This window comes from Ornithodoros turicata, chromosome 6 (genome assembly GCF_037126465.1).
Source record: "Ornithodoros turicata isolate Travis chromosome 6, ASM3712646v1, whole genome shotgun sequence".
Classification (NCBI taxonomy): Eukaryota; Metazoa; Arthropoda; class Arachnida; order Ixodida; family Argasidae; genus Ornithodoros; species Ornithodoros turicata.
The window spans coordinates 27314654-27386742 of record NC_088206.1 but is presented as its reverse complement, the minus strand read 5'-3'; the positions used below and the strand labels follow the sequence as shown (position 1 = coordinate 27386742).

Genomic DNA, 72089 nt, shown 5'->3' with positions numbered 1-72089 from the left:
ACTATGAACGGCTTGTACTGGGATTGTAACAGAGGATACCGCAACGCTCAGCAGCAGATCGAGCCCTTTAAAACGTGCGAAGCCCCTTTAATCCTGGTGCCAGGCCGTACATGGAGAGGTCGCGTTTGAAGAAACTGCTTCCGAAACGACACTCCCTAAGCAAAAAGCGTCCTAAGCTGATTTTGTAGTATGTATATGAGAAAGTAAGATCACGGGGTTTGAACCCCGTATCTTGTTCCCCTGTTGCACCCTGAGAGGGCGCGTTTTAAAAATCGCTTCCAAAATGGCACTCGAAATGGCCAAATGGCCTATTTCATCAACTTCGGGGCTTAATATATTTTTATATAACAATAATATTAAAGACGTCCAAAGCTGATTTTCTAATGTGTATATCTGAAACTAAGATCATGGAGTTTGAACCACGTACCTTGTTCTCCTGTTGCACCATAACAGGTCGAGTTTGACAAAATCGCTTCCAAACCGGCGCTCGAAATGGCCATTGGCCAATTTCATCAACTTCGGGACTTAATATCATTCGATATAACAATAATATTAAAGATGTTCTAAGCTAATTTTGTAATATGTATATGTGAAAGGAAGATCACGGGGTTTGAACCCCGTACCTTGTTCCCCTGTTGCACCCGGAGAGGTCGCGTTTGACAAAGTCGCTTCCAAAACGGCACTCGAAATGGCCAAGTGGCAAATTTCGTCAACTTCGAGGCTTAATATTATTTGATATAAAAATAACATTAAAGATGTCCTAAGCTGATTTTGTAATATGCATATGTGAAAGTAAGATCACGGGGTTTGAGCCCCGTATCTTGTTCCCCTGTTGCACCCTGAGAGGTCGCGTTTGACAAAATCGCTTCCTAAACGGCACTCGAAATGGCCAAGTGGCCAATTTCGTCAACTTTGAGACTTAATATCATTTCATATAAAAATAATACTAAAGATGTCCGAAGCTAATTTCGTAATATGTATATGTGAAAGTAAGATCACGGGGTTTGAACCCCGTATCTTGTTCCCCTGTTGCACCCTGAGAGGTCGGGTTTCACAAAATGGCTTCCAAACCGGCACTCGAAATGGCCAAATGGCCAATTTCGTCAACTTCGCGGCTTAATATCATTTGATATAAAAATAATATTAAATATGTCCTAAGCTGATTTTGTAGTACGTATATGTGAACATAAGATCACGGGGTTTGAACCCCGTACCTTGTTCCTCTGTTGCACCCTGAGAGGTCGGGTTTGACAAAATCGCTTCCAAACGGCACTCGAAATGGCCAAGTGGCAAATTTCGTCAACTTCGAGGCTTAATATTATTTGATATAAAAATAACATTAAAGATGTCCTAAGCTGATTTTGTAGTTTGTGTATGTGAGAGTAAGATCACGGGGTTTGAACCCAGTATCTTGTTCCCCTGTTGCACCCTGAGAGGTCGGGTTTCACAAAATGGCTTCCAAACCGGCACTCGAAATGGCCAAATGGCCAATTTCGTCAACTTCGGGGCTTAATATCATTTGATATAAAAATAATATTAAATATGTCCTAAGCTGATTTTGTAGTATGTATATGTGAACATAAGATCACGGGGTTTGAACCCCGTATCTTGTTCCCCTGTTGCACCCTGAGAGGTCGCGTTTGACAAAATCGCTTCCTAGACGGCACTCGAAATGGCCAAGTGGCCAATTTCGTCAACTTTGAGACTTAATATCATTTGATATAAAAATAATACTAAAGATGTCCGAAGCTAATTTCGTAATATGTATATGTGAAAGTAAGATCACGGGGTTTGAACCCCGTATCTTGTTCCCCTGTTGCACCCTGAGAGATCGGGTTTCACAAAATGGCTTCCAAACCGGCACTCGAAATGGCCAAATGGCCAATTTCGTCAACTTCGGGGCTTAATATCATTTGATATAAAAATAATATTAAATATGTCCTAAGCTGATTTTGTAGTACGTATATGTGAACATAAGATCACGGGGTTTGAACCCCGTACCTTGTTCCCCTGTTGCACCCTGAGAGGTCGGGTTTGACAAAATCGCTTCCAAAACGGCACTCGAAATGGCCAAGTGGCCAATTTCGTCAACTTCGGGGCTTAGTATCATTTGATATAAAAATAATATTAGAGATGTCCTCAGCTAATTTTGTAATACGTATATGTGAAAGTAAGATCACGGGGTTTGAACCCCGTACCTTGTTCCTCTGTTGCACCCTGAGAGGTCGGGTTTGACAAAGTCGCTTCCAAAACGGCACTCGAAATGGCCAAGTGGCAAATTTCGTCAACTTCGAGGCTTAATATTATTTGATATAAAAATAACATTAAAGATGTCCTAAGCTGATTTTGTAGTATGTGTATGTGAGAGTAAGATCACGGGGTTTGAACCCCGTATCTTGTTCCCCTGTTGCACCCTGAGAGGTCGGGTTTCACAAAATGGCTTCCAAACCGGCACTCGAAATGGCCAAATGGCCAATTTCATCAACTTTGGGGCTTAATATCATTTGTCATAAAAAATAATATTAAATATGTCCTAAGCTGATTTTGTAGTATGTATATGTGAACATAAGATCACGGGGTTTGAACCCCGTATCTTGTTCCCCTGTTGCACCCTGAGAGGTCGGGTTTGACAAAATGGCTTCCAAACCGGCACTCGAAATGGCCAAATGGCCAATTTCATCAACTTCGGGGCTTAATATCATTTGACATAAAAATAATATTAAATATGTCCTAAGCTGATTTTGTAGTATGTATATGTGAACATAAGATCACGGGGTTTGAACCCCGTATCTTGTTCCCCTGTTGCACCCTGAGAGGTCGCGTTTGACAAAATCGCTTCCTAGACGGCACTCGAAATGGCCAAGTGGCCAATTTCGTCAACTTTGAGACTTAATATCATTTGATATAAAAATAACACTAAAGATGTCCGAAGCTAATTTCGTAATATGTATATGTGAAAGTAAGATCACGGGGTTTGAACCCCGTATCTTGTTCCCCTGTTGCACCCTGAGAGGTCGGGTTTCACAAAATGGCTTCCAAACCGGCACTCGAAATGGCCAAGTGGCAAATTTCGTCAACTTCGAGGCTTAATATTATTTGATATAAAAATAACATTAAAGATGTCCTAAGCTGATTTTGTAGTATGTGTATGTGAGAGTAAGATCACGGGGTTTGAACCCCGTATCTTGTTCCCCTGTTGCACCCTGAGAGGTCGGGTTTGACAAAATGGCTTCCAAGCCGGCACTCGAAATGGCCAAATGGCCAATTTCATCAACTTCGGGGCTTAATATCATTTGACATAAAAATAATATTAAATATGTCCTAAGCTGATTTTGTAGTATGTATATGTGAACATAAGGTCACGGGGTTTGAACCCCGTATCTTGTTCCCCTGTTGCACCCTGAGAGGTCGGGTTTGACAAAATCGCTTCCAAAACGGCACTCGAAATGGCAAAGTGGCTAATTTCGTCAACTTCGGGGCTCAATATCATTCGATATAAAAATATTAAAAATGTCCTAAACTAATTCTGTAATATGTATACGTGAAAGTATGATCACGGTGTTTAAACCCGTACGTTGTTCCCCTGTTGCACCCTGAGAGGTCGCGTTTGACAAAATCGTTTCCAAAGCGGCACTCGAAATGGCCAAGTGGCCAATTTCGTAAACGTCGGGGCTTATTATCATTTGATATAAAATTAATATTAAAGATGTCCTAAGCTGATATTATAATATGTATACGTGAAAGTAAGATCACGGGGTTAGAACCCATTATCTTCCCCTGTTGCTCCCTGAGAGGTCGCGTTTGACAAAATCGCTTCCAAAACGGCCAAATGGCGAATTTCATCATCCTAAGCTGATTATATAATGTAATGTATATGTGTATGTATATGTGAAAGTACGATCACGGGGTTTGAGCCCCGTACCTTGTTCTCCTGTTGCACCCTGAAAGGTCGCGTTTGACAAAATCACTTCCAAAACGGCACTCGAAATGGACAGTTTTATCAAGTTGTATAGTTTAATATAAAAGCGATATAAAATACAAGACGGTATCATTTGTATATTACTCACTGAAAATAAAGTTGTCTGTTCTGTCAGCCACTTCGAGTTCTGGAAAAAATGACAGTTCTCGTTTCGAATCCTTCAGACCGGCCGTACAGTCTCAGCGCATGCGTATTACGATAATACTGGGACTTAGTCCGTCGAGCGCCTAGGAGGGGAACCCTGTCTGAGTCGCAACTTTGAAGGCCCTGGGTGCATCAGGATTAACACTCACACATCGTGCCGTGGTTGGTATGTCGCCTGGAGGACGTACTGAACGAAAATAGGTGATGACATTTGCAGAATTTGACTGCTTTTGTCGAAAAATCGTAGTCTAAACATGGGCGATGTGCAAAAATCGACGGAATCCCCATAGGCGCAATGCATTAAAATTCATTTGGCCAGGGTGCACTAGGCTTATATCCTGCTGGTGCCTTTCATGTCTCCAGGGGTTCTTTACATGGTGTTCTTCTCTATTAGGCGATGACATCTTAAAAAATTTATTCTGTTTTGCTGTTAATTGGCATAAACGCTGTCTCCCATTGAATTAACATCCTGTAAGGCAGCTTCCCGCATAGCGGCTGAGTATAGTGACGGAGTGCGCCGGCGGGGGGGTGACCGCGAATTTTGGGATTGGTTATGTCGTCTCCCGGCTTTTGGAGTATTTTTGCATGAAGATACAGGTTGTGAGAGGCACATAAACACTGCTTACATTGCTAACCTGTCTATCACAAGACATGCGAAAGGATTGACAAATTAAAATTCAATAATACAAAAATGATTCTGAAATACATAATTCGAATAGAAGGGAGAGTAAACATTGGAATAACAGGTAAAGGTAGAGCACTGAAGTGTTGGCATTCTTCTGATGTGTATGATATACTGCTCTGTTTAACCCATTACATATATGTTGTCAAACATTAACTTCTTGCATTCAACATCAAGATGCTGTACCTATTCCATCTAAGCGACGCGTCTTTACACGGACACGTGGCACACCATTTTTGTACAAAGATTTGATATCTCTGCTTGTTGGACATATGAAGCAAATACTGTGCCACAATTGTGTTACCTACATGACATGCTGCATCTGCTGAGATATGTTACGGGAGAAATACTCCTGAAGCGATTAAAGGAAGTGCATACGAGTACATATGCTTTGCAAAGTTGTTCCAAAGTTCCAAGTTGTTGTTACAAAGTATGTTCGTGTTGAATTGGCAAAGCATTAGTCATCTCATAACAAAGTGATGAAAGAAACTAGTGAGAAATGCAAAGCCGCAAGCACTGTTGCATGGCCATGTTCACAATGGGCAATGACGCTTTTCACTTCGCGTACCGCGGACTGACTATGCTCAATGAGGGGTTTGCAGTGTTTATGATTGATGTAGGCTAGGGCAACTACCGATGAACTTTGCAGATTGTGCAATGATATCTTTTGTGAACAAGACAAACCTCAATATATTCCTATGTAATTTTGATCCTACAATTAACTGAGTTGAGGGTTTCAGGTATTTAGGTGTGCACCTCTCTTCTGATATTTAGTGAAAATCACACAGTAGTTACGCATCCTCTAAGCCTCTTAAAAAAAATTTCCTCTTGAAGTGGACACGAAAACTACATTTCGGAAGACAGTACACTGCTGGCACACATCACCATTGTACAAAGTGCCTTGGAAACGGTGCAAATGACATCATACTGTTCATCTTAAAAACAAATGACATCATACTGTTCAACAGAGCCACCAATTTGGTACAGTTGAGCTACGCTCAAAGCTACGGGGGACGAGTTCGCGTCTAAAAGGCATGATATTAAGCGGATTACGGTGGTCTCTGAGAGAGCACGCGACTTTCGGTCCTACTTTTCTTTCAAGAGGAGGCACTGAACAAGTGCCCATTCGTGGAACTCAGCGGTGTCAATCTGTCTACCAACGTCATGATGACATTTATATTCTGTTGAGTTTCTTACGTGCTGTCCGGGACATGTATGTAGGTAGGTATGCCAAGAATTTTTTTTATTATTCACCTTTTTTGTAGTTTGAATCCCTCGAAAAGCCATTGCACAGCAACAGAACACAAAGGCTACATAATGGCCCAGTTTCACCAACCTTTTCGGCATCTGAACTAAGATGAACGGTCATTAAACTATCTGCTTCACTAAAGGAGTTATTATTACTGAAATATTCACCATATCACCGATGGAAAAAAAGAGGTGTCTGTTAAGTTCAAGAATTGGCAACCCTTGATATTGGTTCAGTTAACCAGAGTTGGTGAAACCGGGTCTATGGAAGTCAGCGAAACATTCATGACATCACAAATCAAAGTTTGTAAAAAAGGATTGAGTGCTAGCATGAAGTTTTGGCAACTGTGAGTAGCATTGTAACTGCTGCCTATGTAGCTACAGCATAATTACAACTAATTCAGAAAAAGTAGTACAAAATTTGAGGGTACTCTACTCTATCTTCCTCTGCATGGTACTAAAAACTGTGATGATTCCAAGTGCTCATCGTCTTGGCCCAGATTCTGTAGCAGATTTATCAGCCATTTCTGTTCCTATTTGTGGTACTGTGGCAATCTAGCCACTCCACCCACATACCGGCATTCCTAGGTTACACATAACATGTAGTTGAAGTGTATACGAAGAGGGTAGTCAAGCCCTGTAGATCACACAAACAAAATACAATAACCGACATTGAAGATTTTTGTTTAAGTTTAATTTGTACAAGCTTTCGCGTGGAGTCCCACGCTTCCTCACGTAGGACCTGAGGAAGCGTGGACCTCCACGCGAAAGCTTGTACAAATTAAACTTAAACAAAAATCTTCAGTGTCGGCTTATGTATTTTGTTTATATAACATGTAATTATAAGAGTGGTTTAAACCACCTCGCAGAAGTTGCAGATGCTGTTCATCAACTTTATTTTGAGATGGGCAGGGAGTTTCATTGCCTGGGGCGATACTCTACCCCATAGCTGCTTGTGGTGTGAGGAAGGAAATAATGTCCCATGGAGTCCAAAATTGCCAAAACAGCTTTGAGAGCAGGCATTCGTGGGCTCGATTTAGCCATAGGCCAAGCAATTTTATAGAGAGGGGCAGGAGTTCAGATTATTGAGAGATCTGAAAAATGGCAGTTTGGAAAGCTCGGTAGTGTGGGCAATGACAAAGAATATACTCTGGGTCTTCTACAGCACTGCAGTGACAGTATCTGAGAGAGTCAACTTGCCTCAGGTGGTAATGACACTGAGCTGTAAATGCCCCATTGAGTCACAGTCCATGAGTCACAGTGCACCATCTTGGCGAGAAGTGTTTTGTGGCATCCAAAAACGAAGCTCTGGGTCAACATTGCTCAGTATAAACGGGAGGAAAATGACAGTTGTCCGTTGACAGGAAGACTATTTATACAATCCATTGATGTGTTGGTGAACGAGATCTGCTGTCTACATGACCAGTAACAGTCCTTTGCTATCTTTCACTGTGATTTAATTAAACACCTCCCTCATGTGGCGGTGTTCCCGGCACAGTTTTACCTTGCTGAACCACTTTTCGCGGCCCTTATCAAACATAACATTAGCGGTTCTTCGTAGGCTGAGGCCGAGGAAAGCAAGAGACGTTTACATGATATTTACGTGATTACCGTCGTGACAAATGGTAGACACAGCAGTTTTGCTGTACATTTTATATGTTGCTCATCCTGGACATTTTTCGCTACACGATTTCCTGTCCAAAACAGCTACGACTGCATCAATGTCACTTCACCCATGAATTCCTTCATGCGTTGCACGCACGTGTTAGCACACCAAGACGTCACACGTCTGAAAAATACCTTACGAAATCGGCAGCAGAAACATATGCTTTATTAGCGCTTGCAGTGATTATCCTTTTTATGCAGCACATCCCGCAACACCATACGGCTCGGTCGTTACTCCATTTTCTCATATAGCCTCGTCCCCAATGGTAGCCGAACGGCCGAACCGCTGAAGCGTTCTTCGTTTGTTTTCCTGTGGCGGCCCGTGAACGACGATGACAACGAAGTGCCTCTGCTGGCGCGCGCCACTGCGCCCTGCAGCCAGTTCAACCGGCACCGTCTTAGCGTGAGGCCACGTCCATCTGCCCGCTGAGAGATTCCATCATCGCCGGTCAAGACTCATGTAGAGGAAGACCATCGTCCTCTACATTTGGTGACCCGAACAACGAACACCATGTTCGGCGTAATTCGGCCACTCACCATCCTAAATTTTTCGGCAAACCAGCAACGAACCACCCTCCAGCAGGCAAGGCGCACCGGGGCCATGTTCCACCGGGGACCCGCAGGGAGACCACAGTAAGCTGAGTTTCCGGCCTCCACCTGCTTCACGATGGTCCTCCCTGGCACTTCGGCCGCGGCCGTTACCCATGAAGACTCGACAGTTTCCCTCCGCCTTCCACCATTTCGGAGTCAAGACCCCGAACTTTGGTTTGCGCAGGTTGAGCGCCAATTCGACGCCCGGTATATCACAGCGCAGTCTTCCAGATTTGGCCACGCCGTTAGCGCCCTTCCAGTCGAAATCGTTGCTGAGATCCGTGATCTTATTCTCAGTCCACCAGCGCAAGCTCCGTATGACACGCTAAAGCGCGAGCTCCTTGATAGAACAGCGCTCTCCATCCATCGCCGCTTACAACAACTGCTGGGCGCAGAAGAACTGGGCGCCCAAAAGCCTTCACAGTTACTTCGCCGTATGAGGCAGCTTACGGGAAGCACTCCACTTGACCCCGCTATTATGCAACAGTTATTTCTTCAGCGCCTTCCATCCGACATACGCGTTGTTCTAACAGCTGCTGATAAAATGTCGTTGGATGATCTTGCCCACCTTGCCGACCGCATCCTCGACTTACGTACACAATCTTCCTCGGCATCCCACCCACTCTGCGCTTCGCGCGCTGCGCCTTTCCTCCATCCGTCTCAGCCAGCTGCCCTGTCTATCCCCGAATCTGCCGTTCAGCTTGTCGCCACAGACCTCACGACGACTGTCAACAGCCCGCAGTGCGGCGTAAATCGTCTGACTGAGTTGGTGACAGGCCTGACTACCCTTGTGGTACACGCAACCGCGTCACGTCACCGCTCACCATCTCGCTTTCGCTACGTGGCCGTCAATCCCGCACTCGCCATTACTCGCCACGTCGATACCGCTCGCCGTCACCAGCACAAGTTCCTCACCAGCACAACTTCCGCGCCGTTACCAGCACAAGTTCCCTTCTGCTGGTATCACCGCACCTTTGGTGCGCACGCCCGCCAGTGCCAACCACCATGCTCGTGGGAGGGAAACGTTCCCCCCAGCACCTGATGGCGGCAGATGATGCTGGAGGCAACGGCAACCGCCTCTTTTATGTCATCGACTCCATCAATCATCTTCGCTTCCTCGTCGACACTGGCGCTGAAGTGAGCATCATCCCACCACTCCCCTCCGATCACCATCGTTCCTCTCCTCATTCCCTGCGCGCCGTCAACTCATCCCCCATCAAGTGTTTCGGCGAACGTTCCCTTACATTGAACCTTGGATTACGACGCAGCTTCCAATGGGTTTTCATCATCGCAGACGTTTCTGATGCCATCTTGGGCGCCGACTTTCTACGCCATTTTGATTTGCTGGACATCAAAAGAAGGAAGCTCCACGACAACAGTACTGGTCTGTTTGTCCACGGAGTACGTGCCTTACATGCACCGATCAGCCCTGTCATTGTCCGCCCGTCAGCTCCGGAGCAATTTCGCGCCCTTCTTGACGAATACCCCGATGTCACCCGGTTGCCTCCCACGGACACTCCACCTCGTCACTCCACCACGCAAGGGCCCTCCTGTGCATGCCAAGCCGCGAATTTGACCATCTTCTCGCGCTTGGCTACATTCGTCCCTCTAGCAGCCCCTGGGCGTCTGCGCTCCATATGGTCCCGAAAGAAAGACCCAGGGGACTGCCGCCCATGCGGAGGCTATCGCGCCCTCAACGCTGTGACCATTCCCGACCGCTACCCATTGCCACATATTCATGACTTCGCCGTCCGCCTTCATGGAGCCACCACCTTCTCCAAAATTGATCTCATACAGGCATACCATCAAATTCCTGTGGAGTCCGCCGACATCCCAAAAACTGCCATCACGACCCCGTTCGGATTATCCGAATACATCCGCATGCCTTTCGGCTTGCGCAATGCGGCGCAGACGTTTCAAAGATTTATTGACGAAGTCACGCGCGGCCTCCACTTTTGCTTCTGCTACCTCGACGACATCCTGGTGGCCAGCTCCGGCCCCACCGAGCACGAAGGTCACCTCCGGCAGCTCTTCCAGCGTTTACGAGAGTATGGCGTCGTCGTCAACCCTGCAAAATGTGATCTGGGCGTCTCTACCATCGAGTTTCTTGGCCATCGCATAGACGCTGCAGGGACCACCCCACTCCGCCGGAAAGTAGAAGCCATCGACACTTTTCCGCGTCCTGCCACCCGCCGCAAGCTCCGAGAATTTTTAGGACTCATAAATTTTTACCGCCAGTTTGTCCCCCATTGTGCCCAGCTCATCCACCCGCTCTGCTCCCTACTTTCTGCGCCCGGTGGACCTTCCAAACCGCTCGAGTGGTCTGCTGCCGCCGAAACGGCCTTCCTCAGCATCAAGCGTGCCTTCGCCGAGGCTACGCTCCTCGCTCACCCGATTCCCGATGCCCCTATCATCCTTACCGTCGACGCGTCCTCGGAAGCTGTTGGTGGTGCCCTCCACCAAGTCACCCCTGGGAGGAGGCCATTTCCATCGCCGACATAACTGCTGACACGGTGGTGCGCGTCTTCCTCGACACTTGGGTGGCCCGCTTCGGCACGCCCGCTATAATTACCACCGACAGAGGCCGCCAGTTCACCTCCCGTCTGTCCGCAGAGATGTGCCGTTTTCTCGGTTCCCAACATCGACAGACGACGGACATTCCATCACCGCCGGTCAAGACTCATGTAGAGGAAGACCATCGTCCTCTAGATTTGGTGACCCGAACAACGAACACCATGTTCGGCGTAATTCGGCCGTGCAACATCCTAAATTTTTCGTCGGCAAACCAGCAGCGATCCACCCTCTAGCAGGCAAGGCGCACCGTGACCACTGTTCCACCGGGGACCCGCAGGGAGACCACAGTAAGCTGACTTTCCGGCCTCCACCTGCTTCATGATGGTCCTCCCCGGCACTTCTCTGGCGACAACTGGCATTCACGCTGTCGTACCGGTCACGGTACTGTCGCCCACTCAGCAACACACTCACCCAGCAACAATCAGCACTCAGCAACTCACTCACTCAGCAACAATCAGCACTCAGCAACTCACTCACTCAGCAACAATCAACGCTCGGCAGCAATCCCTCAACAAGCACTCAGCGCACTCAACGGGGGCTCAACGCACTCAGCAGACGCCCAACACAATCAGCAACAACTCAAACATCCAAGCATTCAACATTCACATCTCATCACTGGAACCCGCCCGGATTGCAGCGCTCTTGCTCCCGCCATCCCGCTGCTGTTGCATCAAGCCGCACAAGCACAAGCCGTGTGCCCAGTCGTCCACCATCTACGAGCCGTCATCATTCTCCTCTTCATAGTATCGACGCGGACTTCAACAGCATGCACCGCTCCGCGTCTGAGGGAGGGGGGAGTGATGTGGCGGCCCGTGGACGACGATGACAATGACGTGCCTCTGCTGGCGCGCGCCACTGCGCCTGGAAGCCAGTTCTACCGGCACTGTCCTAGTGTGAGGCCACGTCCATCTGCCCACTGAGACATTCCATCTCCGCCGGTCAGGACTCATGTAGAGGAAGACCATCGTCCTCTACACTAGTATTCATACGCGCAGTTATTTACGCCTGTAACGTAATTAAATATAATGAATAATTGAGAGATACATGCTGAATATGACACAGAATTGCATAAAGACTCCTTATTCTGGAGTGTGACCTTCTTAAACACTGATTTTCTCACGTAAAACCATCCTTATCACTGGACTGCATAGACCCGTTGTGATTTATTTTGACAGCTTGAATTTCAAAGGATTGGAATTTGAAGGGTGGATTTCTTAGCGTGGATTTCAAAAGTTTTATTATTAAGAGTGGGTAACGGTCATTTTTTGATCACTTCAATTCTCCGCATAACAAAATTAAATTTACCTGTAACTATCCAAGGTGATTCATCAACTTCCTTGATGTGACAGTGTCATGTAAATCTGGTAGGCTGACCACTGAACTATACAAGAAACCAACGGACAAGCGTCAATACCTCCACTATGAAAGCTATCATCCTAATCACCAGAAAAGAAGTATTCCATATGGTCAGTTCTTGCGCCTGAAACTAATCTGCTCAGATCAGACTTATTTTGTAAAACATACTCAGCAAATGGTATTTGATTTCCAAAAAAGAAATTACCCATGTGAACTCATCCATGACTCGTTTGCCAAATCATCTAGCCTGTCAAGGGAGTCCTTATTCACCCCGAAACGCAAAGAAGACTTAAGTAATGTAGTTTTATCCACCCCATATCATAAATCACTTGTCAATACCAATTCCTTTCTTAGACGCCACCTGAATATATTACATGCTGACGAGCAATTAAAGGAAATTTTTCCGACTCCCCCATTAGTAGCATTCCGTAGATCTAAAAATTTGCGCGACATCCTCACGCCATCATGCATGATGAAGCGCTCGCCGGGTTGTTATCCCTGTGGTAGTACACGGTACCAGACCTGTAAATTTATCGCGCCGTCCACCATTGTCCGTAGTACTTTGGGTGACTTCCTTTTGAAAATTCATCATTCACTCCATTGTAATTCACCCAATATTTGTTACTTGATATTCTGCTGCAAGTGCAATTCACAATACATCGGTGAAACCTCCAACACAATGAGAAAAAGATTTTACGGCCACAAATTTGATATCCTAAATGCCCGCCAAACTCCTGTCGCCATTCATTTCAATCAACCTAATCACGATTATGAAACTGATTTGAAAATTATATTGCTAGAATCTGGGTTCCGCATCGACATTAAACGTAAGAATAGAGGGTCCTACTTAATTTCGCAATTCAAGTGTCTCACACCAAATGGTCTGAATCTTAGTCCTGGCTCGTTATATCCGCTTATGTAAATTTAATAGTTATATATCTATATTTATTTGTGCACAAGTCTTGAATCTTCGCTTCATTCATCGTCTGGCTGTCAGTCAGATAATCCGTAACCTTCCCTTTTGTTCATTCTGGGCCACTCGTTTCCCATACTCCTGACCCCCCTCCTGCGAAACTGGGTTGGCGAGCCTTTTTGTTCACAATAACACCTTTTACTGTTCTTAAACTGTTAGAGGTCACTTATCCATCTGCCCAGCAATTCATTGTACACAGACATGTGGCATCATATCTGCTTTCCCCTTCCCCTTCTTTGTACAGCAGTGTGTTTAGTCGTGTATATGTCTATACTATATATACTTATGTCTGTCACCACTTCACTTTGTACCTGAGGAAACGTGGACCTCCACGCGAAAGCTTGTAAAAATTAAACTTAAACAAAAATCTTCAGTGTCGGTTTCTGTATTTTGTTTACGAATTCATAGAGCGGACAAATTGATAAACCGAGAAGTGGTGAGTCCATGCATCTCCCACAGCCTCACGTACAAAAGGTACGCGACAACCCTGTACATTTTGGTGACTCGAGGTGGAAAAAAAAAGATGTGCTACACGACAGCTACACTTTGCATTGTTGCCTCGACTGCTTCCTTTCATTCAGCGTCGCAGCGTGAAGGCGACGTAAATTTTAATAGTTCACAGTGACATCCACAAGCAACGCAGACCTCTAGCGACCACGGGAAAGGCGTTGGCGTGTGGTGTGGTTTGCATGGAGGAAGGAAACACAGGAGCGACCTCTCGCCCTCTTTTCAACGGAGAGCAGCGTGCCGCCCTGCGCGCGCGACTCTGAGATACTCGTACCTAGCACGTGACCGCTTTATTCTCTTTTTCGTTTAGAAATTGGCGATAGCCTTTTGCAATGGAGTTCAGTGGTATGCTGTACGCCATTTCCTAGCACTTTTCGGTACAGTAAAGGATGATCTGCTGTAAACTGCATGGTTCTTTGTACCTATGAAGTGAAGAGGCGAGGGAGTAAGAGGAAGGAACGAGAAGCAAGCGATCGCCGGAACCTAATATTACCTCTCACATGTGTTACACTAATTAGCACAGCACACGTAAACCGGTTCGAACCGATTAATATCGGTTCAAACCGTTATTTTGGTTGCGCCGAGCCCGAACTGATAACCTTGAACCGGAACTTGAACCGAACCCCAATAAATAACGGTTCCGAGCCCTGGTTCTGACTTCCCCAGCTACCACAGTGGGCACTGAAGTCACCACATAGAATAAAACTGCTAGCACGGCACTGAAAGAAATCTCTAATTACGTCCCCAGGGAAGCGGACCGAGGGTGCGGTATAAACACTAGCTACAGCGAGTCTGCGTGAGTGCAGGAGGAGGTTAAAGTCCCCTAACCTGTTTCTCAGACCATTGGTAGTCCACTGAAATATGGTACGCTCCTGTCTGACCGCATCTGTCGGTCATTCCCAGACAGTGAAATTACAACTGCCAAGCAACAGCTCCAATGTGGGGATCGCTTCCTGGAGCTTAGCTGCTGCTGGTAATGCTCTCACAATTGACCGCATATCTAGAAAGACCAACGGGAGGAGTGCCTCAATGCTGGCATTCACTTGCTTCTCAAGTCGTGAGTGACACGACCGTTGCTTTGCATGTCCCGACTGAAAATGTTTACTCAACGTCAGTAGCAATCATTCAACCCAAGTTTTACACAGAAAATCCACGGCAAGTATTGCACTTTTTACTTTGAAATATTTTATTTTTTATTGAAATTTTTAAAATCGTGCAAAATCTAACTCAATGCAATACTTGTCGTGGATTTTCTATGTAAAACTTGGGTTGTAGAAAAAAAACTAGATAGAAAGGAAGCAGACAGTGGGAAATAATTTATTTGAAAATCAACGACGCCATCTTGAAGAAATCACGCCGGTGCGGGCGACGGGGGCACGACAGTTGCAGAGGCAGGTGGCCACCTAGTTGAAGGCATCACACCAGATGGCGCCAGCATCGTAGCTCTATGCGAGAAGAGACACAGAACAGCAAAGTACTAGAGGCACGTAAAAATGGCAGCACTGCTCAACAAGTCTAGGCATGCGAGAGAAAAGGCCTAACCACAGCGTCACCGCACAACACTACGGGGCTAACACAAGGCGGGAACCACTAGCAACACGACGGTAAACGTGCGTCAACAGGCCTGGTACGGGACACCGCTAAACATGCGCGTACGGCGAGAAAAGGCTTAACACGAGCACGGTAAAACAACGCGCAAACATCGGCAAATCACTCACCTTTTCCCCCGCGGCGAAGGTGCGACTGCTCCATCAGAGAGCCAGGCAGAAACTGAGCGGGCGCGGGGACTGCGGAGTGACCGAGGACACGTCTGCACTCCGCGAGATCCAGCGAGCAAGTGACTGGGGCGCCGCGCAGTGTTGCCACACGTAAAAAAAAAATATCTGTAGATCCGAGTCCGAAAAATCTGTAGATCGTCCTAAAAATCTGTAGCCACTCAAAACTCAGTTACTTGAACGTTTTGCCTTCAAATCTGGAATGTCTGCCTGCGTCTCTGAATTAGTGGATGAATAAGGGCATATTTCGCTCCACTGCTGATAGACCACAGCCGGAATTTATGGCTGCGGCCCACTGGCATTACGTTGGAACTGTCGGTTTGCGATGTCGCGTACTTATAAGTCCGCTACAGTCGCAAAACAAAAGTCTCACTGCACGCAGATTTTAATACTTGGACATGTGCATTCACATCAGCCGTGGCATAACGCACCGGGTGTATCGCGTGTAACGCACCGGGTGTATTTATCTCACTCGTTCCACCATCACAGTGGTGAGCGAGGATCGCAATGGGACCACAAATGCAATAAAGCTCGATACATTATTTCCACAGATATAATAAAAGCGTACATGCGTGACGCGAATTATAAACGTTGTGGTTTCACTTCAAAGCTAGACAGTCCAAGTCTGTGAGGCAAGATGGTAATGCGCACACAAACACCCAAGAAAACTTATTTAGCGTTGAGGCTCGCCAATGGTTCAGTCGCTGTAGACGTCCTCGGCTGAGCCCCGCCAGATCGCGATCTCTTGGCCCAAGAGCGTGCGTTTTGTGTGCAGGAGGCCAGTTATGGTGGTCGTTGAGAGGCCGTTTATTTGTTTCGTTTTGCTGCGGAAAATATTCTAAAAAATAGTCGGTAAAACACTCATTCCCAGGTTCTGCTGGCGTTCTTTATTTTATGCACTGATGCGAAGCACTGGGTCGAGTGACTCATTTGTTGGAGCAGAAAATCATGATATTTTCAGAAATCTCTGTAGATTTTCCAAAAAGTAGGTAGATCTCATGATAAATCTATAGGTGTGGCAACACTGGCGCGCGCCGCTACGCATGCGCTCTTAGCGCCCTCTGCGGCGACCACCTGCGAGATGTGATGTGTGTGTGTGTGTGATGTGTGCAATTTGAGGAACCGAGAGGTCTGCCTGCCTACCACCTGCGAGAGGCTAAGATAGAAGAGCATTCCTGCGCCTTCTTCTTGCGTTGCTCATTGGTCGTGACGTCATCCCAAGGCACAAGGCTACACCGTTCTTTTTTTTTCCTCACGGTCGACACAACTGGACAAGGTCAATCTGCAATGAAGCCATGGCATGACGTCATCATGCACCTGCGTGGCTCAAGGATGCGTACGCTTTAGACAGGGGACCTATTATTTACTGAATCATCATACCAAGATTATTTCCTTTATTCTTCTATAACGATTGCGTAGGAAACTATTGCAGAAGAGCACCATACATGAAAACTGATCGTAGGAATTCCAAAGTCTTACTAAATGAGACTTGCAAAAGAACAAAATATCCTAACACGTAACTCCATCAATGGTTAATAAGAGGACTAGGCACTCAACAAATCAACACAGAGTACGGGTAACAAGGAGCGCAGAACGATGCGTCTACTCCATCCGACAGCCAAGCACGGAACTGAATCGTACTGCTTTTTCTCCTCTATAACGTCATGCATCTGTCCCTCTTGCGGTTGATTTCTGAACTAATTTAATCGCAAAATTATTAAGAATTGTTCTAGCACTATTCCCATTCAGGGCAGCACTATCGACATCGTCAAGACAAGAATGTTCCTTGTCAAAAAAGAAAAAATACAAAGCGTCAACAAAGGAAAGCATGCATGTCGGGGCATGTCAGGACACGTCAGGACAAATCGCACGACTGCTGGGCAACAGAGGAGAACAAACACAGAGACACTTGAACAGAGTGAAAAGACACTCAACATCATCGGACACGTACACTACATTCCCTCATTGTAAATAAATCCGCTCGTCACAAAATCCACCTGCATCGTCGAACACCATTCACCAGTGACGAACCACATCCGCACCCCATCAGAGGCAGACGGAACCCCACCGAAGCTACGCTCTTCCACTGACGGACAACGCAATTGCTAGGAACAGAATTAATGCGTCCACACCTGTCAGTGTCCAAGAGAGAAGTGAATCCTTGCGCCCCCTGCAGGCCATGCTCATTGGTCGTGACGTCATCCTATTGTCTCAGGGCTACACTGTTTTTTTTTTTTCACTAATGCTCCTCTGGACAAGGTCCACCTGAAACAATAGTGTCGCGGTATTACGTCATCATGCAGCTACGTGGCTCAAGGGCGCGTACGTTCTAGACAGGGGACCTGTTATTCATTGAATCACTATCCCAAGATTATTTCCTTTATTCTTCTATAAGGATTGCATAGGGAACTATTGCAGAAAAACACCGTACATGAGAGGTGATTGTAGGAATTAAGCATTTCATTCCCAAAGTCTTACTAAATTAGACTTGCAAAAGAACAAAATATCCTAACATCTTCAATGCCTACATATAACGACCTAATCGAGACATGTCCATCCCTTCCGAGAGCCAGGCAGGTAACTGAATAATGTCGCTTTGTTCCTCGACTGGATAAAGCCATGCACCTGTCCCCGTTGTGGTTACTCTCTGAACTAAATGAATCGCAAAATTATTAAGAATAGCACTACTCCCATTCCAGGCAGCACTATCGTCAAGAATGTTCCTTGTCAAAAAGAAAAAAACTACATGTAGAAGGAAAACATGACACAACAGGTCAGGCCATGTCAGCGCATGTTTCTCAGACAACAAGGGGGGGGGGGGGAAGCAAAGAGAAACACTTGAACAAAGCAGAAAACCAACATCAAACTATTTCTAAGCACACGCACTCCTCTTATTCAAAAACAGTGCTCATTATAAGTCCGTCCAGGACAATACACACCATTTTTCTATTGCTACACTTTTTCCCAGTAACGGTCAATGCACTGCTACAGACTGCGTGACGTCATCACATCCTGCTTGAATAAGACAGCGGCAAAGACAAAGACTCCTATTATTTATTGAATCGCAAGAATATTTCCTTTGTCCGACACTTAATGACGTTCACTTTCACAATAAAATTCAACAAAAAAAGCACCGTCCATATTAGCGATTTTCACCCCAAAGGCTCATCATGGTCATTAGAATCACAACACCAGTTAACTACCACTGCTCTTTTAAAATAAGTGAGACCACTCAACATCATCACCAGGTTTATGTAATACATGACCCTTTCTATGCTCGTATACTCGTTGTCTGAGGCTATACCTGCGAGCAAAAAGGCGCGAAAGCCGGGGGGCAAAGTTCTATTTGCGCTCGACGGAGGACTAGACAGAACGCCTTTACGGGAACATGATTGCATTCCCACCATATTAATGATTATTGCATTGCAGTTTAGAAAAACTTCTACTACGGAACTATAATTTTAGGAGCCTATTAAAGTTCTACCCAGGCAGCACAAGCCCTCGGGAAAAGAATGGGAACGCAATGGGGGCTTTGGCTCCTGAACGGGCGATAGTGCCCGACTGGTTCCCAGCGGTGCGGGAACTGAGGAGGTAGAACATAAGAGAAGATAAGGTAGTCCCCCGACGGTGCCCTGATCATTTCCCGCTCTGGTCTCCTTTTGGTCATGTAAACAATAATATAGGATCGCTCCCCGATGCTGCTCTGATCATTTCCCGGTCTGGACTGACCTTGGTCATGTGACCAAAATATAGGATCGCTCCCCGATGCTGATCTGATCACTTCACGATAATCAGTCACATGACCGGGGTGCAGCAACGGATTTCTCTTCCCAGACTATCAGGCGCCGATCATCCAGCCGTGTTTGCACTGTCGGAGTCCCCGTCGCTCTCGCTGCGAGAAACGAATGTATCAGGCCGTGCTCCCGAAACTTTCGAGGAATTCCAACATTTTTAAGCGTTTCATCGAGTGGTAAGTGCTATTTCTTTTTGTGGTATTCCTCGCGTTGATAAACGTTACTTATAGATGCTTTTCAACATGAGTGACACCGTTCTAGAAGGCTTCTCTCGAAACCTAGCAGCGCAGCATCGCATAGTTTCGATTTCAGTGATCCATTGTGGTTTATGCGTTGCTTTTAGGGTAATGAACTCCGTTTTGGTGAAAATATGGTTTAGTAAAGTGTGGAATCGTATGTATTGTGTATTTGACATCAAAAGAAAAATATAACCATTTCTCAGGACGACTGCGTGCGGCAGCTGTGCTTTCAATCTCCTGCGTGCGTACAAAACTGGAATGCTGGAGGACTTCAGCTCAAGGTTCGTTTTTGTAGTCATTCTAAATAAAAGGAAAAGGAAAAAAGGAACCTCCGAAGTGAATAAATTATTCCGCTTTAATCCGTTTGCGTAATGTGATCGACGCATGATATATCAATTTGTTTGAAACTGAGTGAATGAAAGCTATCCTGATCTTTCATTCAGAATGTCATGCTGGACCACTACCAGAGCGTGCTTAAAGCAATCAATGCCTTGATGAAGGTATCACCGAAGTGCCCACCACCAGATCTCTGCCTCAGAGCCAGTGATGATGGTCAAGACTTTTCTAGCGGATCTTGTCATGTCATGCTGAAAACTGTAAGTTTAGCTATTTGGTCTGTATTCAATAACGTTTGCATCTTGTGGTGTGGTGTACTTTTCTCAGTGTAACCCTGACCTCAAGCTATCTTCCACTTTCAGAATCCACCCCGCACTTCGGTTACAACACTATGAACCTATCGCGCTGTGATGCTTGCTTGAAAGCTTGAAAGGAATACAATCTGGTATGCTGTGTTGTTTTTCTTTTAAAAGGACTTCAGCTATCCATAATAAGGGGCCTTCGTAGCAAGAAAGCCATAAGAAAAGGCATCTTCTTGATACATTAATATTGCTCCTAAAGACAAGGGTACGAGTCACACTACATGTGCCATACTGCACTCTCAGAAAAAAGGGTGGAGCAATTAGACCTTTTAGGAGGTAATAGTTGTCGCATATGTTGTGCCTAAAAGGTTGCGAAGTTCTACCCCCTCTACCTCACTCTCTGCCACGAATAAAAGGGTTACCGCTTCTGATTCGGTGAGCGAGGGGGGGCGTACACCTTTTTATTGTAATTTGGATGGATGATAATTTCTTTTACCACCTTTTTACACCCCTTATCACACGCTATGTTGGCTTAGGAGGTAACTAAGGAAGTTACCACCTTCTCACACCTTTTTTCTTAGATTGTGGTTCCCAAATTGTGTGTATTGTTGCCCTCGTATTAGCAAAGGTGCGCAAATATTTCTTCAATTTTCTTAAAGGAGGTATAGAACGATCATGACACATGTAGTATACGGATTCTGTAGTTGTTCACGTGTTCCATGTTGTTGGGCGTAACTCGTTACCAGTAAGTCGATGCTGTAACTAGGCTACTCGGCTTAGCCATTTTCAGTAACTTTTTGCACAGCTCTTTGCTTTTGAGGTCCAGTAACTTCTTGAGGAGCTCGTTCCTTTCCCTTTTTCTTTTGTTTCGGGAGTGGGGGGTTAAGTTCGTCAAAGTAACTTGAAGAAAGTTCAGAGTTCCTTTTGTTCGATTCTGGTCTACAAACATCGCGGGCAGAGTCCTCCCCCCATGACTTGAGATGAAAGATGGCACGTGCACAGCGCGACTAACTCCCGTTGTTACACGGTGAATGTTACAAATTATGTTTTAGCCGATCATTAGGAAGCTCAGGTATCGCGCATCTTAACGATAAGCAGTGTATTGATAATGATAGAGGGCATTGGGTAGCAGGATTAAAACTTGGCACGGTTCTACGATATATATGTAGGGGACAACTCGTAGAGCATAAACTGCTTTGTGCTCCTTTTTCATGTACCTTATTACGAGATCAAAATCATCAAATCCCTCCCTAAAGAAGCCTATAAATGTAGGCTTCTTTTGTCGTAGCAGATATTGATATTTTTGTATTCAAGACTATTTTGAAACGTCTTGAATCGCGCATTGTGACAGCAAGGTCTGAATTAACCATATAGGCAGGTCAAGAGCTGAAAAGTGTATATATTGAGTAGAAAATAACTTGAAGGTAACCTGTTACATTTCTAAAGTAGCTTGGGAACTTCACGTCAATTTTCGTTACGTTTTATTACGTGTAATTGCGTTTGAAATTTAGTTACGAGCCGGTTTCAAGTCCGTTCAGGCATGGAGGTCCCATCGACCTCCTGGATCTTCTGTATTTTTTATATTTATAAGCTCATCGTATATTATGATCAACATTTTTGCCGAATAGCTTTCGTGCAAAAAATCCGGCCCTGAATTCGGATGTTTCAGTTTTGCCGTGTTTGCACGCGTATACCTGCCGAGTGTTAAGAGATATTGTGAAATTTTTTTGATGCTGCTTTATTATGCCTAAAGGCCAGCTGTCCGAGAGCAAATTTTAGCGCGCAGGTGCAACGCTGTGTGCCATAAAAAAATTGCGAACATGCCCTCTCGCGCACGTTTGTCCTAATTTCGACGCCTGATATCTCTGGCTATAGATGTCCCTGGTCGCAATACTTGGTATCAGCTCACTCAGCTTTTAATGCACTTTCATCTGATATATCTATCCTGCATATACTTCCTAGCGGCATGTGCTGAAATAGGCAAATGTTTAGGCATATTTCGAAACAAACATGGATTTTGCGCGTGTATTTCTCAAAAAGGTCCCACTTGATTTCGTATATATTCTGCCAGGGTGCCCGATGTTATGCCTTTCATCTAACGCAAAAACTTCTTCTCCAAAGGCGTATACTGCTGATTAGCGCGTTAAAACGCGGCCCCACTGCATACGAACGTGTCGGAGATATCTACAGCCAGAGCAAGAAGCGTCGAAGTTTGAACAAAACTACGCGACAGAGCATGTTCGCCGCTTTTTATACGATACAGTGTTGCACCCGTGCGCCTTAATTTGCGCTCGGAGTGCTGGCAGATAGGTATACTAAAGCACAAAAAAATTGCACTACGATATCTTTTAAAACTCAGGATGTATACACGTGTAAACACGGCAAAATTGCAACAATCGAATTCAGGGCTGCATTTCTCGATTTTTTGCACGGAAAGTATTCGAATGATTAATTTTACCAATGTTGATCGTCATCTGCGATGAGCGTCTAAATATATATAAGAAATCATGCAAATTCAGGATGTCCATGGGGCCTCCCTGTCTGAGCTAACGTGGAACCGGCCTACAATTATGTTCTGGCTAACCTTTTGACCGCCCTCTGAAGCACAGGCGGCAAGCCTCACCGCCCGCAGCACATCGTTCCCATCGCGGCTTCTCCCGCACCTGTTTTTTCCTCTTTCTCTTTCTTTTTTTTTAAGGAGTAGCAAGCCGGCACTTGCCTGGCTGACATCTTCTTTGTGTGAATAAACATATACCCCCCCCCCTAACCTTTTCAGTGACTTCCATCTTTCAACAGCCTAACTTAACTGGCAACGAGTTCCAACTTCTATCTCTGTTTCATATAACCTGTGTTAAGTGAATATTTGTGAAGTAAATAGTACATATGCGGGACTGGTGGTTATATACTTTCAATGTAACACTCTTTTTTTTTTTTTTTTTTCATTGCTGTTGAAGTGATGCACTAAAGAACCCATGTATCTTGTGACTGTGATGCAATAAAGAGTTTTCTACAATGACATATTGATTTTGTTTTTAGAAATCGCGCAAATTAACTCTTGTTTGGGGGGTAGGAGGTACCCATAAGTGTGCATTGGCTGCACCTCGGGAAATCAATGGGGTACGATACAGGCTGCCGATAACGGACCATTAACATCCCCGTGTTGCAAACCGTATGCCGGACCAATGTCGGGAGCCGACCTGGTCGGGTCGGTCGCCGCCGGCGCACCGGCGTTGGGTCGTCGCGCTGTGCTGCCTGGGTACTTTCTATGGAAACTATAATTGCCCTATTACTTGGATCGCTATTAATGAAGCGCTCCAATTTTTTCTCTCTTCCCATTTCAGCCTTGTCATGCAGTGAAGCAGACTCACATAAAAAATAATTAATATACACTGAGGGTGCCGTGCTTCAGGAATTCCTATCCTGCGCTCAGATGCAAGCGTTTCTGCACGAATACCTATAACAGCTTACTTCTTCAACATACCGAGCTCCTAACAACATCTAACAAACAAGCAGAGAAACCCACTTCTCAGCTTTACCATATGACTTTCTTCTGCGCAAAAGCAGTGATTTGAGGAAAGAGCAGCAAAAATTGCGCGCACTTGTGCTTCACTTCAAGAACTGAAGCATATGCTAATAAGCTAAGAAAAAGCACTTATGTCTTGTATCAGATAATGCTACATACACAGCCGCATTGTCCCTTCGTAAAGACAGCACAGGACGAGGGCACACCAATTCCTTTAAGCGAGAAGGGAAAAGGCTTAGAGGGACCGAAAAGTGAAAAATAACCCCCATATTTTTGCCCACAGTCGTGCACAACATCGTTGTTTGATAAGGCACAGACAGCATTACTTCTCAATCCGGCATATTTTTTTACGTATAGATATTTTGAAGATTACCGGAACATGGACGGTGCTGCCAGCGAACGGCGAAAAAGAGCAACTTGGGTTTCGGGTTCAGGGCTCCCAGGGATTGGTCAACCCTTACCACGTGAGAGTTAATTTTGTAGAGAACAAAGTTGACGCACATTACCTTACAGCTAAACGCCATTTTAAAACTGACGCTCGCTTCCATAGATTTTACGTTAATAAAGCATTCAGCTACTTCGCCGCTACGAGCTACGATCCGCCGCGCCATCTGCAAGGCCATCTGTGTTATCGCGTTTATTGTTTACGTCGTGGGTGGTCACGTTGGTCGCGCGAAGCAGAATCCAGGAAGTATAAGTGAATGACATGTTTGTGGCTGTTGTGTCAATTATTCGAGAGACCTACATATGCCTGGTGTAGTTTTGGTGTTCGGGGATGCAAAAATCATGGTTCACCATCGACGGCGGGCGTTTTCTACCTCAAGATTCAACAGGAGAGTGCGCGAAAACGAATGTGGTTCTCCATATTGGTCCTAAATTTGCAGAGTTCCCCTATCTCGGACGCAACTGTCATTTCTCTTTATTACTCTTCCGATCCTACCTTCTCAGAGATTAGTGTGGTTCTCCACACACTGCATGGGCACTGCCTTTCTCTGCTCATGCTTTCGGTTTCTTGTTCTGTTTAATAAATCTTCACTTGATTTTTGCAGCCATCACGCTGTCTACTGTGTTTGCCCCTCATCTATATTGAAGTGCTGTAACGGTATAGCACATCAACATGCCAACAACCTACCAACAACTACCAAACAACCTTGCCTAGTCCTACTTTTGGATGGAAACTACACGATGTGGTAACATCCACATATATAAAGTTTTACTCGACGTAGATTTGCTGTTTTTGTACAACCTTCATTGTACATTTCTTTTTTCTCACTTAGCATGCCTGAAGAAATGTTCTCATCTTCATCAAGATGACAGGTCATTGTTTGATCTGCAGCATTATTGTTCCTGTAATCTTTTCACCAACAGAGAATACAAAAGTGAACAAATGGTAAAATATAACTAGCTTGTTAAGTTCCAAAGCAAAAGACAAAACTGTTTATATGTCTCTTGTTTGTCAATAAAAAAGTAATGTTTGTCAATAAAAAAGAAAGATATAGTTTGAGTTGTGACAAAACGTTGCTTCTGCCCTTATATTATATTTCAATCGAATGTTACGATGCATTTGTAGTGTACACTGAAGCCAGTTTCAATTTGCAGGGCTGTCAAAAGTACTTTACAAAAGTACATCTCAATTACAGTAACAGAGAACTTATGCAATAAATTATTTAGCCATTTTGGAGTACTATGCACACCAATGGTGCATGGTTAACATTGAACCCAGATCAGGGGTTAATAATAATTGAAGTCAGCCCTCAAGTCCTTCTTTACAAATGTTAGTTGGTGACGTGATAATGAATCAGTTACAAGTACTCCGTTTAGCAAAACAGAGTTAATTAAGTGCTAAATCCCAATCTTGGTTTAAATATTAATTGACATTTGGAAACGTGGTCACTAAGAAGTATACTAAAAGGTTATGAACACAGTTCAGCTGAATGACACTGATGAAAATTATCTTATTTATTCCTCACACATACAATTGAGACATGAGTATAACCTACAAATACATCTATTCCCACAGGTTACTTAACCCTCCAGGAACAAACTAGGAATTGTAATATTATAATATGCTGTGACAGCAAAGAAAAAGCAATGAGAAAAACTTGCAGCAAGCACGAAATGAAAATATACTGACATCAACAATTCTACAAGTCTGCGCACTGATGGGAAAGCATCCCTGATTGCATGCATGACGCAGATCGAGATCCAGCGGAGTACTTTCTATTGTATTTTCTCGGAGCACCCCATATCCTTCTTGTGAATGGAAGAGAGGTGGTATAACGAAATTTCCTGCAGAAATAAGGGTTTTCCGTCCAGTTTGCCGTTCAAGTAGCGCGTAAAGACCACACGGCGCTGCCGTGTATGTTGCCATGCTCTTTGGTTTCTCGGATGTATGTAAAAGACACTTGCAGTACTTCGGTGTCAAGGCACAGTATTTCGAGATATTCGTTTGTTCTGATGCAATTGTCTGTCTGCCTTCCACACGCATTCTCTACCTCTCGGCCGCAAAAACCGTAGTATCCATCCGTAGTATCCGTCGGTTTGCATTTCACACATGAACACCTGCACGACGAAAAAACAGCGCTTGTTTCGGCTTACACAAGTGCTTCTCCCTGATACATGGAAATTTCACAAAGCAGTCCATATTCACGGCACAGTGAGCTACTGCTGAGGACGAATGTGACTCCAACTAATCTTTGGACGAGGAATCTTCTGCTGCGAAGAACACACTTTCCACCACGCTAACGCACGAACAACAGTTCTGCGTGAACGACAGTTCTCGAATGCGGAATTCCAGCACACTCACGTTCAAGAGTACAGTGGGCTAGAAATACCTATTTCTAGCTCACTGTATTCAAGAGGCTCGACATTCTCGACGTAGAAAGTGGTCACAAATGCCCACTGCCATTTTCGTTTTCGCCGGATTAGCGCCCGGATGCGCGTATTACATGCGTCCTCGACAGATGGCGCGGGGTCATGCAATTGTTGACAGACTGCTCAGTTTCCTACTAGGTCCCTGGACATGCAATTATGGAAAATTCGATTACAGTAAAACTTCAGCGATTTCAGTGGAGTTCTTTGATATTTGAACTTTTGAAGGTTCAAGCTTTTCGCTGAACATACAGTTTCGAAAGGTTTATATTCACTTTTCGGTCCCTTTAAAGAGACCGAAAAGTGAAAAATACCCCCATATTAGTAGTAATAGGGGGTGTCCAGGCAACTTGGTGTCCAGTTAGCTCTATGGGTGTCTGGTTCGATCCCCACAGCGTCTGGGACACCGTCGCGTATTTTCCCAGCGCCGCGCCTGTGCGGAGGGTTGTCCGCGCGCTTATTGGCGGGGGGAGGGCTGCGTGCGCGCTTACTCGCTCACATTTTTCAGCCTGGGCCAACTTCTTTCGTAATTTTTCAATCTGCGCCGACTTTTTCGCGTATTTTTCCTCGCGTGCGGCACGCGGCGCTCGGGTGGAGGCTCTTACCGGTGGGCGGAGCGTGGCCGGAGGGCTGCGTGCGCGCTTGCTCGCTCACATTTTTCAGCCTGGGCCAACTTATTTTGTCATTTTTCAATCTGTGTCGATTTCAATCGTAATTTGTTTTCATCTACAACGGGTGTGCAGTAGGCTGTTTACTTGCAAAGGATAGCCATACACAAAAGTACAAGTGAAAATATATTTATTAAAGTCATTAATGTCAGAAATTAAGTTATGACTCTGTGTGAAGGAGAAAGACTTAGCCAAAAAACCTGATACAGAAGAAACACAATACACCAAACAAAGATTATGCTTATTACAGGCATGATGCAATACCAGGAGTTTTAATTACAAAGTTCTGATAGATGTATGTAACTTCAAGAACAATAGCTGAGCCGACTTCTCTAGCGATTTTTTATTATTTTTTTAGCGCGCGGTGGGTGGCGCGCAGGTGAGGCGCTGTCCGGGTGCTTACCAGCAGGCCAACGGGCTCGGTGCGCCCTGGGCCGACTTCTTTGACGATTTTTTTTTCAGCGTGCGGTGGGCGGTGCGCAGGTGAGGGGCTGTCCGTGTGTTTACCAGCTGGCTGAAGAGCTGAGCGTACACATATGGTTGTACACACTGGGCTGACTTCTTTGGCTATTTTTCAACCTGGGCCAAATTCGTTCGCATTTTTTTCATGCGGCGCGCAAGTAGGGACATGCACACTGACAACATCGGGCCACATCTTTGGCGATTTTTTCACCCTGGGACGACTTCGTTCGCAATTTTTTTCAGGTGGTGCGTGTATCAAAATTAAAAGTTTTATTATAAAAGTCTAACATGAGCACTCTAGCGGAGTTTTAATTACAAAGTTCTGATACGTAACTTCATGCACAACAGCTAATATTCCATTATGACACATTTAATCAAAAAAGATATTTTTAATCAATATACTTACAATCAAAATTAAAAGTTTTATTATAAAAAGTCGAACATTATTATACGTGACCACCATACTGGAGCTTTAATTACAAGTGACGATATATGTATTTGGACAGCAGAGAACTTGGAAGACCATGGGACACGAACACAAGAGGAAATCAAATCTATAACACTACATTGGTTAATCAAAACAACAAAGGAGGAGAAAAATCTATCATTTTAATTATCATAAAATCATCATCGTGACTTCCCCACACAATTTTCATTCTAAGAGACACTACAAACCTTACTTTGTTTTATGAATTCAATACAGAAAATATATTAAAAAATGAACTTCAACACATAGCACGCTCCTAGCCAACAATCAGCTCTAATAATATCTGCCCTGATTTGTTGAAGACGGGAGGCGTACACCTGACAGTTATGAACATTTTCGAGTGCAATAGGGAAGATTATTCCAACATTACACAATTAATCATTTTCTTATTAAGTAAACAGCATAGGCATATGGAAATAATGACAAACACGATCAACAGCTAATAGAGAGCCAAAATCCAACACGTAAACAAGAGGTACACAAAGGATAAATAGATGAAGAACAATCTAACAAAACAAGAAACATGCATGGACGAATAGCAGAGAAACACTCTAAACGGTACATCTACCAACGGTAAACAACAGACACATGTAAGAAAATAATTGAAAAAGAATCAAGCAAAACGATAAACATGTACGGATGAATAGCAGAGAAACGCTTTGAACGATGCATCTGCCAACATGTAAACAACACACAGGAAAATAATAGCAAAACCAACTATCAAACATTACAATTTGAAATTGAAATAATATATTTTTTGAACTATCATAAAATCAACCTTGCGAGCTAACAATAAAGAATTTTCATCCTACTCAGGCACTATAAACATTACCTTGACAGAGCTATCCAAACACGCACCACAGCTATGCTTTACACAGTACAACCAGACTCGAGACCCGGCGGGGTCACCCTCTCCCTCTATGCAGCCCGGTGGGGCCACTCTCTCCATCTATACAGCCCAAAGTGTGGAACCTGTTGTCAATCTGCGGGGTGGGGAAATCCTCACTCTTTTTCACATTCTTTTGACGCGGATGACCGTTTCTTCGAGTTTTAAGTAAATTTAGTTTGAAAAATATTCGTAACTTTTACTATCCACGTCATGGAGAATTCACATTACATTATAGAGTATATAGAAAATGTCAATACACTCGATTAAATTCTTTGACATCCTTAAAACTTCAGACTGGGCCTGTTGGTAAGGCATGGCAGAATAAAAGCGCTAAAAACACGAGGACAACGGACACACAGTTAGTGCGCTAACAACATTTATTTTTCAACAACACCGTTCCTTAAAAGGGCTCACGAATTCCCTTTCCTTCGTTGTCAACCCAATGGAAGCGCTGCTGACGCACTTGTCACCCCCCTCCGCTATCAAAAAAGCTTCCCAGATTTCCCGTTCCCTGCTATCAGAGAACCTGCCCTTTATCTGCGTGTCACCAAACAAAGGTAAACACCCACACTCCCTCACATGTAAAAAAAGATTACCAGAACGTGCAGATAGATTATACTTGTGCTCTCTCAATCGAACATTTAAACACCTTCCTGTTTGGCCCAGATACATGGACCCACATGACAATGGAATTTCATAAACAACATGAGAAACACAGTTAACAAATCTATCCCTATGCTTCACAACGCATCCTTTCTTTTCAACCCCCCGAACATCGTTAACTATTGCAGGTAGGGAAGACAATTTCCTCCCCCGCCAAAAACCACTTTAACCCCCTCTTTTCAGACAATTTTTTTAGATTATGCGAGACTTTATGAACATAGGGAATGACAGTGGCCCCGGAAAAAGACTCTTTCAACATCCGGCTCTTAGACCCCCGGGACTTCAGAACTTTATCGCAGATCCCCACAAGCAAATCAACCGGGAACCCCGTATTCCTTAATCTGTCCACCTGTGCCTTAAAGCTGATTTCCATTTCATGAAAGCACGATCTATCCAAGGAGGTTTTTAAACAACTCTGCGCAACGCCTCTTTTTACCAACTTAGACTGGTTAGATGAAAACGGCAAGATAGGCTTGATGGACCTCTGTTGACACCGCCAACAGAGGTGCTCCTCCTTCGTAATTAACAACAAGTCTAAATACTGCAGCCTGCCCTCATTCATCCGTTCCACCGTAAACTGAAGATCGGGAGCAGCACCCTCAAAAATACTACGTACATTGTCAACAAGTCCCGTCCCCTCGTTTGCAACAACAAGGTAATCATCAACGTACCTAAAAATACGTGTAACAGGGACCTTTCTTTCCTTAAGGATACATTCAATTTTGAAATCCACCTCAGCCAAGTATAAAGTGCTGAGAACTGGGGCAATCCTAGACCCAATACATACTCCCTTCTTTTGTCTGAAAAAACAGTTGTTATATTGTACCATGGTGGAACTAAGGTACTCCTTTAACAACCACAAAAACTGGGGTACAGTACACCCCGCAGCATTTTGAAACCTAACCAGCCCCACCCTGTCAATCCCCCTCTCAACAGCATCCACTATTCCTGACGTAGGAAGTGAGTGGAACAAGTCCACGATATCAAAAGACCACACCATCTTACCCTCCCCGCCCCCCTGCGATTTTAGCCACTCCACAACCTCATTTGAGTTTTTCACCAGAAAGGGGTCCGAAATTGGCAACTGGTTTAGACACTTGCACAGGAACCGACTTAAAGCACCCTGCCACGAAGAGCCCTCCGAAACTATCGCCCTAAACGGGTTACCCTCCTTATGCGTTTTTACAGTGAAAAATATCTGCAGCCACTCGCTTGATGACCTGTCCAAAGTTTTGCACAGCTCAGTCAGACCCCACTCCGAACACTTTCTGCGGACACCCTTCCTGATGACATCTGGCTGGGGGCCTTCAACCTGAACGAAGTTCTTCAGTACAGCTTCCTTTTCTCTTTCCTCGTAGCTTACTGAATCCAACACGACAAACGTACCCGCATTGTCTGCCTGAAGTAGCCTCGCACCCCTGGAGCGCAGGTCCTGGACTGCATATTTAACCTTGCTCTTCTCAGACCGGACACCTGTGCCTTTAAGGGCATCAACAGCAGATGAAACAAAATCAGGCTGGACCTCCACAGGCACCCGATCCCCTACCTTGCGCGCCATTGCCAGAAGCTGAACCGGGTTCTTCCTCTCCGAGACCGTGTACTCCGGACCCAACCGAAGGAGGTCTTGGGTTGCGTCATCGACCTGCACATCACCGACGCACCTGACAGGGATCTTAGTCTCGGGCATCTTTCCCGCTCTCCTCCTAACGTCGGACAGCATGGCCTTCCACACAATCTCCTCGTACCCTCTTGCCAACCCTTTAAGGTGCTGTAGGCCGCATTCGCTCCGAAAGCTGTACCCCAGATCTTTCTAGCCCACACATGCTCCAAGTGTCTCCCAAGCCAGACTTGATGATAAAGTTCACCTTTCAAAATCCTGGTCACCCTATGACGATGTGACACCGACGACAAGTTGAAGCCAAATGCAGAAGCGACCTCCGGAGGTATAGAATTTTGCCGGAGGCAAGCCGAAGCTCTTCTTGCTCTGCACATAAATAAGCTCGTCACCTGCAAAATCTGTATTAGACACGTAACGTTCATCCAAAAGGAATTGTCAGGAACGGCGTTGACAAACGAGTAGCCCGAATAACTAGAAATGAACGTACTTAAAACTTCAGACTGGGCCTGTTGGTAAGGCATGGCAGAATAAAAGCGCTAAAGACACGAGGACAACGGACACACAGTTAGCGCACTAACAACATTTATTTTTCAACAACACCGTTCCTTAAAAGGGCTCACGAATTCCCTTTCCTTCGTTGTCAACCCAATGGAAGCGCTGCTGACGCACTTGTCACCCCCCTCCGCTATCAAAAAAGCTTCCCAGATTTCCCGTTCCCTGCTATCAGAGAACCTGCCCTTTATCTGCGTGTCACCAAACAAAGGTAAACACCCACACTTCCTCACATGTAAAAAAAGATTACCAGAACGTGCAGATAGATTATACTTGTGCTCTCTCAATCGAACATTTAAACATGTTTCTTTGACATCGTCAAAGAGTTCTTAAAGCCTTCGCGTATCAAAGTGAGCCAGCTAAAGCTGCGAAATTACACTTTCTCCAACTCAGTTCGTAAATTGCGACAGCAGTTCAAATTTTAATTAAACACTTACCGATAGTCACCACTGCTCCGGAATGTGATCTGATAAATTTTAGCAATTTATGTACAAACAAATATATTGTATACAATGTGTGACTATATAGACAGCTTTTTAATCTATATATTAAAAAATTGTAAGAAATAGTATACAGTTTTGACTTTGAAAATTTAAACAAGAACCTTTGGTGTTGGAGTTTGCGTTTCGTTTCATTATGATCTAAAATCTTCTAAAATTAATGTATGTCCTTCCCATTTGTAGTGCCTCATATGCCGTGACATAGTGAGTAGACTCATAGTTTTTCAGTATGGGTGATGAAAAAACTCGGGTGCGTTCTGCGAATTGGAGCTACGTTTATGTGTGCTGCTTTGGTTAAGTTTGCAAAAGGAATATTTACTTATTATAATTACATATCTTATGGATAGTGCACATCTTCATTAGTTAAACATTTCTGATGACAGTTGCGTGATTCGATTCTCCCAAAATCTTATTGGAATTGTGTGCCGCATGTTATGATGATTAGAATTGCAGACTCCGCTAGCGCATCATGCATGTCCATCACTTGCATCGCGTCATTTGATAATAGATTCCTTTCAATATAGTATTGTCAACTGTCCAATAGTCTGAGAAAATATATACACTGTGCAATTTAATTCGTAAAATAAGCTTTCGCAAAATATTAGTGATCCTCTTTGTAAACAAAGATTGATGTAACATGCCTCTAAATTTCTATTATCGATTCTTCTACAATTCTTCCCTTCGGGTGTCGGTGTTGTATAGAGCGTGGCCGCGTAAAAATCTCTTTGATTGCCAGCGCTGATTCCATGCGAAGATCCTTGTACGTAGTGTCTCCTTAGCAATCTTCAATCTAGTCATAAGCTGTTTTCGTTGCGCTGTGTAGAATACATTACAATGATGACAAAGAACACAATTATTATTTCAATTATACACTTGTTTATTTCGATAAATTACAGTTCATATTCCAAACTCCGAAGTTTTCGTTTGTTGTCTTGATTGATGAATTCCGAAGACATCAAGTAGTTTATTCTGATTATTGGGCGCTTGAATCCAGCGTTGATGAACGCAGGTGATATGTTGTCGCCGTGTTTGTATTGCTTCAACAACTTGCACTTTGTTGCGATGAACTTGCACAGTCTCTTATTGATGTTTCCTTTCTTTGTATGAAGATTCTTGAATGGGGTACAAGAGAGTATTAGATGAAAATCGTCCGGTGGCCCACCACAATTGATATGTTTGTTGAGTTTCAATAAGTGATGATACACCAGACCTTGCACGACAATATTGAACTTCTGTTCATTCGACATCCTTAACTGGTAGAATAAAATTAATGTGTAGAGGCTCTAGTGGAATATATCACGTGATAAGATTTTTTATGTACTTTCCATTTCAACTGTTAGGTGTAATTTCAATAAATCCGTAATGAATCGTGCGATATAGACTGCCTGTATATGATAATTTGATCTGATTGCTTTCTTGATTAATGCAATGCCCATTGCAATGATTACAATAACGTTTGGTCTAGTGTATTTCAATTCTTCGTTAGCAAACCTCAAAAACTCCACCATCAACCCCAGTGGTCCTTCCGATGATGACGTGCAAATATTTTGATAACTATTGTAGATTCGACATACAAGTTCTCGCATCCTGAATTCCATAATTTGCGCCATATCTCCGAGTACGACCATGTCTAGGACGTATTGAAATGCAGCAATAAATGAATCGTTTCGCGGCTCCTCCTTTTCGAAGCAGCTTTTTATCAAGTCCTCCCATGACGTATGGTAACGAGTACAAAATCTGTCCATCTCTTCAATGTATAGCAATTGTCTGTTCTGTTTTGTAGTGCGCCTCGACATTTAATTAAATCATATTGTTGGTAATTTTATTTATTAAAAATGTATTATCGTGTTAAGAATGTTCCACATGTTGGATTCCCCTACTCCCTGCGGGCGTAACCTTAACGAAAGTGTACGGGAACTCAGCTTCCCTCTCTCATTTCGTTTCCACTAGTGGGTCCTGAATGAAAAAGACGTGTTTCTGTGATGTATATTTGCGCTGCGTGGTTACGAAAAATGTTTGCCTAAATTAATTAATTACTGCTTTTGACTTTGTTTCAGATGATCACTCGATTGATATTAATAAAAATATTCTATTAGTTGGGAATGTTGTGTGCGTTGATTTCCGCTGTAGCAAACACTATAATTTGCATTTCAGATGAGTTGATTGTGGCTTCTGCGTGTAGAAATTACTGTTGCAAAGTTATCATAAAAAATATGTAATTAAATTTGTTTCTCGTTTTCGAATTAGTATTGTTTCTATCACTGAATAAACTTGACTTTCACTCGATTGATATTTTGTTTCCACTATTGGGTCCTCAATGAAAAAGACGTGTTTCTGTGATGTATTTGCGCACTTGGTTAGGAAAATGTTTGCCTAAATTAATTACTGCTTTGACTTTGTTTCAGATGATCACTCGATTGATATTAATAAAAATATTCTACTAGTTGGGAATGTTGTGTGCGTTGATTTCCGCTATAGCAAACACAATAATTTTGCATTTCATATGAGTTGTTTGTGGCTTCTGCGTGTAGAAATTACTGTTGCAAAGTTATCATTAAAAATTGTGTAATTAAATTTGTTTCTCGTTTTCGAATTAGTATTGTTTCTATCACTGAATAAACTTGACTTTCACTCGATTGATATTTCGTAAGTTGAGAATAATGATTGCCTAATAGTTGTGTCTGATCTGAAATACATTAAAATGCAGCGTTTCTCGTTGAGTATTGTTTGCGCCGATAATATTTTCTCGTTTGCTTAGAAAGTCTATTCTTAGATTTTTTTTGTGTTCTATTGTTTTTTGATAGAATTCTTATTGTGTTCTTGAGAGTCGAATAATTCCAACGTCTATTTGCGATCAATAAAAAATTCGTCTCTGTACACCGATCCTAAGAATATTTCCTTTTGGAGAAAAGAATGTGAAAAAGAGAGAGGATTTCCCCACCCCGCAGATTGACAACAGGTTCCACACTTTGGGCTGTATAGATGGAGAGAGTGACCCCACCGGGCTGCATAGAGGGAGAGAGTGACACCGCCAGTCTCGAGTCTGGTTGTACTGTGTAAAGCATAGCTGTGGTGCGTGTTTGGATAGCTCTGTCAAGGTAATGTTTATAGTGCCTGAGTAGGATGAAAATTCTATATTGTTAGCTCGCAAGGTTGATTTTATGATAGTTCAAAAGATATATTATTTCAATTTCAAATTCTAATGTTTGATAGTTGGTTTTGCTATTATTTTCCTGTGTGTTGTTTACATGTTGGCAGATGCATCGTTCGAAGCGTTTCTCTGCTATTCATCCGTACATGTTTATCGTTTTGATTGATTCTTTTTCAATTATTTTACTACATGTGTCTGTTGTTTACCGTTGGTAGATGCACCGTTTAGAGTGTTTCTCTGCTATTCATCCATGCATGTTTCTTGTTTTGTTAGATTGTTCTTCATCTATTTATCCTTTGTGTACCTCTTGTTTAGGTGTTGGATTTTGGCTCTCTATTAGCTGTTTCAGTAATATTTTCCTGTCTGTTGTTTACACGTTGGCAGATGCGCCGTTTAGAGTGCTTCTCTGCTATTCGTCCGTGCATGTTTATCGTTTTGATAGGTTCTTTTTTCATTTATTTTCCTGCATCTGTCTGTTGTTTATGTGATAGATTTTGATTCTCTATTAGCTGTTGATCGTGTTTGTCATTATTTCCATATGCCTATACTGTTTACTTAATAAGAAAATGATTAATTGTGTAATGTTGGAATAATCTTCCCTATTGCACTCGAAAATGTTCATAACTGTCAGGTGTACGCCTCCCGTCTTCAACAAATCAGGGCAGATATTATTAGAGCTGATTGTTGGCTAGGAGCGTGCTATGTGTTGAAGTTCATTTTTAATATGTTTTCTGTATTGAATTCATAAAACAAAGTAAGGTTTGTAGTGTCTCTTAGAATGAAAATTGTGTGGGGAAGTCACGATGATGATTTATGATAATTAAAATGATAGATTTTTCTCCTCCTTTGTTGTTTTGATTAACCAATGTAGTGTTATAGATTTGATTTCCTCTTGTGTTCGTGTCCCATGGTCTTCCAGGTTCTCTGCTGTCCAATACATATATCGGCACTTGTAATTAAAGCTCCAGTATGGTGGTCACGTATAATAATGTTCGACTTTTTATAATAAAACTTTTAATTTTGATTGTGAGTATATTGATTAAAAATATCTTTTTTGATTAAATGTGTCATAATGGAATATTAGCTGTTGTGCATGAAGTTACGTATCAGAACTTTGTAATTAAAACTCCGCTAGAGTGCTCATGTTATACTTTTATAATAAAACTTTTAATTTTGATACACGCACCACCTGAAAAAAATTGCGAACGAAGTCGTCCCAGTGTGAAAAAATCGCCAAAGATGTGGCCCGATGTTGTCAGTGTGCATGTCCCTACTTGCGCGCCGCATGAAAAAAATGCGAACGAATTCGGCCCAGGCTGAAAAATAGCCAAAGTCAGCCCAGTGTCTACAACCATAAGTGTATGCTCAGCTCTTCAGCCAGCTGGTAAACACACGGACAGCCCCTCACCTGCGCACCGCCCACCGCACGCTGAAAAAAAAATCGCTAGAGAAGTCGGCCCATACGGAAAAATCGCCAAAGAAGTCGGCCCAGGGCGCACCGAGCCCGTTGGCCTGCTGGTATGCCCCCGGACAGCCCCTCACCTGCGCGCCACCCACCGCACGCTAAAAAAATAATAAAAAATCGCTAGAGAAGTCGGCTCAGCTATTGTTCTTGAAGTTACATACATCTATCAGAACTTTGTAATTAAAACTCCTGGTATTGCATCATGCCTGTAATAAGCATAAGCTTTGTTTGGTGTATTGTGTTTCTTCTGTATCAGGTTTTTTGGCTAAGTCTTTCTCCTTCACACAGAGTCATAACTTAATTTCTGACATTAATGACTTTAATAAATATATTTCCACTTGTACTTTTGTGTATGGCTATCCTTTGCATGTAAACAGCCTACTGCACACCCGTTGTAGACGAAAACAAATTACGATTGAAATCGACACAGATTGAAAAATGACGAAAGAAGTTGTCCCAGGCTGAAAAATGTGAGCGAGCAAGCGCGCACGCAGCCCTCCGGCCACGCTCCGCCCACCGGTAAGAGCCTCCACCCGAGCGCCGCGTGCCGCACGCGAGGAAAAATACGCGAAAAAAGTCGGCGCAGATTGAAAAACTACGAAAGAAGTTGGCCCAGGCTGAAAAATGTGAGCGAGTAAGCGCGCACGCAGCCCTCCCCCCGCCGATAAGCACGCGGACAACCCTCCGCACAGGCGCCGCGCTGGGAAAATACGCGACGGTGTCCCAGACGCTGTGGGGTTCGAACCAGACAGCGTATATCCGTAACCTAGCCAGCAGCACGCATGGGCGCCTATACGTACCCTGATTGGCTGCTGCAGCGCAGCCGACCCATCAAAACTTGGTGCTTGTTGCACAGCGAGTAACTGTGGTAGAGTTACGAAGAAAAAAAAAACACGCATGTTTTGGTTCTGCTTCAGTGGACTTCGCAGATTGTGGATTGTGGCGTACAACGCTTTCAGTAGCCGTTATCACGGCATATTATCGACCTATTGTCGCGTTTACTCTGGCATGTGTCCGCTTTCTTAACGAAAGGATAGAGAGGTAGCAAGTTATGGATCCGCTTTCTTGCTGGTGTGTTGGTAGATGGGTTGAGGTGTTTACTTGTACCGCTTAGCACCGCTGTGAAGATTCAATCTTCTGCAATTATCAGCTGCCTGTGTGTTCTGATTCTGTGTACACTTCGTCAAAGCGCCATGGCGCTCTACGCCTGTGCTTTGTTTTGGTTGATTGTTGGTATGGTGAGCTTCCGCTATCACGGTATTACCGCGTTCACACTGCTGTGACATGTGTCCGCTTTCTTTTTGTGTGTTGGTAGATGGGTGACGTTCACTTGCACCGCAGTGAAGCTTCAATCTTATGCAATTATCGCATGTCTATGTTAGCTGTTATGCCTATTTGTGTTTGTAGTGCTCTGTCCCTTGGGCGTCGTCTTATTGACAAGATAATGCCATAGTTTTCAATTTGTTCCACTGCAGGCCTATAACGAGCGTCCTGTGCTATTACACAGTGCGTAAGTCACGTGCTGTTGCCACCCTACGCTTTGGACAGAACTAACTTGACCTTTATTTACCAATATTACAGCCTACTTGGCCGTGTAGGGTTGCGATACAATAGCGTAGCATAGCCACCATAACATTATACCTTACTACTTTAACACGATAACACTTTTATCATCAAACATATTCTATTTCAAACTTTTTCAAAATGCATCAACTGAGATTGATGCACCTATTTTATTAGGCAAGGCATTCAATGCGAATAAGGTGCAAGGGAGAAATGAGTGCAAAAGGCACCTGTTGGGATTATACCAATTTAGTAGCTTCTGATTGGTGTAGCATCGACTTTGTGGTAAAGATGGTTGTGTTTTCTGATCATGTTACTTTAGATGTGGATCTCAAGGGGGAGTCCAGATATCCTGACCCTGTGCTATGTCTCTGTCTTGTCAAAGCGTAATTCCCCCCTTATGTAATGCCCTCGGGCCTTTAAGGGTTAAATAAATGAAATTAAATTGACACGTGATCATGAGTAGTAAGTACTGGACTCTCACGGTGCACAACGCCCAACTGGCCTGAACACGATTTAATTGGCAATTAGAGCTAATTGGGACCCCCCACATTAATCAGCACCCTCCAGGGAGCCACCACACTAATTGGGGAAAGTCTAACTCGTGTCCAGACCAGCTGAGCGTTGTGCACCATGAGAGTCCATAAAAAAGAAAAATAACAGGCAGAAAATAAAATAAAAAGATGGAAATAGAGTGGACAGAAACAATTTATTCGAAAATCAACGATGCCGCGGCGAAGAAGCCGCTCCGCAACACCCGAGTGACCAGCGTCCGCCATGTTGGTAGTTTGCACCCAGCAGTTGCAGAGATCGACGACAGGTGACCACTTAGTTGCAAGGCATCACACCAGATGGCGCCACCATCATAGCTCTAGACGAGAAAGACAGAACAAGATACTAGCGGCAGGTAAAAATGACAGCACTGCCAAGCAAGTCTAGGCATGCGAGAGAAAAGGTCTAACCGCTACTGCTAAACAGAAAACAGTACACATCGGGGAAAAAGGCTTACGGGGACGATCGCTTAGGCCTAAGCTCAACACTACGCAGCTAACACAAGGCGGGAACCACACATCGCTAAACATGCGAGAAAAGGCTTAACACGAGCGCGGTCACCGCTAAACACGGCAAACATACGAGGAAAGAGGCTTACGGGGGCGATCGCTTAGCCCTAACCACAACACTATGCAGCTAACACAAGGCGGGAACCACACATCGCTAAACATGCGTCAACAGGCTTGGACACCGCAAAACAAGTCTAAACATGCGAGAAAAGGCTTAACACGAGCGCGGTCACCGCTAAAACGGCAAACATACGAGAAAAGGAGCGCGTCAAATCACTCACTCACCTTTTCCCCCGCGGCAACTTCCAGGCAGAAACTGAGCGAGCGCGGAGAACATACGTCTGCTCTCTACGAGAGGCAGCCAGAAACTGAGCGAGCGCGCGGAGCGCACGTCCGTCTTCCGCGACGGTCCGAGAGAAACTGAGAGAGGCGACGCGCGCGCGCCCTCTGCTCCACTCGTCCGCGCATGCGCGCGCGCGCTGCTAGCTCCCTCTGCGCCGGCCGCGGGTGTTTTCGGTTTCGGCTCTCTGCTGCGCGCGCGCGCGCTCCTAGCGGCGACGGGTGGCTTTTCAGTTTCGCTTTCATTCTCCGTTCTTTGCGCGCGCGCGCGCGTTTATCTCTATAAAGGCAGCGCGCACCGCGCTCGCGTCATCACTACGTGAAGATGTTCAGCTACCACTCTTTACAAAATTGTTCCCACACCCACGCTTCTTGGGAAGAAGTGGAGAAGGAATGTTTCAACAGCGAAAGTCCCCGCAACGAGCTCGTCATCACTGCTTTTCGCTACGTGATAGACATGGTAGGCTTTGGCAATATAGGAGAGATCTCGCCGGGGCCGCTGCAGGAGATGGTGCGACGAATTTACGCCCGTTACAAGAACGTCTGCATAACGGTTCCGGACGGACCCCTGGGACTGATGAGCGAATTTGTGAGCTTGTCCAACGTAGAATTCAACTACATCGCAGCAGACATCGTGGACCTTCTCGCTCGTGCCATCGCTCATATTAAGCACGCCCTGCGGAAGCAGCGACATTTGCAAGCAGTCTACATCGCCAACTTTGTCATTGATTTATTGAAATACCGATTGGTTATTGACATGCAACGCATTAAACAGTCCGAATAACTTTGACGAGACTCTGTGTTTTCTTTCACTGAAACATGTTTATTGAATACATACAAAAGAGTTGGTCGATAGATGCCTGCACCCTCCCTGACTTGCCTCAACAGAAAGGATATGGGGAACCTTCATCGCAGCGTCGTCATTGCGCGGGTCACTGCACCAGCACGATGACGGAATGGTCATTCTTTTCGTACACCCATTCCGCTACCACACTGCCACGATGACCCGTGCTTCTCCTGTCTGAGAGAGAGAGAGAGAGAGAGAGGGATGTCTCGACTAGAACTTTTATTCTCGATTACATGCGCGTGCAGCTCTTTGTTCCGCGGTTACTCGATGCCTGACGTCGACGGTCTCGGGCTCTCTTCCGGGTTTTCCGTTGCTGCACAAAGAGGGAGTACTATCGTAATGCGATACGCGTCAAAACACTAGGAAAGCTTACCGTATTCGCAGCTCCCATAAGGGAAGGAGTGTACGGCATCCACGAGATAGCGTTTGTCGTCGTACGGGACCAAGCTCTTCTTGAGTCTCGAAATGGTGTACATCGTTTGCTTTATACTCTGGATGGTGCACTGCTTCTGAGAGACCGCCTTTTCATTGAACAGAGAATCTCGGTACACTTCGTGCAATAAATGTTTCCTCACCACGTCTTTCTTAACTCCTTTGGCTCTCGCGATCTGTTTGTGTGTCCCAGCCAAGAGAATGCTGTACATTTTCGCTCGGATGGCTACGACTTCCTGGATAACTCCGCCCCCCGTCTCGTCTTTGAAGTACCCCATCTGATTCGCGTGCTCGTCGTTGAAAAGTGGGTGGTCCGGCGGATAGGAAGACAGATCTAACTCACTCTCAATCTTCATCAGCTGCTCTTCCAGGCTTTCACACGTGAGAGAAAAAATTACGCTGTCCGTGTCGCTATAGATCAATTGCACTGGACATGTCAAGCGAGAAAAGAGCGACTCATAGATGAAGCTGTACATTCGGACTTTGGATATTTCAAGAATGGCAAAGCCCACGTAAAGGGGGTGCGTGCATTTGATGCGGCGTTGTTTCATCTCGTACAAGATGCACTTATCACTCAGAATGTGAAAATGCTGACTGTCGACGGAGCTAGCTTTTCGGAGCGCGCTTTCTTTGTCGTAGGCTAGGGCATACTTTTTCATCCGTCTCACATTTTGTATCGACTTACCGAACGTGCTGTTCGACATGGTTTTGTACAGAAGTCGCTCGAATTTCGTGGTCGCGGCATTCCTCAACGCGACGTTTCTCTGCACGAAGGTTCGCAAAAAGTTGTCTTGGCGGAACGAGAGGATGCTGTGAACACGTTTTATTTTCATGCCCAACCTCACGTACAGAGCGAGCAGTGCATAATGAACGACGTAGCGTTCTTTGTCGTAGCACGTCAGCAAGAGTTTCGTTGTGGAAGGGGCGTTCAGCGCCAACGCATCTTTCAGGTGGCGTTGGTAGGGGGAGAGTTCGTTCTCGTCCACGCACCTGTGTTCGGGTGCCAGGGGAAAATCCCTAGTGAGCGCGTGCAGTTCTTCGGGATATGACAAGTCTACCACGTACACGTAACCCACTTCCGAATCGTGAGGAATGTTGAGAAAATCGATCTCGCTCCACCTCGAAGGATCGACCCACTCAAAACCACCTGTCGGGAGATGGAAAGTCATCGCGTACGGGTACAAACTGTTCACGTCGAGGTACTGGATAAAAGTCTTTTCTTGCTGGGGATCGTAATCGTCGCACCCCTCGTGATTAGCCCGACAGTATCTGTGGAAGCTGTTACAAATGCCTCCCCTGATTCCCTTCTCGATCGTTTCGTACATCTCGCGATCGCTCATGAGCTCGAGTTTGACTTTGGTGAGCTTCAGAGCGCTGCTCCACGCGTAACTGGCGAGGGACACTGTGCGTAGGATATCTAACCTATCCGTCTCTAGCGCAATCTTCCTGAAATACAGTACGACGTCGCAGAGCTGACAGGCGTCGAGCGTGACGTAGAGACGCGTGTAACCGCCGAGGTTCTTACATTCGAACAATTCGAAAATCTCGAGGGCGTACTGATAGTCCTCGTCCGTGATCTCTTGGTCGTTCAGGTCGCTTTTGAAAGCTTCCTTTGGCGGTAGTGCGGGCAAATTGTACGCTTCGAAACTGTCGACGAAGGTGTACGGGTAAATGCCTTTCCTGAGAAGGCTTCGGAAACGGTCACCATACATTTGACGGGTACAATGAAACGCGCTTTCACCACCGCTGGCGAGCAGGGTTTCCACCAGGTTCGACAAGGAGAGGTTGAAAAACTGCGTGGTATCGCGGAAATGGAGATCGCCAATGTTGAACCCTCTTATCTTTTCCGAGCTCGAAGCTAAGATCCACGGCTCGCCCAGATTTAGAACGTGCATGTGGCGGAGAAGGGAGCTCAAATCGTACTGCAGGTTGTGCACGCACACGACGAGTTCTTTGGTGTTACGACACGTAAGGTTACACGTATCACACAGCGTCGCGACAAAATTCGAAGAACCGGGCTCTACGAAGCGGGTGTGGTCGTGATGCGATACCTTCCGCGTATGTCGGTTAAATTCGATTCCACAAAATTCGCAGTGTGTAGCGCTCGCGTGCCGAAAGTGGTCTTCCATACTCATGACCAACGGCGCGGGACAACTGTTCAACCTATCGATTTGATCGCTAAATCGCTTGAGCGAGAGCAAGCATTTCTCTGCCGCGTTGGGTCCCAAATAGCCATCTAGGCCTAGTATTTTTCCGTCCCAACTTCTCACTACAACGATGCAGTACGAGCTCATCCTGTGCACACTCACGGCGTCCTTCACGAGCGCGTCCTTTTCCAAAACGCTCTCCGTGTCCAACACCGCGAAATAGGGATAGGGATGCATGTACTGTATCTTGTTGAAGGAGACACTCTCCCCGCTTTTGGCATTTGGAGAATCACTTCGTTTACGTCTCGACACAGACGTTCGTGTTGCTGCAATGCCTCTCTCGTTCCGTAACCGGACGTGCATTTCTCGCAATAAAAGTAGTCACTTCGTCCCATGAAAGTGCTAAATTTTCGGATCCCATAGAAATGCTCCTTAACCTCGAGCAAGTGGACTTTATCCTTATAGAGCGTACAGGGAACCCGTCCTGTTGTTATCGAACTCGTCTGCTCGTCGAACACGTAGATGTAGACGGAGATTTTGTTTTTTCTCTCCCACAGGGAAATGTCTTCGTAAGTGACTGGGAAGCAGGGCGGCCAGTACGTTACGCGCGTCTCCGGATTCGAAGGATTCATGTACTTGCGGTATCTAACATAATCGTTTGGGTTGTTTCTCAACGGATGCAAGAGTGCCAGCACGCTATACTTGAAACACTCGTTTTCGTGATTCGGCGGAAGTTTGACGTTTGTGAGAGTCTTTGTTTTTCTCTTTAGCAGCTCGGGAAGCTCGATCGTGCATCCAATCCGCTTCGGTTTTAAGCGCGTTAGTTTTAAGTCGACACATTGGACGTCGTTCGAGGTGAAACCAGACCCTTCTCTCGCATAGTTTTCAACGCGTTGCGAGGACTCTGCGATAGCAGCATTTATCGCGCCTTCGATTTCTTGGCGGTTATGAACGACTCTCATGTGAAGGTTCACGTGAAGGAGATGAGAAGTCAACCCGTCGGCTCCGTCCTTAACCATGAGCGCCTTCGAGCACAGACAAAATTTGAAAGGCATGGGATAAGCTTCGAGGACACGCGTGATTACTGGAGCTATGCTCGGTAGATAGAGTCGCAAATCGTCGACGTTGTCGTCGTGCGGGGAACAGAGAAGCGTGTACCTAGTAGCCGTTCCGTCAAATGCCTCATCTGTGACAAAGAAAGGAAGGAATCGTCTCTCCGTGACGGAGGGATGATTCTCTACGACGTGTTCTCGTAATTCAACGATTCTACGACCCTGGACAGGCTCAGCTTCGTTTCGAAATTCTGGGCTTGCATCTGGTGATTCATCTCTAACCCTACCAGACAGAGGAATGAAATCTGCATACGACTGATCCCCTTCCCACATGAGCAATTCGTCTGCATTGTCATGTCCATCTAGGGGTTCGTCGTCGTCGTCCGTTTCACTTATTACGAAAGGCGGACTACTGACTCTGTCGTCGTCGTCGTCATCTGAAAGGACGACTGGGCTATTACCGAGATTCTCTATTCTAGCTTCGTGCTCTCTTTCTACGGCCACGAGCATGGCATCGATGGGGTCGTACTGACATACGAGACAGCGCGGCACTGCGGTCAAACAAAATCAGTACGAGATTTCCTCTCACGAAACAATGCTCACTTTTCCCTTCAGTTGAGGAACGCTTGAGATTGATGATGATGATGAGAGAGGATGGGATGAGACCCTGTGGTCAGTGTCATGCGGTGACAGCGGCTATCGGTTCCTGAAAAACAATGTCATACATAGAATACACTCTCACAGCAGAGACGGTCAACTTACATTTTGGTCCACGAAACGCCTCGTGTCGTGGATGGATGCCCCTCGTGGGCTTCCTGTCAATCGTCGTAGAACCAGCGCACCTTTTATAGTCGCTACACCGCTCTCCTCCTCCTCGCATTGCGACGGTGTCGTCTGTACTTTGACCACCCCGCCTTCCGTCTTTCGCGCCTTTTGCGATGTCGCATATGACAATGATAATACCATCGACGTTGAATAAAACATTACACTAATTTCTAGCTAACACTCTGGGACGACTTGTACATGACGACAAGAAGACCCAGAGTGGGATTCGAACCCAGGATCCTTCTACACTGGGCGCGACACACTAACCACCAATCTAATTCGTACTGCGTGACGTTTTTCGTATTGCGGGGTTCGTGTCTACACACGTCACAACATGTTCAAACACGTCCAAACATGTTCAACATGTTCAGTGACGTCACAATATGTTCAAACACGTCCAAACATGTTCAGACATGTTCAGTGACGTCACAATATGTTCAAACACGTGCAAACATGTTCAGACACGTTCAATGACGTCATAAAGAGGAAGAGAGAGGAACGAGTGTGTCCAGGGGCGACTTCGCCGCCCATGTCCAAACATGTTCAAACACGTCTTAACATGTTTAAACACGTTCAATGACGTCATAGAGAGTGAGAGGCAAAGCTTTACTATAAATGTCGAACCGAACGTTCGATCGTCATTCCATCATGATCAGCTTGGTAGATCCTCGTAAGTAATACCCATGACGTCATCATCATCGCCGAAATGTGTGAAGAGTTTCGTTTCCAGTGTACAACACTTTTGCTGCGCGTGAAGTCGGTTTTTTCCCGCCTCACATATTTCGGGAGATTGGCAGGGCCCGCTTCTTCTGCACCAATTGCGGTGGATTGTGGTCCAAAGGTACGCTTCCTCGTTATTTTTTTAATACGTTCTATAATCGTTCACATTTTTTTCCAGAGCAAAAGCATTGGACGGACCGATTGATTCGCCCGTTTCTCGGCTGTCGGACGGTACCGTTCGACGTACGTTGCGAAGGACTTCGACTATTGAAGGAAGATGGAGAAGATGGACCATCAGTGTCACTCTGTGACTGAAGAAGATTGTACGTGTGTATGTGTTTGAGTTAAAAAAACACGCGTTTCTCACACTCCTTTCGTTGCAGATTACGAATGGCTACTGACGGGAGATCTACCCCTGGTCCTAACCTTCAAGCCTCCTCCAAAGACCTTCTTTTTGCGAATCGGCGATCAACTGACTACCTGTCGCTGCGGTGGACTCTGGTCGAGAAACCCCAGCCATTGGTTAGACTCGAGCCTTCGTCCGTATTTGGGCTGCCTTCCCGGCTACGAAACCAAAGCTGGAGCCTAATTCATGTGTAACGAGAAATAAAGGTTGTCTACTCTCATTCCGTCTCAGTCATGATGATGACGCCCGAGCAGAGGTTTGCCACCTTTGTGCAAACGCGAATGTATCGGGACTTGCTGCGATTACGCGATTATATTCACGGCGATAGCTGCGAGGGAGACTTTCGCTCGATTCTCAAGACGATACCCCTACGTCTGTTCACCGTCAGTGGGAAGATTGCAAAGAAAATGAAGCGTTTCGTAGATTACAAGCTCGAGCTGTTGGAAAAGTATAGACGAGGAGAGACAGTCGACCCGTGTCTCATCAACGCGGGTTTCAACCGACCTATCGTCCGTCGCTACTGGCTTCTCCACACATCCCTCGACGTCACGGTGCAGACCGGCGACGACGGTGAGCGTCGGGTCAGCACGTTGGAAGATCGTCTCGCAAGGGTCTTGTGTATGTCATGAATAAATATACTATTTTTTACGAAACGAGTTCGCTCACGAGGAGACGTTTTATTGTTTCGTCATTCTCTTCGAGGTTACAGGAAAACATGGATACACAACTTTTCAAGCTGTAGCGTTTCGACATGCGCGTGGCTACGTAGATACAAAAAAGCCCGCAGTAAGGCGAAAAAGGCGATTGAATACACTTGTCGTTATACTCGTCCACTACAGGTAAAGTCCTTCGAAGGTTTGCTTCGATGGGGGAAGTCCGTAGCTGTCGAAAAACACGGCAGACCCGTCGTAGTTTTTCAGGTAGAGCACCCAGTGCTGCCCGCGCCTTCTTCGCTCTTCCGTATTGATGATTAAATAGCCGGGTTTGCGTAAAACGAAGGCTTCGTCGGAAGCGCAAATGCCTCTCAGCATGGAGGAAGCGAGGGGGTTCAGGGACACGAGTTCCAAGATGTCGCTCTCGTACATCTTTTTTTATGGGAAGGTGACCGTACGGTCCTTGTCGACGTACATGAGCTTGGGACACTCGGAAATCAAGAGGACGGTCGCTCGCACTTGCTGCCCGTCCACGGAGAGCATCGAATGAGACAGGTCGTAATGACGGAATTTGTAGGGGTTCGATTGGATGTCGCCGAGAAAGTCGGACGTGGCGAGCAGGGCGACGCATAATTTGGAAGGTACCCTTTCGGGGTAAACGTTTTCAAAGTGAGCGTCCAAGCTCCCGGCACTCAAGCTCCGCACCTTGGTTTCCAATCCGCGTAACACGTAGATGGCCGGCGTGGTCTGAAGCCGCCGCTCGTATTCCAAAAATAGGGAAGGTGCCAGCGTCACCTTTTTCAAGTGTAACGTCATTTCTTTAATGTCCACCTCGTAATTGTACGTTTTCTTGTCTTTGGGGACCGATACGAGTTTAAATTCGTCGTTGTTTAACAGGAAAACGACGCGAATTTCGACGGCAGGTACCATCAGGCGCGGCTGTTGAAACAGGTCGGTATTGATCTGACCGACCAGGTTAAAGTATTTTCCACCCTTCGTCGCTTCGTAACGTTGTTTCGGACCGCGAGAAGAGACGTCGTAATCGTCCTTTAAATGTTCGTCGTCCTCGACATAAAGTCCAGCCGCGTGCACTGTTTCTTGAGCCGCGGGCGTGGAATGAAGCACGACGTCCAAAATACTCCTGTAGGCGTACAACTCGTTGGAACTGACGAGCTTGTTGTTCGCGTAAACGGTGACCGTCTTAAACATGCCGCTCAACAGGTGGTTTATTGGGAAAACGACATCTTTCTCGTCCATTTCTTCCCCGTCGTCGCGAACAATGCGCACGGTCAAAGACACGAAACTGCCGTAGAGATCCAAGTGTGCCCTTTGCAAATTTTGAATACAAAACTCGATCACGGAATTATTTACTCCGTTGACCGGATAAAAAAGTTGGTACGAAGTATCTTCCACGCCGTATTGAATGGAAGGGGGTTCGAATATCATCACATCACTCGTTAGACAGATCGGCGTCTGTATTTTTCCTTTCGTTGACGTCATGACGGAGCGCGCGCAGCGGATGTGTGACCTTCACGGCGTACCAAAGATATCTGCAGGTGCGTCGTGTGTCGGCGCCTTTTGTTGTCGTTTGCGGCGTTTCTTCCCATTGTTGTTTCCAGAGCCCTCCATGGAATCCAGCACGTCTCTCCCCGTTGCTATGGCCGTCTGTTTTACTGCGCGCGATATTCCTTCGCCATCGGCCAAATTCCGCGCCAAGCGCTTCAACGTTCTCTTGGCGATCGGTTTTATTTTCTGCCAGATGGGAACGATAAACTTGGATATGTTGCTCAACACACCGCCCCCTCGTTGGAAAAGGGGTCCCGTGTACACGGGAATTATTTTGGGGGAATTACGGTACATATTTGAAATGCAACGTTAGATTGGTTCTGCCTTTGGACCGCAACGGCAAACGTCTTCTCGTTTCGTCCGCGAGAACGATCGTCACTGAAGGAATTTCGAATTGAGACAGGTTAAAATACTGGATGTTATCTAACGTGTAGGTGACGACGTGCTTGTCTTTCTCGTAATAAAAGGGTAGTATTTTTAATATCGGTTTTTTCCCGCTCCCCACGTACGTGGGTTCCACGATATCCGTGTACACGATTATGTTGTGAAACGGGGGTTCCAGGAGTACCTCGACGGAGCTCGTGGCATCCTCATCCCCCGTGAACACGGTACGCGATTCGAAGCCCAAAAGCACGGCCAGGTACTCGGAAAGTCTTAGGGTGGAGGTGCCCTCGGAAAGACGAATTTTACATTTCTGTTCGGTTCCGTCGAAGCTGAAGCGCGCGCGTTCGCCTACGCGCTGATTAATCGCATTTAGAAGTGCTTGCGGCGTCGCATAATAGCCGGGAGGCACATGTACTTGCAAAGATCGAGGAATTTTTGTCTTGATCGTGAAAGAAAATTGGCGCGCTACGGGGAGAGAGACGCGTAGCGTTTCTTCTTCGTGTCCCTCGACGGCTGTGAGATGTAGCAGCTTGACAAAGGGTTCCGGTACGTGCAACCCTTTCGGTGTTTTCAGAGAGTACACGTTATCCGCGAATTCTAGCGAGGCGTCCAGCTTGTGCGTCTGGAAATACTTGTTGAGTGTGTTCCGTAGGGACGTGGTTTCCGAATTCAGAGTGACGTCGCCGAAAGCGACGGGTGCGGCGTGCTCCAATAAGATGGAGGTGGCTTCGCGTTCGCTCAATTTGGGGGGTTTCACCGCACGACCTGCTTCGCGGGACGCTAGCGAGGCGTCGAGCGCTTGCGCGAGCCGAGGGTCCAATTCCACGGCTTTCACGTCCACGGGTAAGACGAAGTCGTATCGCGATTTATTGTACGCGAAAGAAACGTCGAATTCCGAAAGGGCTTTTCCCAAATCCCTCTCGAGATCCGAGGTGACACGAAAAGTTCTGCCGGCTTCCACCGTGTCCTCGAAAGAAACCTCGATTTTCGCATCTTGCCTTTCGTACCCGATATTTAAAAAATCGTTACGTATGCTGAGATCCATCAGACCGACTTTATACCGATTCGAGAGCTGAAGCGGACTATCGAAAGCTACCGTGAAGGCGTTGAGTTTATTCGAGGGAAACTTATCCATGCTGGCGTTCGAGAGCAGGTGGACGTAGATGTCCGACATCATTTCCCAATCTTGACCACGTCGCTGCTCGGAACCCAACTGTCGTGTTCTTTGTCGTAACCGAACCAGCGAACCAAGGAGAAGCTCTGACCGTTCAGTTGCTTCTTTCTCAGCACTTTCGTTACTGGCCAAGGCTGATTGGCGTCTCGGGTTACGACGAGTACCTCCTCCGGGTAGAAAGATCCGTCCACTTCCTTACCCCGGTAATCTTCCAGGTGTACGACGGGAGGAGAGGTGTCTCTCAGGCGGGAGACGGTGAAAATCTGAGGCGACCAACTCCCTTCCGAGCTCTTATGAAAACCTTTTCTGTGAAGTAGGACCCTCACTTTATCCCCCAGTTTGAGCTTCTTTTTCACGGAGGGTACGACGGGCTTCCCATTTATCTTATTGAACAGCTCCAATTCGTTTTCGGGCGTGACTTCGGACGGGCTGATGCCCAAAGTCCTGTGTTTGGTGGTGTTGTAGTCGCGCACGATCTTGGGAAGCGCGGAAACGAAGTGGTATTTTCCCGTTACTCTAAAATAACGGAATATTCTGTCGCGTAAAGTGCGTATGACGCGCTCTGCCTGCGACGCTTTGATTACTGGAGAGAAGGTAGAATACATCTGTACCTTCTTTCGTGAGAGATACTCCTTGACGGTCTTGTTGTAGAATTCCCCGCCTCTGTCGCAAAAGATGCGTGTAGGTACGTTACCTCCCCGAAAAAGTCTTATCATGGCCCTTTTCATTTCGGCGGGGCGCTTCGTCTTTAGCGGGAGGGTGCGCAGAAAGCGGGAGAGGGAATCGATTGCCACGAGAATGTAGCGGTAGCCACCGTTGAATCTCTTGTATTTTGAAAAATCGGCGAGGTCCATTTGCCACACGTCGTTGATCTTGAGTGCGATGATGCGTCTCCTATTAAACTTTCTTCTGACCGGATGGTGAAGCGTGTAGGCATCCAGCTTTCTGAGAATGGCGAGAGCCTTCTTTTTGCTCAAGTGATGCGCTTTTCTATAGCGTTCCACACCCCCCAAACCACCCTCTGGTTTCTCATATCCCTCCATAAGTCGTCCACGCAATGGAGGCCTGCTGCTCCTGCTGCTGCTGTTGAGGCTCGCGAGATTTGGGTAGAGAAATCAGACGCAATAGTTTCGAGACTTTGGGGAACCAGGAAGGTTTCTTTCCCGTCTTACGTTGCAACAAATAATTGACGAGTTCGTAAACGGAGGAGTGTCTGATGGGCTTGCCCGACACGGAGACACAACCCTCGCGATCCCAGGAAAGAACCTTCTTTAATTCCGAGACGACCCTTTCCGCTTCCTCTTCGTCCACCTCTGGAGAGAGGAGCGAATAGTCAAAGTCATTTGTAGCGTCGGACGCCTTGTTTTTATTGTCGTAGGGGTCAAATCCGTACTGCTTGAGTATGCGATACAGTGCTTGCAGTATGAGTTTCACTTTGACGTCGTCACTCTCCTTCGAGGAAAGAATGTTTCCGATGGAGGAGGAGAAGGAGGTGGTCACTTCAATTCTCTTGGCCATTGGCGAAAAGGTTCAACACGGCGGAAAGCAGGAGAGCAACCACCGACGAAAGAACGCCCTGTCCTCGCTGCTGAGACAGATAGCGCTTCAAACGTTGCGGATTCTTGTGAATCTTTTTGTAGGCGAGCCGTCGTAAAAAGCGTTTGTGCTTCTTCAAACGCGCGAACGTATCTGGAGCTAGAGCCACCTTTCCGTTCAATACATTGAGGCAAATTTCGGAGAGGTGTTTCATGTCGGACGAGGACGAACGTCTCAAGACGTCGCGGCGGCGTGGAGGGGGTAGAGTGGAGAGTACTTTGAGTAAAGTGAGATGAGGGCGGAGATTCATTTCGGAGTGTAGATATATTGGCGTTCTCCCGGAAAGATATTGCTACGCAACCTGTGATCCTCGTGCGTATAGTTGTGAAGATCCACAAGTAAATATGCGTGGGGCGACGACATCGCTTGTTTATATGCGTCCAGAAAATACTCCAATCTTTTTCTGCCAAATAGCTGTTGGCCGAAATGTTCCATCTGGTGCACGCTGCGCACGGTGCGCCACAGGACGACGTAACTGGCGTTGTAGGATATTGTTCTAAAATGGCTACTGTCGAAAAAGATGTTTTGAACGAGTAAGAAGATCGACGCGTTGGCGTGGTGAGAACCCCGAATGAAAAGATCGGTCACCTCCTTCAAGGAACCGGCGTCGGTCATGTGATCGTCGACGACGATCAGCGTAGCGCGCGACGTGTCCCACTCTCGCGGTAGCTCCTTGGTAAATTTTACGGAGTCCCCGAATTCGTCCTGCATGCTCGGCGAAGCATATTTCTGCACGTAGAATATTTGTGACGGAGGCTTGTCTACCACGTCGTTCAGGTTCCTCAACACGTTAGCAACGAACGTAGATTTGCCGCACATGGAGGGGCCGCTTAAGATACAGCGAAAGGGATGACGGAAACGAAAAGGTTCGGGGGAAGACATGTTGCGTGCGTACACGTTGCACGAAGAGAAAGAAGAGACTGAGACTCGAAGAGAAATGCATCGCTTTTATTTACACATCCTCGTCGTCGTCCTCTACATCGGAACTGCGTTCCCAATACAGATTGTCCAGGCTAAAGTTGGACTTCTTTTTCGCCAGTCTGTCCGCCGCTAAGATGCGGTCGAGCGTCTTCATCTTGTCCTGACACATTTCTTGACGTGCTTGCAACCATTCCAGACGGTGGACTTGAAAGGCTTCCTCCACGATGCCGCGTATAAATTCGCGAAGTTCTTCGTTTTTTGTCTTTTCCTTGCGACGACGAGAAACGCAGGAGAATAAACCACACATGGCGTTTTCCACGTATCGGTCAGAATGATGACGCGAGCGCGGTGCGCGCTGCCTTTATAGAGATAAACGCGCGCGCGCGCGCAAAGAACGGAGAATGAAAGCGAAACTGAAAAGCCACCCGTCGCCGCTAGGAGCGCGCGCGCGCGCAGCAGAGAGCCGAAACCGAAAACACCCGCGGCCGGCGCAGAGGGAGCTAGCAGCGCGCGCGCGCATGCGCGGACGAGTGGAACAGAGGGCGCGCGCGCGTCGCCTCTCTCAGTTTCTCTCGGACCGTCGCGGAAGACGGACGTGCGCTCCGCGCGCTCGCTCAGTTTCTGGCTGCCTCTCGTAGAGAGCAGACGTATGTTCTCCGCGCTCGCTCAGTTTCTGCCTGGAAGTTGCCGCGGGGGAAAAGGTGAGTGAGTGATTTGACGCGCTCCTTTTCTCGTATGTTTGCCGTGTTTAGCGGTGACCGCGCTCGTGTTAAGCCTTTTCTCGCATGTTTAGACTTGTTTTGCGGTGTCCAAGCCTGTTGACGCATGTTTAGCGATGTGTGGTTCCCGCCTTGTGTTAGCTGCATAGTGTTGTGGTTAGGGCTAAGCGATCGCCCCGGTAAGCCTCTTTCCTCGTATGTTTGCCGTGTTTAGCGGTGACCGCGCTCGTGTTAAGCCTTTTCTCGCATGTTTAGCGATGTGTGGTTCCCGCCTTGTGTTAGCTGCGTAGTGTTGAGGTTAGGCCTAAGCGATCGTCCCCGTAAGCCTTTTTCCCCGATGTGTACTGTTTTCTGTTTAGCAGTAGCGGTTAGACCTATTCTCTCGCATGCCTAGACTTGCTTGGCAGTGCTGTCATTTTTACCTGCCGCTAGTATCTTGTTCTGTCTTTCTCGTCTAGAGCTATGATGGTGGCGCCATCTGGTGTGATGCCTTGCAACTAAGTGGTCACCTGTCGTCGATCTCTGCAACTGCTGGGTGCAAACTACCAACATGGCGGACGCTGGTCACTCGGGTGTTGCGGAGCGGCTTCTTCGCCGCGGCATCGTTGATTTTCGAATAAATTGTTTCTGTCCACTCTATTTCCATCTTTTTATTTTATTTTCTGCCTATTATTTTTCTTTTTTATGGACTCTCATGGTGCACAACGCTCAGCTGGTCTGGACACGAGTTAGACTTTCCCCAATTAGTGTGGTGGCTCCCTGGAGGGTGCTGATTAATGTGGGGGGTCCCAATTAGCTCTAATTGCCAATTAAATCGTGTTCAGGCCAGTTGGGCGTTGTGCACCGTGAGAGTCCAGTACTTACTACTATCATGTAGCTAGCATTGTGTCTGAGGCTAGAATCCGTAGAGGAAAATACTGGATATGCTCCTGTGTTACAATTTGCGTACAAATGCATCACAGATGGCGCGCGATGCCAATTTCTGCTACTGTGATCATATAACTAACATGTATTTGGCCCATATCATATTTAAAAATGAATGTATTGCCTGTGCGTGAACAGCTTCTATATTGATATTCTGGCCAGTATAAGGATCCCACACTGCATCTGCATATTCAAGCACAGACTGCACACAGGATCTATAGGCTTGCAGTTTGGTAACTGCTGTTGCATACCTAAGATTCTGCTTTAGCAAACACGCCTTTCTGAAGGCTACATGCGTGATGCGATCAATGTGCCTGTTGTACTTAAATCCTTAGAACAATAACATCAAGGTACAACATCGCAGGACACTTTGCCGAATGTAGAGCGTTCAAGCTGTCTTGGCATTATACAGGGTGTCCCAGAAAACGTGTCATTGAATTATAATAAAAGAACTACACCACCTAGAGTCATGCGGTCAAAGGCATTTGTTCTTACTGGGTTTTTGCCACCTCCTCATGTGAATGTCGTGTAACGTAAGTTTAATTATGTAAATTTTTGCGAACTTAAGTCGGAAATTTGCCTAGTAAAGATCACTTTTTTACCCCACCAATGTGAAGAGCGTGTCTAATTTAGTCAAATTAATGGTAATGAACAGAGATATTCAGGAGCTATCCCATCAGAAAAAATGCCGAACATCATGCTCTACGGAGGTCGCACAGAATAGCGCACGATGAATTTTTCAGCGCAATCTTTGTCAGTCCGACGAAAGGAGGTTGGAAACCCAGCCCTCCCCGACATCGCAGAAAGAGATAAAACAGGCACGGCTTATCACGTCCCTCTCCCAATTTTAGGAACTGTTACTTTTTCTATTATCACTCTGTGGGCTGGCTTCGGTACCTCCTTTCGCGCACTGAGAGCGACTGCGCTCACAAAGTCATCGCACGCTATGGTCCGGTGCTCCGAAAAGCACGATATTCGGCTATTTTTTCCGATGGAATAGCTTGTGAATATCACTGTGAATTATCATTAATTTGAGTGAATTCGGCACGCTCTTCATATTGGTGGGGTAAAAAAGTTACCTTTACTTGGCAAATTTCCAAGTTCAGTTCGCAAATATTTACATACTTAAACTTGGAGTACATGACATTCACAGTAGGAGGTGGCAAATACCTAATAAGAACAAATGCTGTTGACCGCATGATTCTAGGTGGCGTAGTTTTTTTATTATAATTCAATGACACGTTTTCTTGGACACCCTGTATAATTTTTTCAACTACGTACGTTTTGTCCTTCTTATGTATTATGTTGCTATACCTTGCTTGAATCTTAAATATTAGCAGGCCTTCTGGACTAACCATAGCTGACAACATATTTTGTAGGAGGTAGATGGACCAATGTAGAAGAAATATTGTTTGATGCATTGATTTTCGATATATGTTTTTCCAGTGATGAATGAGATTACATTCCTCGTTTGAGGCATCTTTGTGAGTGATCACAAGAGCGAACAAAGCACAAAATGTGATCTTTGCCATATTGAGTGTTGTGGGGAATCTTAAGGGCCTAAACCGAAAATGACAGCGAGTTTATGAGGGTCTTGCATCGCGAGAGTCCCCCTTACATACATTCGGGTAAAAAGTTGTAGGATGCTTCCGTGAGGACACACGTCTAATAGCAGAATGCAGAGATCCTAGCAACTGTGGGCAGTCAATTTGAGAATGAATGCACTTATATAAGAAAGTAGCATTGGTAATGTCGCACTGAGTTGAAAGGGCAATGAGACCAACATGTCGGAGTAGATCTTCATAATTGTATGATGGAGTCCCGGGGTGTTACAGAAATAGGTAGCGCAAAATGTGAAGTGTTTTCTTTCAAACATCCAATAATTCGCTTCGCTTTGAATATACACCTGCAAGCACGCTGAAGTCAGGTAAAAATGCATTCAGTATCCACGAACAGGGAAGTAAAAAGAACTGATCCACACAGCAAGCAAGATGATAAACACATAGTTATAGTTACAGGGATTGAGAAACCACATGCATCCCACTAAATGTATGGCTCCATTTCATATGTTCTATTCGTCATACGTACGTTATATGCAGCCCACGTTCCTTGCTTTAATGTTGTTGTTTTTTTCAAGCCACTGTTGACAGTGGAACAATGCTGCGACACTATAGCTCACCATAGCGACACCTCGACAGAAGAAGAAGAAGAAGCCACGTTTATCTGTGCAGGCTTGCCCGAAGTCCCCGAAGGTCACCATACTGAAAACAGTCTGGTGGTCTGCCCACTCTTTATAAGCGCTTATGTTGTCATGGCAATGGAAACGAATGTGCTTCCTTTCTCCACTCTCCACTATATAATGTCGCGTGACCTGGGAGTGACACAGCTTCTTAAAGGGGCACTAAAATGCAAAAACGAGGTCACTTCAAATTACGTCACATGCTGTGTTAATTTCGTACCTGTTATCATAATTGAAAACTTTGATTCCGTTGTGTAGCTACAATCAAAATTTTACCGAACCCTTTCTTGCGTCGGCGCTAAGCAGTGAACGTCGCTTCAGTTCGTGGTGTTCATCGGTGTTTTTAGTCCATTCTGCCACGTCATGGAGCAGTCCCGGTGAAATACATAGTGCGTGTTGCGAAACGTACTGGTGTCACTGTCCGAAGGACGTGAAGATAAATGTTGTCAGTGGAACATTCGCGAGAACTGTTGTGGCTACAATTCAGTGAATCAGTATTGAAAAATGCAGCAGTGCGCATCATGCCGCACATATATGGAACACTACGATCGGACCCGTTCCAAATCCACACTCCCACGATAGGTATGCGCACGCTTCTCCTGTGGTCTCATTGGATGCCACTAATTTTTGCCTCCTAGGGATCCAATTCGTTGCCGCCAAACTCGGCTCTGTTTTCATTGCGCTTTGCTTCTAAACGGTAGTGCTATGTGAACTAATTTTGTTTGAATTGTATCAATTGAAACACTAACTTACTTTTGATAGCATTTTTTTTTAATTTTTGTGCCCTTTTAATGCGATATTACAGGAACGGAGTGTTTTGATGTGCATGTTTAGTACACATACATCAATATTGACACCTTCAAAAGCCTGGCAATGGTTTCACAACCCCTTTAAGGTTTCCAAGCTTGTGTATTGTGCAACAGAAATAATTTTCCCCTGCTGGTATGATACAAAATGATTAGACATGTACCTTGTCCTACACAACTAACAAGGTGGGAACTCAACTTTGGCTTTAAAAAAGCCTTTGAACAATTTAAATACTATAATGCAAATGCAACCCAGTTAGTGACCCTGGCCATGCGACTTTGCGTGGCTAACATTGTCTTTGACACTAAGGCTCAGTCTGTGTGTGCGCTTCTTTGCTTTTTTGTGAGAAGGCTGGTTGGAGGGTCGCCCAGCTGCCACCCTCTTGGATCCTCGTGTTAGTCCCTCACGAGGCCTGGATATGCTGTTGGACTGAACTTTTATATGTCCACCACATCTTGTTATGTTACTTAGTGTTGTACCTAGGGACATCATCATCCCAACACATTGGGATGCTGTTTGAATTTTCTTGAGGCTGTGGATTGCCTTTTGGAGGTATTTGTTGTAGGTGCTGTTCCCTTTGACGAGCATATGGCATCGTTCGAGCTCTTGCGAAAGGGCATGGATGTCACCAGTTATGCACTGTAATAAGAAAGCGCTGTTCATTGAATGTTACAAAGCATATACATGAATTACATTAGGAGAACAAACCTTGTCTGCAGTTCCACTTTGGTACAATGTTGATGGCTCTGATGGCTCTGTGAAACAAGTATCAGCAGGATGCTGCTGAGGTACAGGTGTACTATCGGCATGATGTGTTTCCTCCTGCTGACTTGTCAAGGCCTCATTTACACGAAAGTCCATGAAGAAGGCGACAGGGGGGCAGCGGTCTCCCAAAGCCAGATTCCCCAACTGATGGCGATCTTCTGCCGTAAGTGCTGGTGCATTGGGGAAGATACCACCAACTGTTTTGTGTACCAAACCTTGATGCTTGCAAAATGCACCTTGCTTTCCTGCCCCACAGGTACATGTTCCAATATCTGCATATACTCTGTACGTCTCTCCTGTTTGTTGAGCACTTGGAACAGAGTACACATTGTGCTCCAGAGAGACAATCTTTTCCGCTGCCCCCTGTGGCATCTTTTTGAGTAGCCTGTCATATAAGAGGCGTCCAGCAGCAACACGGTTGTGAGCGTGTTCAAGGATGCGGTCCTCAAAGTATTTCTCCCATACGATTGCAACAAAATCAACTAGGGCTACAGCATTAAAGGCCTTTGTTCTTCCAAGGATAATGTCTTTGAGAATACGGATGCACGCCTCGGAAAAGTTGTTTGTGTTGTGCCCGCGTGTTGGTAACCAGTTTCGGAAGAACAGTACCCATTCTTCTTCTCTCCGCAGGAAGTCCTGCACGCGGGTAACAAAGGCTTCATGAGAGAGTGTCTGCAGGTGTGCTTTTGCAGATTCGAGGTCTTCTGCAGTAGGGGCATACATAATCTGAAAAGGGTCAAACAGTTACAAAGTACTGCCAAAAGTTGCCAGGAAGAAGAGAGGAAGACTGATATCTAGAACCTGATTGTTCTATAGTAGCTTTAAGCTTCTGCTTTGTGCTGTAACTTTATGCTCTGTCAGTTACACATGTTTGAAATCTCAACAAGTTTAATGCGAGTAACTAAAATAGATATTATGCACACAGATAAAATGAGAACTATGCAGTTTGATGGATACTGTCAACAGTCTAATTCCTGTAAATCCTGTTTCTCAAAGAAAACGAGTCTGCAGAAAATAAATCACATATCACCCGAGTGACCTAGTATGGGTTCCACATAGTAGCTATGATTATAACTGTTAAAGAAATGTACCTCAGATGCAGGAAATAATAGCATGATGGATATGATAATAGTAAATTGTAACACAAGATAAAAACCCTCTGGAATGCAGACATCAGGGGCCTTCTCTCAGCAGGGTTGACTTTGTTTTTCGCTGACATGAGCCACCTCCACTCAGCCTGAGCCACATGGAAACGGCAAAGCAGACATGTGCTGCTAGGCCAAGTTGCTTGCAGAGCAGCCCTTTCTGCAGCTGAATCATCGGTCATAAACACAAGTGGTTCCTGTGGTCAGGTAATGTTAATTAGTTAAACAGCATGTGCTCCATTTCCAGCACACAGTGGGCAGTGTAACAGTTTGGGCCTCGTTAGCCTCTCTACATAAAATTCAAACATAATTTTTCACAAAATAAAAGCAGCTCATGAATTCTAATGTGTACCATACTGTACATTCTTACAAGTTTTTACATGCAAAATTGGGTTCATAATTCGAGGCTTCGTGTCTCGAAACAACTAAAAAATTATGTGGAAAATACATTAATGTGAAAGATATCTACAAAGCACCATTGGACTTGCAGCGTTCATGAACTTGGATGCTGTTCCTAAAACAAACCTTACACAGGAAAATAGAATAACAAAGGTCCTGTCATTATCTTTTGTAGCTGACATTGCTCCATTTTACTGAATGCATATGTCATACATACTCTGAGTTCTTCTGCGTTCTGTCCAAGAAATTACGTTTTACTTTATTTTTCTGAGTTGATATACTTATCCAATATGCCATACCTTAAACCTGTGTTTTGCAATGCTAAAATTGCTTTCACATTGTTTTTGTGAAGAAATCGATGCAGTGTTTCACAAAGTTATGACTCCCTACATGGTGTATAGGTATTAACCATCAACCTAGCAGAATTCATAACTTATGACAGGGTCTGGAGACTGGGTCAGGGACTGGCAACCTTAAAAAAAAATAGGAAAGTGTGAGCATGACATAAAAAATGTCATTTCTTCATGTGCATTTTTCCTGAATGTATCCTTCAGTGCTCTGTGCATTGTGAAGTGTCACAGCTATAGGCACTGCACCGGCATTTGTTCCAGCAAGGAGGACTGTGACTGTGCTGTGTGCTGAATCACATGATGAGGTTAAGTCGATGAAAACAACCTCCGCTGCAGTCTCCTTGCCCTGCAATCTCCTCATTATTGGTGTAACAATGAGGATGGCCCACAAGCTGCTGTCTTCAGACTGGCTGCATTCTAGTGTGATGCCTGTAGAATACAGCAAATGATTGGTAGAAAATCTAGTAAACTTGTAAGGAAGTTAGAAGGGAGTGTCCCTCAGGACAAGAACCGCCGATACATCAAACAGATACTGTTGTTCTTCTGGGCACTTATGAGGGCAGTGCCTAGAGGAACAACAGTCTCTGTTTGAAATGTCGGCTGCTCTCGTCTACACTTCCATTCATACAGCAAATTATTGTCACACACAAGAAAAAAAAAGGAGAATTAAAAAATCTCAAATGAAACACCAAATATAAAATGTTATGTGTAAATAGAAGTTTCAAATGACAAAGGTTTTGAATTTGAAGCTTTTACGTGTATCTTGAGGGTTTACATGATAAGGGATTTTTGTTTTGTGCTGTGTTTTGTTCCCCAATGTTCGCTGATCTTCTGCTCCTATGAAGTCAACACAACTGGCAATTCTATATCAACACATTTTACCATGGTATGCTAAAACCCACGCTTCGTAATAACACTTCGTAACAGTGGTGTTTTGTTCACATAGCTTTCGTGATATTTACAATGCCTATTAAGAGAGGAATGAGATGACGTTGAACATGGCTTATATGACATGAGGTTACTTTAATGCATTAATTAAAATAACCTTATTAATTAATTTTAACTAACATTATTTAACAAAACCTCGTCATAATTAAGGATACTTATAATGTTAAATTTCAGCAATTGCTCTGTTGTGCATTATTCTCACTACCTGGAGCACGTAGGACCTCTTTTATAACCTATAGATTTTGTTCTTATTGCGGAAGTGGTTGTACCCCAGTCTAGGAGGCATAGTTCAGATGCGACAAAAACAGGGTTATACAACAAAAGCTTGATCTTAACTTGGATGAGGTAACAATTATGCGAAATAATTCCTGTATTCCGATAAAGTTCAATAACTAGACTGGTCATCTGGTATTCTGGTATGCTGGTCATCACAGCTCAAGTAACTAGTGAAAGTAACGCATAAGACTTACCACACGTAGCTGTGGATCCACTGGTATCGAAACCATTTTGTTCTTAGGTTCTACCGTAATATCTTTTGTCTCACTAGCATTCTTTTTTAGTTTATTAACTTGTGTCGAATGATGTATCCTACTTCATGCTGTCTTAGTGTATTCAATCATCTCTTTACTTTACTGCAATATATCACTAACCTCACTGCCTTGGCGGGTCTCCAGTTAAATTTGTGTATCTACCCCAACAGGCATTTTGAACATCAGCACATTTCCACATTTTGCACAACCGACAGTATGCAAAGTTTGAGTAGTACATTACTGCCTGACTGCAAGAGGTGTTGACCTTTCGCATATCTCGTGGAAGCAGCTACTAGCCGTAATTGCGCAAAGTTAGCAGTTCACTATGAAGCATCGTCACTATCAGTTCCGATATTGTATGTACTTTTGTGGTACTTTTGTGTACGTAGTCTAGTACTTAATAGTGCCTAGTCTTGTGCAACACCTAGTAATGTCTGTCTTAATCTAGCATTTCCTAGATTGTCCTGTGTACCGTTGTTTATGTGCTGGTATTGGTGTTACTGTATGTATACTGCTTCAGTCATTAAGCTGCATTTTGCGGCTTGTTTCCCCATCCGCACTCATCGGTGAATGGGAAATAAACAACTGAAGTGAATTTGTGTAATAGAATGAAAGCAAGGGGCATTTTGTGCAGCCAAACTACGATAACAAAGGGGACAGACAGACAACATGCTGTGCTCACAAAAGAAAAATGGAAACTGAAAAGAGCAGTCAAAGCCATGTAGAATGCCATGATAACCACTCTTGTGCTTCAGAGCATGGTCATTTTAATGCTGAGTCGATTGTATAATTTCTGTTTTCTGAGCCAAAGATGTGCTTTGGTTTATGTGGTTGGAGATATGTGGAGATTTTTTGTGGAGAATCTATGTGGAGATAGATTTTGGACATATTTAGTTTGGTTTAAAGGATGTTGGTGGCAACATACACACATCCATACCGACTATATGAGCATGTGCAAACTTCAACATCAGCTCAAATCTGATCAAATCTGAATAGCATTTCATGGTTTCATACCTAACTCCTTGTACCTGGAGCTCTTCTCCTTCAAATTCAAGATAGGATCGAAGGCTGCTTCTCTTCCTCCATATTGATCTTTCCTCCATGTCTCATACCAGTGGTTGACAGTTCTAGTCGTTGGATTTATTGCTGCATTTGCTAGTAGTTCAGCACCATTAACTTCAACTGCAAGCTTAGACTCATGCAGCCTCTTTGCATTGGCTGCCGTCATGCCTTCATTGAAGTACTCTGAAAGAGAGCAAGAACATGTACATGCCTGGCTGATTCAAAGACACGTCACTAACTATTGTTTCTTTGTAAGAGCAGAGCATGCACCACAGTTACTACTTGCAGGGCATGGTTATATGTCACGTTTCTGATACATAAAGAGAGGTTTCAGCATTCCTTCTCATCTGCAACTGCTAATGAACTCTGTTAAAAAATGATTTTGCTCCAAATTTACATGACCAAGGCCCGGTTTCACCAACGCTGGGCAACTTTGAACCGAGGTCAAGGGTTGCTAAAACATTAAGTTCATTAACATTAAAACACCCAATTCTTTTTTTACACATGTTGTTTGGTGATGTGATGAATATTTCAGTGACAACAACGAGCCTTGGAGAAGCAGAGTTAAAGGTAAAATTCAGGATGAGGGATTGCTAGTCTCAGATTTATTAATTGGGTTTGGGAAAACTGGGCCCAAATCCGACAAACACAAGATACAGCAAATACATTTTCTAAAATTTTGCTCATTATTAAATGTGCACTGCTTTAAAACATGACTTACAAAAGTTACGTCAACATTATTTGCATTTGTATATGTTTGTAACTGTGCGTCTTATAGCATCATGTAATGCAGAGCTAGGTTATGCACTGAGGTGCATTTCTTTCAGATGCTGGAATTGTTTTCGTTCATGTTACAGTATACTACATGATTTGTCTTCGTACAATTCCTATATGTGCTTTTCCCCAACTAGCATGATAAATTTAGTTTAGATTCTTAATCGTACCTACCCAGGAATGTTGCCTTTGCTTCTGGGGTGCTACGAAGAAGTCTCAGGGCATCCGCACTTTGCGTACTGTGGTTGTGCCTCGAGTCAATCTTTATGACAGCAGGAAGAGGCACATCTCTCCGCAAAAACTCATCATATCTCTTGGTGTTTCTGTTAGTTTTTTTATCTTCACGTCTAGTTTTGCCGTACAACCTGTCACACGCTGACTACTTGACGACCGCTTGTTGCGTCCATGGTGTTGACAGCGCCAAACCTTGTGAAACACCATCTTATTTGGAAAGATGCATATTTTACGACATATTGTAATTGTAATTTAATTCTAGTCTATAGCATTTCTGTTGTTATTGGAGTCCATGAATTCTAGTCAAGCCTAGTCTCACTATGACAAATGAATATACAAATGAATACTTTCAGTTAGCCTCACTGAGTAAGTTATCATGCCATGCAGGTATATGCTCAGAGGTGTGATATATTTAATCACAGAAATATTTTTCTCATTTTGATTAATTAGTCACTTTGGCATTGCACGAGTAGGGCTCAGCGACAATTCAGGAAAACTTCTTTTATCGCATTTTGTACAATCAGTAGGGTGTCGTTCTGTGATGTCTGTGGCAGAAGTTGACTATTGAAACATTTTCGAGGGTAACATAGCAAAAAGGAGAGCAAACAACTGGAGCTTCTGATTACAACACAGTAAATTGGACGTCCTGAGCTGCAGTTTCCAGGAGCTTTGCATAATTAAATCTCAAGCAGTTTGTGCTTTACATTATGTAGCCTCAGTGGCGTAGCCAGAAAAATATTTAGGAAAGGGTTCTCTATAGGGACTTCATGGGGGAGGAGAATTTCTGTTTGTTGCCCTCTCCCAAATGCGCTACCAAAGGTACTATCTCAGGTGGTTGCACCCCCCCACCCCCCTTTCCCTGGCTTCGCCATTGGCCTCAGTGGCATTAGCTTTCAACACCTTGAAAATTGCTGGACTTTTGACGCGCGGTGCGCACAGGGCCGCAGAAGTCGCGTGCATATAATTTTTTTTTTTTATGTTAGCGACCGCGAAGTAACTGTCGCGCGCACAGATTGCTGCGTGGCTATATGTATATGCATGGTGTTTGCTCTAACGTGTCCAGAAATTATATTGAAAGCGAGCGATAAAAGAAAAGCAAGTGGTGATCTTCTTCTACTTGAGTAAGAAACAGGTACTGCTTCACTAGTAGCACTTGTTTCTTAGTCAAGTAGCTGAAAAGTAGCGCTCGTTTCTCTTTATCGCTCGCTTTAAATAAACTTTTTGGCATGCTGTTCAGCCGAGGTTATTCGTTTTTCATTTCGGACCAACTAGTCTCCTGTTACAGTTATAGTAATGAAGTGCTACTTTCAGAGTTGCACCTGACCCACAACGTTCAATTAAGTTCAATTCGTTTATTCTCCCATTCAGCGATGGGATGCGGCCGGAACCGCGCGCTCTAATAAGATGCGCGCCTGTCCGTATCTTATGCTGTTCTAGAACATCTCATCAGCTTCGATTATATATATATATGGCAAGTAGCATTTACCTTTCGCAGTTGCTACGCACAGCATCAACAATCCACGACGTGTTCGTTGATGAACAGTACTGCTTCATCCATTTCCCTACGTCCTCTTCGTTCAGCAGATTTCCTCTAAGAATCTCAAACGAAGTTGTTGACGCCTCTTCATCTTTGACAATAATATATTCTTCCATCATCACAGCAAGGTGTAATGTGCAGAGGGAAGCAGAACGTACATACAGACCTCAAACGAGCGCGATGTGAACGTATCGGAGAAAAAGCCTGATCTTAGGCGACGCGGATCGAGGATCGAATAAACAAACACACCAGAGCTCAAACCAGCAAAGCAATTTACTCAAGACAGCACAGCATTTTTACAGTACAGTGTGGGTAAAAGGGGCAAGGGCAAGGACCACTGAGAATAAGGGATATGTCACAGCGCATATCATAAAACCGGTTCAAGGGTGAGTGGTTTACAACCGACGGCTCGCGAACACATGTGCCGTTTCCCAAAGCTTGAATTGCCAAGGCTTCTCGTAGCAAGAGTTTGCTTTTAGAGAACATAGCCTGTTCAAAACAACAGTTTCACTCCAGATAGAATCACACATATGGTTTCGTGAGCGGGGCGGCATAGCAATTCCTATATGCTGCCCCATTCTGTCATTCAAAAACTGCGATGCTTGACTAATATGTACGAAACCATGCTTTAATGGGATACAACACATAACGTTTTTGACGCAATAGACTGATTTTTGCCACAACCCGCTTGGCGAGACGAAATCCATTGTAAATTAAAAGTCTGACGTTGTGTTTATCCAAACTTTTTATTCGATGGATCGCCTTACGCATAAATCCACTCCTAATTATCATTATATTTATTATTTTTGTTATTATCGTTATTACTCGATGGATTTCGTCCACCAGCTCGCCTGCCTTTACTTGCGTTTTTCCAATGCGCGAACGCTCGTCGCATTACAAACGTCTTGCTCAAACCAGTTCAATCTGCGCGCTTCGTTGTCAAGACAACGGCGTCAACACCTTACGAGTATGGGCGAAGCGTGCGCTCCAGGTTTTGATGGGCCGCCCGCGGCGCAGCAGCCAATCAGGGCACGTATAGGCGCTTCATGCGTGCTGCTGGCTAGGTTACGGATATACGCAACCAGACACCCATAGAGCTAACTGGACACCAAGTTGCCTGGACACCCCCTATTACTACTCATATTTTTGCCCACTGTCGTGCACAACATCGTTGTTTGATAAGATACAGAAAGCATTACTTCTCAATTCCGCATATTTTTTACGTATAAATATTTTGAAGATCGCCGGAACATGGACGGTGCTGCCAGCGAACGGCGAAAAAGAGCAACTTGGGTTTTAGGTGCAGGACTCCCAGGGATTGGTCAACTCTTACCACGTGAGAGTTAATTTTGTAGAGAACAAAGCTGACGCACATTATCTTACAGCTAAACACCATTTTAAAAATGATGCTCACTTCCATAACTTTTACGTTAATAAAGCATTCAGTTACTTCGCCGCTACGAGCTACGATCCGCCGCGCCATCTGCAAGGCCGTCTGTGTTATCGCATTTATTGTTTACGTCGTGGGTGGTCGTGTTGGTCGCGCGAAGAGAAGTGAATGACATGTTCGTGGTTGTTGTGTCAATTATTCGAGAGGCCTAAATATGCCTGGTGTAGTTTTGGTGTTCGGGGATGCAAAAATCATGTTCGTTCACCATCGGCGGCGGGCGTTTTCTACCACAAGATTCAAGAGGAGAGTGCGCGAAAACGAATGTGGTTCGAAACACTCGGTTATTAGATGTAGCAGTCGTGTCGTGTGTGCTGAGCTCATTTTGCTGCCGATGATTAAGAAGATGCCGTAGAAGGCGAATTGCGAAGACGTCCGAAGGAAACTGCCGTTCAGAAACCAGTGATTTTGCTTCACCGAGGTGACGAGTTCAACACAACATCTTAGGTATGTACAGACGTCACACATGTATAAATTATAATATAGCTACGACGTATTCCAGTTAACTTATCTTATCCTACTTGTCCCGGGCTCAACATTGTCAACATCAACAAATTTAATTTTAGGGGCCTTCCAGTGTTGAAGTGGCGCAAAACTGTTTCGTGTGTGTGTGTGATCCAGGCACTGACATGACAGAAATAGCTGAAAACAGGTATGCAAAGTCCACAGATGGAAGCACTAGATTTGTTACGTGTTCCAGACTTTGTGACATTTTTTTTTAGTCTTTGGACAGGTACAGAACATTCGTATGACGTCAACAAGGGGAGAAGAAACTGGTGAGAACTACTAGCTTGTTTGAAGGGTACGAGAATACTTCCTGTTGAGATGTAGTTGTGACTTTATGACTAAGGAACGCTAATTAATTTTCTAGAGATACATCCTCTACACTTGAATGCCCAGTGAAACAGCAAATGTTCGTTGTCTTTGAAGTCCCACTACTGGAATTGTTCAATGTGTGTCAGAGCTGCAGGGAGCCATGCAAGGTTACCACATCATATTGGTCCTAAATTTGCAGAGTTCCCCTATCTCGGACGCAACTGTCATTTCTCTTTGTTGCTCTTCCGATCCTACCTTCTTTGAGATTAATGTGGTTCACCATACACTGCATGGGTACTGCCTTTCACTATACTCATGCTTTCGGTTTCTTGTTCTGTTGAATAAATCTTCACTTGAGTTTGAGAGCCATCACGCTGTCTACTGTGTTCGCCCCTCATCTATATTGATGTGCTGAAACGGTATAGCACATCGACATGCCAACAGCCTACCAAACAACCTTGCTTAGTCCTACTTTTGGATGGAAACTACACGATGTGGTAACATCTACATATATAAAGTTTTAATCGACGGAGATTTGCTGTTTTTGTACAACCTTCATTGTACATTTCTTTTGTCTCACTTAGCATGCCTGAAGAAATGTTCTGATCTTCATCAAGATGACAGGTCATTGTTCGATCTGCAGCATTATTGTTCCTGTAATCTTTTCACCAACAGAGAATACAAAAGTGAACAAATGGTAAAATATAACTAGCTTGTTAAATTCAAAAGGGAAAGACGAAACTGTTTCTACGTCTCCTGTATATTTTGTTGCAGGTTTTACAACTCTATCAAGTACGTCAAAACATCAGAGGGGAGGAAGTCCTACTCTGTTTCCTAAATCCCTGGACAATAAAAAAGAAAGATGTAGTTTGAGTTGTGACAATATGTTGCTTCTGCTCTTATATTATATTTCAATTAAATGTTACGATGCATTTGTAGTGTACACTGAAGCCAGTTTCAATTTGCCGGGCTGTCAAAAGTACTTTAAAAAAGTACATCTCAATTACAGTAACAGAGAACTTATGCAATAAATTATTTAGCCATTTTGGAGTACTATGCACACCAATGGTGCATGGTTAACTTTGAAACCAGATCAAGGGTTGATAATACTTGAAGTCAGCCCTCAAGTCCTTCTTTACAAATGTTAGTTGGTGACGTCTAATGGGTGACGTGATAATGAATGAGTTACAAGTACTACTCCGTTTAGCAAAACAGAGTTAATTAAGTGTTAGATCCCAATCTTGGTTCAGTTATTAGTTGACATTTGGAAACGTGGTCACTAAGAAGTATACTAAGAGGTTATGAACACAGTTCAAGTGAATGACACTGATGAAAATTATCTTACTTACTCCTCACATGAGACTCAATTGAGACATGAGTATAACCTACAAATACATCTATGCCCACAGGTTACTTAATCCTCCAGGAACAAACTAGTAATTATAATATGCTGTTCCTGAAGAAATAAGGGTTTTCTGTTCAAGTAGCGCGTAAAGGCCACACGGCGCTGCCGTGTATGTTGCCATGCTCTTCGGTTTCTCGGATGTATGTAAAAGGCACTTGCAGTACTTCGGTGTCAAGGCACAGTATTTCAAAATATTCGTTAGTTCTGATGCAATCGTCTGTCTGCTTTTCACACGCATTCTCTACCTCTCGGCAGCAAAAACCGTAGTATCCATCCGTAGTATCCGTCGGTTTGCATTTCACACATGAACCCCTGCACGACGAAAAAACAGCGCTTGTTTCGGCTTACACAAGTGCTTCTCCCTGATACATGGAAATTTCACAAAGCAGTTCATGTTTACGGCACGGTGAGCTACTGCTGAGGACGAATGCGACTCCGATTAATCTCTGGACGAGGAATCTTCTGCTGCGAAGAACACACTTTCCAGCACGCTAACGCACGAACAACAGTTCTGTGTGAGCGACAGTTCTCGAATGCGGAATTCCAGCACACTCACGTTCAAGAGTACAGTGGGCTAGAAATACCTATTTCTAGCTCACTGTATTCAAGAGGCTCGACATTCTCGACGTAGAAAGTGGTCACAAATGCCCACTGCCATTTTCGTTTTCGCCGGATTAGCGCCCGGAAGTGCGCGTATTACATGCGTCCTCGACAGATGGCGCGGGGTCATGCAATTGTTGACAGACTGCTCAGTTTCCTACTCGGTCCCTGGACATGCAATTATGGAAAATTCGATTACAGCAAAACTTCAGCGATTTCAGTGGTGTTCTTTGATATTTGAACTTTTGAAGGTTCAAGCTTTTCGCTGAACATACAGTTTCGAAAGGTTTATATTCACTTTTCGGTCCCTTTAAAGAGACCGAAAAGTGAAAAATACCCCCCATATTAGTAGTAATAGGGGGTGTCCAGGCAACTTGGTGTCCAGTTAGCTCTATGGGTGTCTGGTTCGATCCCCACAGCGTCTGGGACACCGTCGCGTATTTTCCCAGCGCCGCGCCTGTGCGGGGGGTTGTCCGCGCGCTTATTGGCGGGGGGAGGGCTGCGTGCGCGCTTACTCGCTCACATTTTTCAGCCTGGGCCAACTTCTTTCGTAATTTTTCAATCTGCGCCAACTTTTTCGCGTATTTTTCCTCGCGTGCGGCACGCGGCGCTCGGGTGGAGGCTCTTACCGGTGGGCGGAGCGTGGCCGGAGGGCTGCGTGCGCGCTTGCGACTCCGATTAATCTCTGGACGAGGAATCTTCTGCTGCGAAGAACACACTTTCCAGCACGCTAACGCACGAACAACAGTTCTGTGTGAGCGACAGTTCTCGAATGCGGAATTCCAGCGCACTCATGTCCAAGAGGCTCGACATTCTCGACGTAGAAAGTGGTCACAAATGCCCACTGCCATTTTCGTTTTCGCCGGATGAGCGCCCGGAAGTGCGCGTATTACATGCGTCCTCGACAGATGGCGCGGGGTCATGCAATTGTTGACAGACTTCTCGGTTTCCTACTAGGTCCCTGGACATGCAATTATGGAAAATTCGATTACAGAAAAACTACAGCGATTTCAGCGGAGTTCTTTGATGTTTGAACTTTTGAAGGTTCAAGCTTTTCGCTGAACATAAAGTTTCGATAGGTTTTAATTCACTTTTCGGTCCCTTTAAGCCTTTCCCTGCTCACTTAAGGAAATTTGTGTATCCCTGTCCTGTGCTTTCTTTGCGCAAGGGCAATGCAACTGTGTATGTGGCATTATGCAAGAATTATCTGGTGGCAGAAATGGGTGTCTTTTTCTCAGTGAGTTTGAGTTTGATTATAGAAAAAAAAACGGAAGATATTGAATTCGTCTTTTTCTCAGTTTATTAGCGTGCGCTAGGGTTTCTTGCAGTTACAGCTATTGGGATACAAATGCGTGTAATTTTTCGCGGTTCTTTTCTTCTTTCACTGCTTTCATTCAGAATGTAGGTGAGGGGAAAAAGTCAGCATCCAGGTAGAGCAGGAGAAAGCCGCTCGGCAGAGGAGAGTTAATGAGAATGGAATTTGTTTGTTTTTTGTTATATGTTGTTGAGTGTCAGTATTCACTTTGCTCGATATGTTGATGGAGTAAGCTGTATGCAGTTATAGGTATTTGTGCAGAAATGCTGGTATGTGAGCGTGGAGGAGAAATTCCAATAAATAATTCCAATAAAGCACCTCTCCTTGTGCATTCCTGAGCTGCTGTGTGCGCGCGCGTGCTTTTTTCCTGGTCTACGACGTCATGATGGCATGCTGGGGCTTGTTTAGCAGTGTTGCAATTTTACCCGCCGCTATTATCTTGTTGTTATCTTGTGTTAGCCGCGTAGCGACGTCCGGTGACTCTGCTATTATTCCTGAAGTCTTAAGCCTTTTCCCTTCTCGCTTAAAGGAATTTGTGTGCCCTCGTCCTGTACGAAGGGACAATGCGGCTGTGTATGTAGCATTATCTGATATCAAACATGAGTGTCTTTTTCTTAGTTTATTAGCATATGCTTCAGTTTTTGAAGTCAAGCAAAAGTGCGCGCAATTTTTGCTCCTCTTTCCTCAAATCACTGCTTTTGCGCAGAAGAAAGTCGCATGGTAAAGCTGAGAAGTGGGTTTCTCTGCTTGTTTGTTAGATGTTGTTAGGAGCTCGGTATGTTGAAGAAGTAAGCTGTTATAGGTATTCGTGCAGAAACGCTTGCATCTGAGCGCAGGATAGGAATTCCTGAAGGACGGCACCCTCACTGTAAATTAATTATTTTTTATGTGAGTCTGCTTCACTGCATGACAAGGCTGAAATGGGAAGAGAGAAAAAATTGGAGCGCTTCATTAATAGCGATCCAAGTAATAGGGCAATTATAGTTTCCATGGAAAGTAGCATTTTAATAGGCTCTTAAAATTGTAGTTTTGTAGTAGAAGTTTTTCTAAACTGCAATGCAATAATCATTAATATGGTGGGAATGCAATCATGTTCCCGTAAAGGCGTTCTGTCTAGTCCTCCGTCGAGCGCGAATAGAACTTTGCCCCCGGCTTTCGCGCCTTTTTGCTCGCAGGTGTAGCCTCAGAAAACGAGTATACGAGCATAGCAAGGGTCATGTATTACATAAACCTGGTGATGATGTTCATTGGTCTCACTTATTATTTTAAAAGAGCAGTGGTAGTTTTCTGGTGTTGTTATTTAACGACCATGATGAGCCTTTGGGGTGAACATCGCTAATATGCACGGTGCTTTTTTTGTTGAATTTTATTGT

The 72089-nt window shown here is 44.9% G+C and overlaps 2 protein-coding genes and 2 long non-coding RNA genes across 4 annotated transcripts; 2 read left to right on the top strand and 2 right to left on the bottom strand.

Annotated features, from left to right (window-relative positions):
- Nucleotides 1-8385: 8385 nt before the first annotated feature.
- LOC135398405 (uncharacterized) lies at nt 8386-9351 on the top strand. Its single transcript, XM_064629815.1, has one exon. It carries the CDS (start codon nt 8386-8388, stop codon nt 9349-9351), a length of 966 nt encoding a protein of 321 aa, XP_064485885.1.
- A 29916-nt stretch (nt 9352-39267) lies between these two features.
- On the bottom strand, nt 39268-40066 carry LOC135397764 (uncharacterized). The gene is made up of 2 exons (XR_010423731.1): nt 39924-40066; nt 39268-39448 (listed from the first exon to the last, which is right to left on the bottom strand). It is a non-coding gene; the product is annotated as an uncharacterized LOC135397764 (long non-coding RNA).
- A 13220-nt stretch (nt 40067-53286) lies between these two features.
- Nucleotides 53287-54058, top strand: LOC135397763 (uncharacterized). The gene is made up of 2 exons (XR_010423730.1): nt 53287-53401; nt 53878-54058. It is a non-coding gene; the product is annotated as an uncharacterized LOC135397763 (long non-coding RNA).
- Nucleotides 54059-57644: 3586 nt separating this feature from the next.
- Nucleotides 57645-59481, bottom strand: LOC135398404 (uncharacterized). The gene is made up of 3 exons (XM_064629814.1): nt 59311-59481; nt 58098-58880; nt 57645-58028 (listed from the first exon to the last, which is right to left on the bottom strand). The coding sequence occupies exons 1-3, from the start codon at nt 59479-59481 to the stop codon at nt 57645-57647; spliced, it is 1338 nt and encodes a 445-aa protein (XP_064485884.1).
- Between the last annotated feature and the right edge of the window lie 12608 nt (nt 59482-72089).

Coding starts and splice junctions, on each gene's coding strand:
- LOC135398404 (XM_064629814.1), bottom strand. CDS start 59,481: ATGACCGATGATTCAGCTGCAGAAAGGGCTGCTCTGCAAGCAACTTGG. Junction 58,881..59,310: donor TGATGTCTGCATTCCAGAGG/GTTTTTATCTTG, acceptor GACCCTTTTCAG/ATTATGTATGCCCCTACTGC. Junction 58,029..58,097: donor AAAGTGGAACTGCAGACAAG/GTTTGTTCTCCT, acceptor TTCTTATTACAG/TGCATAACTGGTGACATCCA.
- LOC135398405 (XM_064629815.1), top strand. CDS start 8,386: ATGGTCCTCCCTGGCACTTCGGCCGCGGCCGTTACCCATGAAGACTCG.